The following is a 51,640-nucleotide window of genomic DNA, read 5'->3' as shown; positions in this document are numbered from 1 at the left end:
CCGCAACAGGGCCTCAGAAGACCTGAAGGAAGAGAGGGAAGAGCGGGGCACAGGAGGTGGGAACGGGGCCGAGTGAGCCCGAAAATATCCGAGTTCACCCGAGCGCCGCCGAGCAGGCCCGAGCTACTGGGCCAGGCCAGAGCCGGACTACGGGAGCCGAGGCGGGCCGTGGGTGGGCGCGGAGCAGCTCGGCAGGCCGGGCGGGCGACGGCGACGGCAGCAGCAGCGGAGGAGGCCGCGGCTGCGGGTCCGAGGAGCGGCAGCGGTACAGGAGGCGGCGGGGGGCCGGGTGGCCGGGGTCCCGGGCCCCGCGGCGGCGGCGGCAGCGGCGGCGGCGGCAGGATGATCAAGCTGTTCTCGCTGAAGCAGCAGAAGAAGGAGGAGGAGTCGGCCGGCGGCACCAAGGGCAGCAGCAAGAAGGCGTCGGCGGCGCAGCTACGGATCCAGAAGGGTAGGGGGTCAAGGGATGGAGGTGGGGGGTCGGAGGTAAGGGCCTGGGGAGGGTAACGTGGGCGTCAAGAATGGGGAAATGCGGCTGCTGAGGGTAGGGACGGGGACCGCGGATATCGGAGGTCAGGACCGGAGGGATATGATGCGGTAAGCAAGGACGGGTGATGCGGTCACTAGGGAGGGTCAGAAATGGGGGCCCGGTTTGGGGCGTTGGGATACTCAGATTCCGGGTCCCTAATACCAGACGCCAGGCTGGAATGTTAGGCGCGGGGTGGCGGGGGAGCTGAGGAGTCCGGGGACCAGGCGGGAAGTTAGTTTAGGGTTGACGGAGTGAGAAGAGAGGGATAGTTGAGTGGGTGATGATTTAATGTATTACGCTGGGGTCGCTGGGAATCTGACTCAGACACCGACCTGGAGGTCAGGAAGCAATCTGAAGTTTGGGGATCACAGGTGGAGGAGAGAGGGATAGTGGGTGCCAGAGATTGAAAATAGGGGTGAGGGAAAATTTAGGCTATGATGCTGGAAATCTTGAGGGGGGGTGCCGGAGACTTGAGTATGGGAGGTTAGAAGGAAATCAGAAAAGAGGGGGGACGTAATGGAGGTTAGACGGAAACCAGAAAAGGGGGGACAGCGGGGTCTGGAGGATTGGGTAAGGAGGTGATTTGGGGCATAGGGGAGTAGGGTCCTTGAGTTTAGGTGGACAAGTACTGGAAAGAGGAGGTCATGACTGGGGAGTCTGAGGGGTTTCTCAGGGGTTGTTGGAGGCCAGGGCTTTGGAGGTTGGAGCCACATGGGGGTAGGACACTTGGAAGCTGGGTTCAGGGAACTTGGTACCATAGATTTAGGAGAGTTTGGGTTCACCTAGGAAGTGAGCTTTGTATCCAGAAAAGTGGGATACACATGGGGAGTGGAGAAAGCAGGGAGTAAGCAGTGAGTTAGAAGTGTGGAGAACACTCCAGAACAGAGCTCCAGGAGGAGGCCATGGGGACTCTGCTGACACCTGTCCAGAGCCCTCGTTTCTCTCTTGCTTGCCCTCTCTTTCTTCCTTTCCCTATCTCTGGCCCCTTTCCCTCTCTCTGGCCCCTTTCCTGCTGACCAAACCCAGACATAAACGAGCTGAACTTGCCCAAGACGTGTGACATCAGCTTCTCAGACCCAGACGACCTCCTGAACTTCAAGCTGGTTATCTGTCCTGATGAGGTAAGAGCACACATGCCAGGACTTCCATGAACAAACCAGGGTGGTCCAACTGAGAGTAGGGAGACTTTCAGGTCCTCAGGATGTTGCCCTAATACTTTCTCCCTCTTCCCCTTCTAGGGCTTCTATAAGAGTGGGAAGTTTGTGTTCAGTTTTAAGGTGAGTTCCAAGTGGGCAGAGATGTCTCCATGGACTGAGGAGGCAACAGCTGAAGCCCTACCAGGCACCTACCCATCTCCCTTCTCTTTTTCTGGAGCCAGGTGGGCCAGGGTTACCCACACGACCCACCCAAGGTGAAGTGTGAGACAATGGTTTATCATCCCAACATTGACCTCGAAGGCAACGTCTGCCTCAACATCCTCAGGTGAGGGTACTGACTCTCCACTACCCTTCCCAGCTCTTGCCTGCCAGGCCTCCTCATAACCTTGTGGACAATGCATCAGTCTCTGTCCCCTCCCTCCCCTTTGTGGTCTGTGTTCCTCTGTCCCTTCATTTCTAAGTTTTCTTACTAATGGCCTGACCTTGCCTTTCTCCATGGCCTGCCCTGCTCCATTCCCTCCCACTACTTTCTCACATTCTTACTCTCCTATGCCCAGGTCTGTCCTGTTTAGTACCAGCCTCCCACTCACCAGCCCTACCCTGATGTTCTTTTCCCACAGAGAGGACTGGAAGCCAGTCCTTACGATAAACTCCATAATTTATGGCCTGCAGTATCTCTTCTTGGTGAGTAGGAGTGGGCAGTTGGGGCTGGGAGAAATTGACCATTTGCCTCTCTGGCCTGTTGACCCCCTTTTGTACTGGCCATAGGAGCCCAATCCTGAGGACCCACTGAACAAGGAGGCCGCTGAGGTCCTGCAGAACAACCGGCGGCTGTTCGAACAGAATGTGCAGCGCTCCATGCGAGGTGGCTACATCGGGTCCACCTACTTCGAGCGCTGCCTGAAATAGGGTTGGCGCATACCCGCCCCGCCAGGGTCACCAGCCCAGGCATCCCCTGCAAATATTTATTGGGGGCAACGTATGGGGTGTGTGGGGCAGCCAGCTGGGAATCTCCTGCTTTGGCCTTGCCTCTCCTCCCTGCCACCTGCTCCTAGTTATTTTTTTTTTAACCACCACGTGATTATGGTCGGCGCTGCCTCCCCCCGACCTGCTCAGCGATGGGAAATGAATTGGCTTATCTAGCCCCCGCGCTGGGTATTGTCCCGCCCCCACTCTGGGCTATGGGGTGGGTGGGCCAGGGATCTGGGTAGCTGGGCCCAAGTAACCCACCCCTCCACCACCGGAGGTTCCACCAGGCTATTAAAGGGGAATGTTACTGCATGGCTTCTGCCTCTTCCTTCTATAGGGCGGGAGGGAGGGGCAGGTAAGGTCTCTTATGGGGGGAGGGGAGCATGAGAAGTGTATGGTCAGCACTACAGGATGCTCAGTGCGTGGCGCAACCTTCAGCTAGGTGGGAGTACTTCACCACGATGAAGTAATAGGGCAGGACCCAGTAATCCCTAGCTTCTTGGCCAGTAGGCCAGCATAGAAGAAAGTACGCGTCATTTGCAGCCTTGCCCCTTTCTGCCATGTGTGGGCCCGCGAAAGAGTCTGCTGCCTGTCGCTCGCTGTCCAAGGGCCTCAAGGCAGAAGTCAGGGCTCCACGGACGAACTGCGCCTTAAAATGGGTGGGATGCGGGCCTTCCCAGGGTGGGTAGGTGCACCATTCCCACCGGTCCACGATCTTGCCTGCGTCGCTGGGACTGCACGCGAAGGCGGGGCTTAAGTTGCGTAGAGAGTCAGGAGCCTGTGCGCATGCGCCTGTGTCGGGCTCTCCGCGGGCATGCGTGCTCCTACAAGTTCCCAGCATTCCGTGAATGGGTGGGGCGTGTGACGTCAGATAGTTTAATCCGGAAACGGCGGTGGCTGTAGAGGCGACCAAACCGAGGGGCCGTCGGTGGGTGCGCTAGAGACCCGAGCGAGAGGAGCGTGACCCGGAAGCGGAAGCAAGTCCCTGTCCTAGCTCTGGTGAGTGGCGTTTGATGGGTTGCAGGTCTCGAGTCACTCCGGCGTGTAAGGGCTTCTCTTGGCCGCAGCGTCCGATGCCGCGCCCCTCCTGGAAACCTGTGCTCATCCTTGGGGTCCCCAACACCACCTGCCCTCGATGCTCAGTGGCCCCCAGATGTCCCAAGACCCCGTCCTCGGTATACACCGCGCCCAAGTCGCCACCATCACGTCCACGGTGTACAGGGTACCACTCTTTCCCCCACGAGCCACATTCCCTCAACATTCAGGGCCCGGGATCCTGATGCCATTGTCCTAGTGGCATTCACAGCCCCCCGCCAATCCTGCCCTCCTTGTCAGTGCCCCCACAGTTGCCCTGAGTCCCAAATACTCCAACGCGCCCACGCACATCTCAGTATCCAGTCTCAGTTCCTGGAATCCTTCAGGGCCACGCCCCTGTGTCTTGGGAAGGAAAGCTAAACTTCCAGGCCCTACCACCTGTGGGGACAAGGAGATGGAGGGCTACAGCCAGAAAAGTGGCTGTTCTTGAGTCCCCAGAGCTGCCCGTGTCCCTGGCTATTCGATTTTCACATACTTCTTCTCATGCCCACCTAACCCTTCATCTCTTTCTGGGTCCCCACACCCTAGAACTAGGCTTCACACCTGTCCCAGGCCTGCCAGCAAGCGCCTACCACTATGGACCTGTTGTTTGGGCGCCGGAAGACGCCAGAGGAGCTGCTGCGACAGAACCAGCGGGCCCTGAACCGAGCCATGAGGGAGCTGGACAGAGAGCGACAAAAACTAGAGACTCAGGAGAAGAAAATTATTGCGGACATCAAAAAGATGGCCAAGCAGGGCCAGATGGTAAGTGCTGGTGGTCAGGGACTGGGAAACAGGGCAAGATACCATCTCTCAGGCCAGACACTGCTATGAAAAACAAATGCTTCGAGGAAAGCTGAGTGAAAGATGAACAAGGGTTTCCTAACTTAGGGGTCTGGAAAGTCATCGTTTTACACACACACTCTCTCTCACCCTATGGAAGTGCTATCAGAGACAAGGCCTGAGTGAGAAGATGAGCCTGTGGAAGATCTGGTCAGAAAATGTATTAAGCAAACAGAATTACAGATGTTAGCCACAGCAAACTAGTACAGCAACGAGTGAGTTGAGGGGTGAACCTGGGCCTTATCGTTCAGACTTGTGGGACATAGTGGGAGGTAGGATGGTTAACAGGATTAAGCAAGCTTTGTCCGAAAGACCAGTGAGGAGAGGGAAATGGGCAGAACCAGTAAGGAGAACATAAAGAAACAAACAGAGCTGGGTGCTGGTGTCTCACTCCTGTAATCCTAGGTACTCAGGAGGCAGAGATAAGGAAGATCATGGTTCAAAGCCAGCCTGGGCATTTGGTTCTCAAGACCACAAAAAGGGCTGGCGGAGTGGCTCAAATGGTGGTGTATCTGCTTCACAAGCATGAGGCCTTGAGTTTGAATAAGCAGGCAGAGCCTTTGGTGGGTAACAGGTTAGGTCTGAAGAGCTGGGCAGAGGAAGTATAGTTCCTGGGATGTACAGGAAATATGTTGGGAGTGGAGAATAAAAACTAAGCTTTGGAGGCTGGTAGTGGCTCAAGTGGTAAGAGCACCTGCCTAGCAAACACAAGTTCCTGAGTTCAAACTCCATTACGGCGGGGGTACCTAGCCCTTATATGGTTTGTATGCGATTCTAGATACAGTCTGAGATGTAGGTTTGTTTCTCCCCACCACCACCATCCCCACCCTCACCCCAGTGCTGGGGATTGAAAACTCAGGACCTTGTGCATATTAGGCAAGTGCTCTACTGCTGACCTACACCATCCCCAGCCCCCAAAGGAAGATTGCCTAGTCTACAGATAGAAACTGAGAAAATGGTATTCCAAGTTCAGGGAGCAATTTTTAGACATGGAAGGGACAAAAAAAAAAAACCCATAGTGACCCCTGATCCTTCTTTCCAGCATTTAAATGTCAGGGAGGTTGAGGATCCCAAGAGGGAGGAGTGAAGTAAGTGGAAAGCAGTAACCACTGGGGTTAACCACATGGAGGACTCTGGAGACTCAGTAGGAATGGAGCATATTTCAGTTACATCCTTTATATGCTTGTCCACTCCACAGGATGCTGTACGCATCATGGCAAAAGACCTGGTGCGTACCCGGCGCTATGTGCGCAAGTTTGTGTTGATGCGGGCCAATATCCAGGCTGTCTCTCTCAAGATACAGACGCTGAAGTCCAACAACTCAATGGCACAAGCCATGAAGGGCGTTACCAAGGCCATGGGCACCATGAACAGACAGGTAGGTATACCTCTCCCAATTCCCCTTCCTATCAACCCTCAGGGAGCTAACTCACCCTCCCCCTACTTCCAGCTAAAATTACCCCAAATCCAGAAGATCATGATGGAGTTTGAGCGGCAGGCAGAGATCATGGACATGAAGGAGGAGATGATGAATGATGCCATTGACGATGCCATGGGCGATGAGGAAGATGAAGAAGAGAGGTGTGGGGAAAAGCTGAAAGGTGGGAGGTGTTTTTCTGGTCCCCACCCATGCAAAGCCCTCATGGATCCTCCTCTTCCCTAGCGATGCTGTTGTGTCCCAGGTCCTGGATGAGCTGGGATTGAGCCTGACGGACGAGCTGTCAAGTGAGTGCTCCAAACTCTCCATTCTACTTCCCACTCAGAGTCTAGCTACAGCCCCTGATCTTCTCTCTCCCTGCAGACCTTCCCTCCACTGGGGGCTCACTCAGTGTGGCTGCTGGTGGGAAGAAAGCAGAGGCCTCAGCCTCTGCCCTGGCTGACGCTGATGCAGACCTGGAAGAGCGGCTCAAGAATCTGCGGCGGGACTAATTTATGCCCACAGAGGTAGAGTGGGTTCCTGGGGCTTTTATTCTGCCCCATAATAAATGATTGGACACTAGTTTCCAAGCCTGTGTGTCTAGCCTCACAAGGGGCCAGGCTGGTGTCCCTGAGACTTAAAAACTCCAAACCAGATGGGGTTAGGGTGTAGGGGTGGACAAGCCTGGCCTGCCAGTGGCCCTGCTCCAATACCACTGTTACCCCTGAATAAGTATTTCAGTCCATGACTCCACCTATCACTGCTCTACCACTCAACAAGGCTTGACCTAGTGACAGTTTAATGTGAACTTAAGGACAGTCCACACCAAGCTGGTTAAAGGGGATGGCCAGCCCAACTTGGTGGTCTCATTGTGGCTCAGCTAGATTAGCTGGGTTATAGGACAGGGATGAACTATGGGACCAACAGCTTAAATGAGAAAAAGGCAGCAGCAAGAACTTAGGTGTGAAGTCTCAGCATACCCAACTTACTGGTGGCTACCATCTGTTGGGTAGCCAAGCAAAACAGTGGGGCAGCCACTTCCCAGGGCCACCTCATTCAGCTCAGGCCTCCAGCGTGCCCTCTCACCCTGAATGACCCTTTCACAAGGAAGCCGGAAGAGTTGCTCTTCCCTACTTCCTTGGTATCCAGATAGGTTCACATGGATGGAGGATCTAAGGGTATGGCTCAAGTGGTAGAATGCCTACATAGCAAACAGGAGTACTGGAGTTCAAACCACAGTAGTAGGGGGGGAAAAAGGTTCCCAGGGATAGTTGTTGTTTGACAAGAATGAGTAGGTTAATAGGCAAACCAAAGCCCCCAACCAGCTGAGGCCTGAGTAACTGGTGAAGTTTTTATTAAATCCACAGAAGTAAAAACCATTTTGTGAAGGACCAAAGGATGGGGGCCACCAGGGAGTGGGAGTCGGGCCACCAAGGAAAGGAGGGGAGATGGGATTGAGGGCAGAGATTACAGCCAGGATGGGCTGACCTCAGTGACCAACTTCAAGGGCCATCACCAGGACCACCAGACAGATCCTGGGAACTTAGGCCAGCACTAGGCAGGTTCAATGGTGGGGGCTCCACCAGCACAGAAGAGAACTTGGTGTCACCGAAGGCATCATTCATGCGTGTCTCAAAGAAGCGCTGCAGGCCGATGATGGACTGCACATCCGCCTTGTCCTGGGCCAGGCAGAGGTGTGGTGGGTGGGTGGGTGGGTCCTGCCTCTCCCTCCCCCTTGTGGTCCCTCACTCCACAGGCTCACCTCAGTCAACTTGTTGAACTGCTTGAACATACGGCCCACATCCTGGGCAAATTCCTGTGGGGAGCTATAAGGGGGTGACAGCTTCTCCTGGAGGCGGGCACGGATCAGGGTCAAGTCCAGGGTGCCCCCAGGCTGCTCCTGCTGGCAGACACAACATATGCATTGAGCATGAGGCCAGCATCCCCCAACTCACTCCTCTCTGTAGTAGGACTCACCAGGGAGAAGGTGGAGTCAGTAGCCAGCTGGTGTAGGGGGCGACAGGGTTCATGGCAGAACAGAGCCAACAGGACACGCTCACATTTCTACAGACAGTACAGGAGATGTCAGAGCTGCAAGGTGCAGAAGGGCTGTAGCCATTGGGCCACCCACACCTGAGAGCTTGGCCCTCACCCGCTGGTTGGCTGGTGACAGCTTGGCCACCACACCAGTGTTTTCCGCACCATCCAGGCTAAGGTTGCCATCCTCCTCTTTCAGGTCAGGGAGCACATGGCAGAGTGAACAGCTCCATTCCTCCCTACAGTGAAGAGTGAGGGAATGTCTGGGATCCTGCCCAGCCCTTCAAGCCCAACCCGTACCCCACTCAGCCATGCACGCACCCTGGCACATCCTGCAGGGCAGGCAGGTGGCAGTCCAGGTGGAAGCAAAACTCGCACTGGTTGCACATGACCAGGTCACCTGGCTTCTGGCAGACACGACAGATGGTGGCACTGTCATCCAGAGTGCCTGCGCCACCAGCTGGGGCTGAACTGCCCTCAGGAGCCACCACCTCCAGGCCTGAGCTAGTGCTGCCACTTGGTGAGGCCAGGCGTGGACCCTCAGCGCCAGGGCCCTCAGCCAGTGCCATTAACACAGGCTTGGTCTCAGGGCCCTCAGTGGCAGCAGGAGGGGCTCCAATGGCAGCCTCTGTCTCTTCCTCCTGCAAGACAGTGAGGGGCATTTAAAGTGAGTCAAGACCTGATGAGAGGTGCCACCCTCCAGTCATATTCCCTTAGGCTCACCTTGACAATAGCCATTCCAGGCAAAGGTGGGGCACCAGGAGCTCCTGGGGGCACAGTCCCAGCCTGACCAGCAGCTGCAGCAGCAGCTCCACGCTCAATAACAATGAGGTTGTAGTCCTCAGTGGTGCTGCCCGGAAAGACTTTGAAGACAGGTGGCTGGCTATCAGCTGTAAGGTCCAGGTCTAGGCGTTCAAGGCTCACACGTGGCACCTTGCGCATGAGGCCACTCACTTCACCCTCACCTGAGCGGGCCCTGTAGTTACACCTTGGGTTTAAGCATCCCTCATCCCTGTCCCTCACCCACCTGCCACCCCCAGGGACTGCCAGACTCACCGCTTCATGCCTGACACGTGAGGCTCTGCACTTGAATAAGGGTCATCTGCTCAGAACACAGAAAAGGGGGCTGGGGGCACAACTCAAATGATAGAGCAAGTGTGAGGCCCTGGGCTCCTCAGTGTGGCAGGGAAGCAAGAAAATGGGGCTGGGGAGTTGGAGTAGACACAGGATACTTACTGGGACCCTCCCAACCCCAGGCTGAACCACTTACCTGAACCAAAGCCATAGCCTTCCTGTATCTCCATAGGCTAGACACAATAGAGCAAGTGGACCTCAGTGGGCCAGGTGGCCCATAGAACACTGTGGCCCTTCACCTATCCCTGGGTCAGCCCTCTTCCTGCTCACCTGGTTGCTGCCTGAGCCTTGCTTGCTCAGAGGCCCAGGAGCTCTTGGAGGAGCCATGGCTGCAGGGCCCGTGGAGTTGGCACCAGGACGCTCAGCCACGATCTTGCCTGAGGAAAAGAAGCCTAAGTAGACCCAGCACCTGAGTAGTTAACAACACAGAGCAAACGCAAGACTGGGACCTACCAAAGGCTTCGGCACTCTTGGTCCAGGCGTTGAGGTCCCACTGAAACTTCATTTCGCCATGTGGCTCCACAGGATCCACAATCATTTTGAGGGCCCGATGGAGCTGGAAATAGATCTGGTAGGACAAAGAAGTGGGGCATGAGCACAATGGGCAATTAACAGGGCACAAATGCTGAGGGCCACCATCCTGAAGCCCACCACACACCAGCTTCTTAGAAAGCAGTAGGGCTGTGTTGTTGTCACTCTCCAGAGCCCAAGAGGCAAAGCGCAGGATATGCTCCTGATGCTTCTGGATCTTGGTCATGGTCCAGTGCTGCCGCTCCAGGCGCTCCTGCTGTCCCTCAGTCACCTTCTGCGGGTCAAGGGGAACAAAGTCAGCAAGGAAAGCAGAGAACACTGGATCCCTCTCCACCCCAAACAGCATAATCAGCCAGCAGAGAGGTCCAGGAATCCTCCAACCTGTGAGATTTACCTGGGCGTCATTGACCAGCACACGGCCCCTCTTATTGAGCTCCTTCATGATCTGCAGGATGGCCATCTTGACATCTACCTGCACACGCTTCTGTACATCAGACACCTGGCGGATCCTAGAAGGCAAGACTAGTCAGGCCAGGAAATCCTGTCCTGGGCCCCCCACAACCCTGGCAACCACACTTACGAGCTGCGAACCTCCTTGGTGCTCTTCTGCAGTGTAGCATGTTTGTCCCCAAGACGCTTCACCAGTGAAGCCAGCAGCTTACGCTGGTTCCTTACTGCATCCTCCAAGAATTGGTACCTGAGAGCAGACAGAGGTAGGCCTGCATGCTAAGCCTGGAAATAGATGGCATCCACCCACCAAGCCTCAGGACTCACTGGTGGTCCTTGTGGGCGTTGAGTTGGCAGTCCCGGCAGGTGAGGGTATCACAGCTCTCACAGAACAGCACGAGTGGCTCATGCTTGTGCACGGTGCAATAAACAGTGCGTTCACCATCCCGAGATTTAGCCGGCCCTGGTGAATAGGAACCATGAGAGGCAAGACCCTGTCCATGGCCACCTGAAGCAACAGACAGCTTGGGGAGGCCTCATTTCTTACCTCTCCCACAACCTTGGCCTTCCTACTGGTAAGATTTAGAGAGCCAGGGGCAATGGCAGCTCCTTGTTCCCAGAACCCTATACTCTACCTGACTAAAAGTACACTTCTTTACCCTTCTATAAAGGACAAAGTGAAGGCAGGAATAATAGCCTATAAAAAAGAACCTCCTCTTCCTTGCTGTTCCCTGAAATCTTCTACAGGGGGGCACAGAATTCTGCCTGCCTACAAACCATCCGCCAATGGTTGCTTTCTCCTCTACTCATGGTGACCTTCCCTCTTCCCTGGCAAGAAAATGCCTTTTATAGTTCAAGAAACCACAGGATGCCTTCCAGACCCTTGTCAGACTGGAAGACATGCTATCACACTGGGACCCTCAAAAGGGTGTTAAGGTCCCCTTCTCTAAGACAAGATCTAGGCACTCAAATAATGACACCCAGAGACCACCCATAACTGCCAAAGCCTGTTTTCACATTAGAAAGTTGAATAGAGCAGGGTACAAGTGGCTCATGCTTGTAGTCCTAGCTATTCAGGAAGCAGAGACCAAGAGGATTGAAGTTTGAAGCCAGCCCAGGGCAAATAACTATCTTGAAAAAACCCATCAAACAAAAAGGGCTGGCACAGTGGGCTCAAGTGGGAGGGTACCTGCCTAGCAACCATGAGGCTATGAGTTCAAACCCAACTGCTGCCTTAAAAACAAAAAAAATTGATTAGATGCCAGCACTCAGAAGGCTGAGGTAGAAAGATCTCCAAATCTGCAAAGGCTGCCATAGCTATATATAGTGAGACTATCTCAAAATAATGGAGGAAAAAAGCAAGCTGATTGGGCATCAGTCTCATTCCTCCCAAATGCTAATCAAATCCTGGCTGTACCAACCAAGCCCAAACTATGTACCACTGGAACACAAATCAGCCAGGCTTCCTCAATGCCACCTACTCCTGCACCCCTGACCTGACATCTCTAGAAACTAGGATTCCTGAAAACCCTTATCCATCCTGGCTCCTCAGGCCCCACAGTCACCTCCCTCAATTATTTTCCCAACAGCATGTGCTCCAGGCTGAGAAACTACACCATACCATCAAAAGGCTAACTCATAGAAGTGGTCTAGACCAAACTCAGATAACCATAAAGGCCTTTTCCATATATCAAAGCTAGCACAGCCAGGCACCAGTGGCTCATACCTGTAATCCTAGCTACTCAGGAGGCAGAGATCAAGAAGATCGAGGTTCAAAGCCAGCTGGGGCAAATAGCTTGCAAGACCCTATCTCAAAAATATCCATCACAAAAAGGGCTGGCAGAGTGGCTCAAGGTGAAAGCCCAGAGTTCAAGCCCCAGTACCACCATTTTAAAAAAAAAAAAAAAAAAGCCAGTACATACCTCCTAAAAACCGAGAAATATCTGAGCTTTGGGTAGGGTACTGCAGACTCACAACTAAAGTTTTCCAAGAGCCCTAGAAGCTTAAAAAGAAGGCCTGTCCCAAAAGCCTCATTTCCCCAGCAAAAGTCTAAAGTCAGATCCCAGGGAATTCCAAATTCAGTAAGTCCCTCATATCTTGCCTTTCACTGGTTGCATTTGCTGAGCCCTCCACAAGGACCCACTGAAACTTTCCAAAGTTAACTTCCTTGAATCCTCTGTGCCCTTGCAATATGCTGAGAACCACTATGCCTCCCCTTACCTATGGCCTTTTCTCCTCCCACCTAGACTCCCAGAAACATTGCAAGTTAATCATCTCATTTTTGACTTCGGCCCTCAGGACCTTCAGGTAACACCCCTAGGGAGCAACCTCAGGACTCATTCACCACATGCAAAGCATTATATCCTGCATTTTAAGCAGCTAAAGGTTAGGGTTAAGATAGGAGGGCAGTTCCAACAGTCTCCCCCTTCACATACCAGTGGAGCGCACAGTGTGGTCCTTGGTGTACTTCACGCGCTGGTGAGCCTCCACGCATGTCTCACACAGTGGCTCAGAGCATTCCACACAATAGCTGGTAGCTGGGGCATTATCCTCACAGCTAGTGCAGCACTGTCGAAAAAACGCAGATCAAGAGAGAATATAAGTCCTCTTCTACCTCTAAGAAAATATATCCTGTGATATTAAGTTGGCTCTCAGACTTAGGCCTACCCAGAAGTTAGTAACTGAAGCTTGTACTTGGTTCCTCTAAGGAAAACGCCCCCTTCCCCATGGCCAAACCCCCTGGGGCTTGTTGGGGTAGGACGCACCTGGTTGGCATCCTGGGCGTCGGAGGCAGCCTTACTGCCACTATCCCGCATAAAGTAATTCTCCACGATGTCTTTGGAGAAGCACTGCTGCTTGCACACTGGACAGTCCACCACTGCGAGAGGCAGAGATGTGAGACAACTGCAACCTCACACCTAGGCTGTGCCCCACTCTCCAGCCAAACTAGCCCCTCCCGTCCCTGAGCCTTATTTTCTCCAACTTTCAGCCAGAGGCCCCATCTTGGTGCCAGGCGCAGGCCACCATAACCACGCAAAGCCCCGATCCCGCCCCGCGCGCTTCATCGAGCCAAGCCCCATCTGGGCCCCCCACGCTCTCGCACAGGCGCAGTACCCCCTCTCCGCGCAGAGTCCAGATTCCGGGCTGCGGGAAGGGGGAGGGGCACCCCGCCGCCCCGTACTCACCGGCGCCGTCGCCCGCCGCGCCGCCATCACCCGAGCTGTTGGTCGCGGCGGGTGCCGCAGGCCCGAGGCAGGCACTACAGGCTGAGTGCAGGCAAGGCAGCAGCCGCGGCTCCCTTTCGGGCCGCAGACGCTCCCGGCACACGCCGCAGTGCTCTAGCAGCTCCAGCGCCTCGCCACCGCCCCCCGCGGGCGACGAGGCCGAGGCGGAGGCTGCGGCTGAAGAGGCGGAGGCGCGCTTCTCGCCGCCCGCCGAGCCCTCGCCGGGGCCCGGGCTGCCAGAGGCGGCCGAGGCCGCCGCCGCCGCTGAAGCCGCCGCCGCCGAGGCCGCCATTCACACGCCGCCGGGGGCGCCCAGAAGGGAGAAGGGGGAGGCAGGGCCTGCCGCGCAGGCGCAGATACGCTCGCCGCCAACGGCTGGGCCGCCGCCGCCGCCGCCGCCGCCGCCGCGAGGCCAAGAGCCGCCACGAGTCTCCGGGGCCACTGCCCGCCGCGCCTGGGGCGCTGCCGAGATACGGTCTGCTGCTGCCTGCTCGCGTCCAGACGGCGCCGCCTGCGCCCCCTCGTCAGCCGCTACCGAGACACGCACCACGCGCCCCGCACACAACCGTCCGACCGTGCGCCCGCTCTCAGAAAGAGATGAGGCCTGGAGGCGGGTCAAAAATAACTGGCGCCGACGCCGCCGCGCACGCGCGCTGGGCGTCGCACGCCCGGGGGCGTGGCCCAGACCGGGCTCCCAGTACGCAGGCGCCGGCGCCCGGCCCACCCACCGCGGCCAGCCCCACCCTCAGCACAGCTAGCGGACCTTGAGGCCTCTGTGACGTCACCGCCGCAACAAAATTCTGGGGCCGCGCGTGTGCACGAGTGGTTTCTCCCAGCTTCACCTCAAGAGCACATCAAAACAGGCTAGTGTAGGCATTGCGCATGGGCAGTACGAACCTCCACATCAAGTCCCGCCCCTTACACCCGCGTGAGGACAACTCCAGCTGCAACATCACTAAGAGTTTAGGAAAGTAGAGGCTTCCAAAGGGAAAGTGGAGGAGTGAGACCCGAGTGAACACAAAATGGGGCTTAACTTTTTTGCGCGTGGCACTGAGGTTTGAACTCAGGGCCTCGCGCTTAGTAGGCAAGTACTCTACCACTTGAGCTACGCCCTTCCAGCCTCTGCTTTATTTTTTGAATAGGGTCCTGAGTTTTAATCCCATGCAGTCCCACAAAAGCCCCCTCCCCTTGTTTTAGCCAGACGCTGTCCTAATTTTATTGCTTTTCCAGGTGGGAGAACAACCTCTAAAGTACAGCTAGAAGCCAGTTCTCTGGGGAATCCTGTCTGAGGAAGGAAGCAGGGTATGGGTGTGGTGAATCCTATCGGAGGAGGGAATCCGCTGAGCACCCTCAGGCCGGGTGCCCTCGCCATTCTGCAGCCTTAGGGCAGAGGTCTCGGGGCCGGCTGCGGCGGAGGCCCCGGGCGTCTCCTGGCGCGGCTCCAGATATCCACACGTGGCGGTGGCTAGGCGTGTCCGACACTCCACCACTGAAGCCTTTGTTCCCGACGGGACAGGGGCCGCCAGGCTTTGTCCCCGCCCCTGCCTTTGTTCCTTCCCCCGCGGCTGGCTGCTCGCGCTCACCCCTCCGCGGGCCACGCCCCCAGGGCCTCTGCCTAGAGGCTTGGCAGCGCGACCTTTAGTAATATTTGCTGAGCACTTTCCACTGTCCCACCCGGTACTAGTCCCCAAAATCACAGGATGGGTGGCCTGTGACCCACACCCTCCCTGGTCCCTGGACCTGCCAGGGACACAAGGTCAAAGTAAGTGATGGGACCTGGGGGTATAGCTCAGTGGTAAAGTGCTTTCCTAGCTTGTGTGAAGCCCTTGGTTGCATCCCCAGCACGGCAAAAAAAAGTAGGTGATTGAAAGGTGTCTCTGCAGAGTCTGCCCTGAAACATCTTCAGGAAGAACAGTTTGTGAAGGTCCTGAGGCTGATAGGCATCTAAGAGGTGAAGACCAATGAAGTGAGGGGCAGTAGGAAATGCCCAGAGAGGTCACTGTACAGCCACACTGGCCTGAGGGTAGGTCGGGTCCCCTGGCACTCCTATTACAGGCCTTTCTACCCTGGGGTTTAGGTGGTCCATCAGAACCCATGCTCTTCTCTCTGCACAATGGTTTTGAGAGCTCCCCATTTCCAGTAGGAGGCGGCCACATAAACAAGGATCATTCATTGTTAGTACAGGCTTTGGAGCATCCCCTAACCACCAGGTACCAGGCTGTTTTGAACCCATTGCACACATGGGAAAAATGAGGCTTCAGAAAATGCCAGGATAGCTTTGGAGGAAGAGAACTCAACTGGGAACCCAGCAAATGCAGGGAACACCAAGGAGGTGTCTTGGGATTGGCCAAACCAGGGTGAGCATATTGGAAGGCAGGGTCAGGGCTGGACCCTTGCTCAGAAATCCAGAAATATATGATAAGCCATGTGCACTCCTTGTTTTTGCCAGTCCATGAGCCAACCCTCTGTCCTCTGCTGCTTGCCAACCAAATTTTATAGAGACTGTCAGTTCCCAGTCCTGGAACACAGGAAACTATATTCGAGCCTTCTGTATAGGGACGGGTAAGTAAAACAATATTCAGAAGTTTCTCAGACTGTACCCAGGCCTGCTGATGACTGCTCACCACCACCATTGGATACCTGGCCAAAGATAGTCCCTTCATCTTCTCTTTCTTGCCCAAACCCCACACCTGTGCCTAGCTCTCCCTTCTGTCCTCAGCTATCACCCCCAAAGGTCTTGTGGCTGCATGACTCCAATCTGTGTGTCTATGTCTTCACATGTGTTTGGTTGGCTGGTTTTGGTACTGGGGTTTTAATGCATACTAGACAAGCACTCTGCCACTTGAGCTACTTCACCAGCCCTTTTGTTTGTATTTTGTCTAAATAGGGTTTTCCTAACTTTGTCTGGACTGACTTCAAACTTAAGATCCTCCTGCCTCTGCCTCCTAGGAATTACAGGCATCCAGATTCCCTTGGTATTTTATTGTGCTATTTTCTCCCTTAATTGCCCACACTGATGCCACTGCCCTCCATCTCCTCAGCTAGTCTCTCTGGACTTCTGAGTGTCCTCTAGTATGATTGATGGATAGAAACTTTGGAGTGGCCATGGCCTAGGCTGCCACCTGCCACTGACCATGGAGGGCTCCATTACAATGCTATATATACTCTGATATAGCCCAGTGATGGACTGTCTTCCAGGAAGCCACTCCTCCACTTGTAGTCCCCCAAATTATGCGATAGTCTCATGCAGACCAAGGAACCATAGAATTATACCTGAAAAGGGAATTGACATTGTGCTGGTCTCTCTCTCTCTCTCTCTCTCTCTCTCTCTCTTTTTCAGTACTAGGGTTTGAACTCAGGTCCTCAAGCTTGCTAGGTCTACCACTTGAGCCACTCTTTTTTTGTGTCAGATATATATTTAAATAGGGTCTCGCTTTTTTTTAACTCAAGCTGGCCTCAGCTACTGGTACCTGGCAACTCCCCCCCCCCTTTTTTTTTAACATTATTTAGAGGCACAGTTTGTTTTGTTTTGTTTTTGACGGTAGTGTGGTTTGAACTCCAGGCCTTATATTTGCTAGGCAGGCACTCTACCACTTGAGCCATTCTGCCAGCCCTTTGTTTTTTACATGATTATTATTATTATTATTAGCATAGGTAGGCCTCATAAATCAGCTGAAAGTCTTTATTTTTTTGAATTAGCATATATTAATAATACAAGGGAATTTCACTGTGATAATTCCACACATAAATATAGTGTACTTTGAACAAGTTCACCCCTTCCATTATAGTCCCATACCTTCTCCAGTTAAAGGTCCTAAAAAAGGAAGGGGTGGTGGTAGTATGATTCAAGCAGTAGAGCACCAGCCTAGCAAGCACAAGTTCCTGAGTTCAACCCTTAATACAAGTGCTGTCCCAAAACTCTGTATCAGTGAGGCACCGATAATGGCTCATGCCTAGCTACTCAGGAGGCAAAGATCAGGAGGATCACTGATGAAAGCCAGCCCTGGGGAAATAGTTCTTGAGACCCAGTCTCAAAAAAAAATCATCACAGAAAAGGGCTGACAGGGTGACTTAAGCAATAAAAGCACCTGCCTAGCAAGCATGAGGCCCTGAGTTCAAACCCTAGTGCAGCCAAAAAAAAAAAACCTCTCCCAAGAAAGAGGGAATTCTGCTAACAGACCATCATCATATTCAAACTGCAGTATCAGCTCTTCCTCAACTCTTGAACCTACAAGTCTACCCTGAGGGCTTCAGACTTGCCAGCCACTACAATCATGTACGCTCTAATAGTCCTATTTACTTGTTTTGGTGCTGGAGATTGAATCCAGGGCCTCCAACCCTCACTGAGCTCCCCAAAATCAGATTCCTATGAAAGCCCTGGAGTCTGGCCCTGCTGACCTCTAACCTCACCACTCTTCCAGTCACACAGGAGGCCTATTGTCCCTATCTCATGGTCTCTACAAACATACTATTCCCTTTGCCACATTATTCTCTGCCTCTCTAGCTGGCCTTCACCCTCTCCTGGTTTTAAATGGAGAGGATCAGGACAGGAGCTCCAAATTATACTCAGTGCTGCTTCCCCTATGCTCAGCTTAGATAGAGCCCACCCCATGGCCAGCAATCAGTAAATATGTAAAAGGGCAATCAGATGCTTGTAATGACTATCTTGACTTGGCCGGTTTTATAGGTCACAAGATGAGATTTGGGTTCTATTACTTAAAAAAAATTGAGCCAGGCTCTCACCTGTAATCCTAGCTACTCAGAAGGCAGAGAACGGGGAACTGAGGTTGGAAGCGAGCCCAAGCCTATTTCAAAAATACCCAACAGAAAAAAAGACGGGTCGAGCAGCTCAAATGGTAGAGCGCCTTCCTAGCAAGCATATGCTCCTGAATTCAAAAACAAAGAAAAAGAAAAAGAAAATACGGACATTCATCAATTGACACACATGAATCCATACCATACTGTCCATGAGTCCTTAAAGATTATCAAAAAAATGAAAGGAAGCTGGGCGCTAATGGCTCACACCAATAATCCTAGCAACTTGGGAGGCTGAGATGGGGAGGATTGAGGTTCCAGGCCAGCTCAGGAAAATATTTCTCAATACTCCATCTCTAAAATAACGAGCAAAATGCACTAGAGGTGTGAACTGGAGGTAGAGTGCCTGCTTTGCAAGCGAAGTTTAAACTGCAGTACCACTAGAGAGAGAAAGAGAAAGAGAGGCTTGTTGGAGGGTGGGAAAAAAAACAGAAAATGAGAGGGCTGGTGTTTGGTTAGTGGTAGAGTACCCCGTCTGACATGCACAAGGCTCTGGGTTCAATCCCTAGCACTATAAAAATAGGTAGGTAGGTAGGTATGCAGGTAGATAGATAGATAGATGACAGAGAGAGAGAGAGAGAGAGAGAGAGAAAGCTGAGTATGGTGGCACCTGCTGTAACTCTGGTACTTGGGAGTCTGAGAAAAGAAGATCAAACATTCTACAAAGTAAGAACCTGTCTCCCAAAAAATGCTGGACTCAGGGCACAGCTCAGTGGTAGAGTACATACTTAGCATGTGGAAGCCCTGGATTCAATCCTCAACACTGATTAAAAAAAAAAAGGAAGAGCCAGCTAGACAAATATACCCTCTGTCACCATATGATGCCACCTTGTAGCCACCCTCAGTCTGAGAACTTGGCATCAATCTTTCCTTCACCAAGGGAACAGTATTTCAGGGGAATACATGGTCCTAGTTCTTGCTTACAGAAGAATGTTCCCTGATAATTAGATGCTAAAATGTGAAAAATATTTCCCAACCCACAATGAAATCTCTAGTGGCCAGAATTACCTGCCTATGTTTACTCAGGAAGACTTGTGCAGGGTGTGGTGTCAGTGTGGGGCAACTGAGTGGGCACATTATAGTCCGGCCATCACTGCCACTGTTAGGGGCCAGGACACTGAGACCCCACATAGGATGCAGTGGGTCTCAACCAACACCCTGTTGTGAGAAGTTCTAACCATTGGCTAAAGCCCAGCAAATCTTTAGATCTGAGCTCCCATCCCTGGGAACTGCAGGGGATATTGAAGGGAAGGAGAGAGAGCACAAGGCAGCCAATGGCCCATCTAGAAGGGGGGATGTCCTACAGAAATCAGGATCCACTGTCATCCATCAGTCCTCACAGAGGGGGCTGTGAATCTCTACAGCCAGATGTTGGATCACTGGTTTCTGGGGTTACAGCTTGAGCTGAAATGGACACAGACTACACAAGTAAAGTTTCAAAGTGGAAGGAAATGCTCTAAAACTGAATTGTGGTGATGGCTGCACAATGATGAATATGAAGGGAACAGGGTACTGTGGCTCACACCTATAATCTCAGTTTCTGGGGAGGCAGAGATTACGAGGAACTCAGTTTGAGGCCAGCCGAGCTCAAACAATAAGGTGGGCTTGGTGGCATATATCTGTCATTGCAGCTACACTGGAGGCCATAAGTAGGAGAATTAAAGTCTGAGGACAGCCCTGGGCAAAATCACAAGATCCTACCTGAAAAAAATAAGTAAGAGAGCTAGAGCTTAAGAGCTCCTGCTTAAGAAGCTCAAAGCTCTGAATTCAAATTCCAGGGACACCTACATTGGGTGTACTTTATGGTATATAAATTGTACTTCAAGGGCTGGGAGAAGCTCAGTGGTAGAGTGTGTACTTAGCAGTTGTAAGAACCTGGGTCTAAATCCCAGCATCAAAACATATTATGTTTATGATACTGGACAGAACTCAGGGCCTAGCACGTGATAGGCAGGCACTCTACCACTCCAGCCATACAACAAGCTCAGACAGCCAGATCTTATGGCATGGTAACAAATGAGACAAACAATACAAGGAAGGCTTCTTTATTGGGTCTTTAGCTCCTGAGCAGAAGGAAGTTAACACTGACCAAAGAGGTGATCAGGATGCTTACCCTGACAAAGGAAACAGCAGGCTTTTACTGATTTTCTGGGGTGGACTGAAGTTTAGTAATTTTTTATTTGCCATGGGCACAGTTTGAAAAGATGTTTTTCTTCTTGCACACAAGCACTCCAGCCTTGAGGTTTTGCAGGCTAATGGGTGGTCACTTAACCCAAGAACTACTGAGTTTCTCTTACAGCCAGCATCATCTTGCATACTGGCCTCATAATTTCGTCTGGACCTTGTAATAAGGCTAAGGGTTGGGAACCAGGCGCTTACGCCTGTAATCTTAGCTACTCAGGAGGCAGAGATCAGGAGGATAAAGGTTCGAAGCCAGCCTACCTGGCAAATAGTTCAAGAGACCCTATCTTGAAAAAACCCATCACAAAAAAGGACTGGTGGAGTGGTTCAAGGTATAGACCCTGAATTCAAACCCCAGTACTGCAACAAAAATAATAATAAGGCTTGGGGACTGTAGGTGCTTGAGCTGTAGAAGAAACAAACCAGTTCCAATAAGCAATAGGCCAAGTTATCGTCTTAGACAAAGCTTTTTTTTTTTTTTTTTTTTGGCAGTACCTGGGCTTTGCACTTGCTAGGCAGGTGCTCTACCACTTGAGCCACAACTCCAGTCCTGTATTTTGTGTTTTCAAATAGGGTCTCCCTATATAGATCAAGCTGGTCTCAACTTGCTGTGTAACCCAGTCTGGCCTGGAACTTGTGATCCTCCTCCTTTAGCCTCCCAAGTTCTGGGATCACAGGCAAGTGCTACCATGCCAGTTTAAGGACAAAACTTTCTTTGGTGGTACTGGAGTTTTAATTCAGGGCTTTACACTGCTAGGCAGGTGCTCTACCACTTAAGCCACACCCCCAGCCCTGGACAAAACTATCTTTTTTAGTTTTTTGATACAGTGTCTTGCTATGTAGCCTCTAATTTGTGATTCTCCTACCTTTGCCTCCTAAGGGCTGAGACTACAGATGTTCAACACCATGCCTGACTGCAAAATCAGCTTGTGTGTGGGTGTGTGTGGGTGTGGACCCAGAACCTTGAGTTTCCTATGCAAGTGCTCTACCACTTGAGCCTTACCCCCAGCCCAAAATTTGTGATATTTAAGTCAATTAAGAGGTAGTGAAGTAAAAGAGAGAGAAAGAGATAGTAAAGCTAAAAGGTTTAATTTTTTTCTCCATAACACTGCTTTTAATGGGTAACAGGTTAAGTGCTCAAAGTTTATTTGGGTTTTGTCCCCTTGCAATGGTTCCAGTCTCAGAGAAAGGATCCAAAGATGTATGGTCATGAAAGTACAATAAATACATGAAAAGGTGATCAACATCATTCATCACCAAGAAAATGCAAATCAAACAGCAATGAAATACTGCCTAGCATCCACTAGGATGGCTATTAAAAAAAACACAATGAAACAGAATAAGTCTTAATAAGGATAGGGAGAAATTAGAAAACTCATACAGTACCGGTGGGAATGTAAAATGGTGTAGTCAACAATGGAAAACAAGTCTGGAAGGTGCTTGAATTGTTAATCACAATTTACCAGATCTTCCAGCAATTCACATTCAAGATATATAATCAAAGGAATTGCAGACAGGTATTTAAACAAATCCTTGTGCAGGAATGTTCATGGCAGCACATTCACATTAGTTAAAAGTGGGGAAAACCCAAATGTCCATCAACTAATAAATGGATAAATAAATGAGAAGAAAGGGATATGTCCTAAGACCCCCCAGTGGATCCCTGAATCCATTTATATAGCACCAAACCCTACATCTACTATGTCTTTTCCTATACAGACCTGTGATAAAGCTTACAATGTAGGCACAGACATTAACAACAATAATAAAATAGAACACTTATAATAATATTCCATAATAAAATTTCGTAGCCTAAGCCTAAACTACTCAGGAGGATCAGGAGGATCAAGGCTCAAAGCCAGCCTGGGGCAAATAGTTCACAGAAAACCCATCACCAAAAAGGGCTGGTGAAGTGGCTCAAGTGGTAAAGAGTTCAAACTACAGTCCCACCAAAAAGAAAAAAACAGTTGCTAGCATCACTGCCCTTGCACAGAGGGGCATTAGTACATACAATAAAGACTACCTGAACATAAGCACTATGATGATAACTAATAACAAAGATAGCTACTGACTAGTGGGTAGATAGCTTATCCAGAATGAGCACCCTAGAAAAAGGGGTGATTGGCAGCCCTTTTTCAACAGCTCAATTCAACAGTTGGACACTTATAATGACAATACTTAGAATGACATTATTATTATTAGTATTATTATTATGGTACTGGGGTTTGAACTCAGGGCCTACACCTCAAATTACTCCACCAGCCCTTTTTTGTGAAGGGTTTTTTTAATGATTTTTTTTTTTTGGTGGGTTGGTGTTTGAACTCAGGGCTTCACACTTGCAAAGCTGGCATTCTACCACTTGAGCCACACCTCCAGTCCATTTTGCTCTGGTTATTTTGGAGATAGGGGTCTTGCTAACTATTTTCTCGAGCTGGCCTCGGATCACAATCCCTTTCCCCCCAATTTCGCCTTTCCAAGTAGGTAGGATTACAGGTGTGAGCCACCAGCACCCAGCTTCAGAATGACATTCAATTTAAAATTTATGAATTGTTTATTAATAGAATTTTCCATTTAATATTTTCAGACTTTGGATAAAAAGACTATGGGAGGAGAACACTCAGAATGTGAAACTAAAGGATAAGGAAAGACTATGTCCATACAACGGAGTCTTATTCAGCCATAAAAGAGCAGTACTAACTGGGCACTGGTGACTCATGCCTGTAATTCTAGCTACTCAGGAGGCAGAGATCACGAGGATCAGAGGATCAAGGTTTGAGGACAACCGGGGCAAATAGTTCTCAAGAAAATCCCATCACAAAAAGGGCTGGTGAAGTGGCTCAAGGTGTAGGCTCTGATTTCACACCCCAGTCCGGAAAAAAAAAAAAAGCAGTACTGATATATGCTATGACATAGTTGGTCCTTGAAAACATTTTTCTATGTAAAAAAAGTAGAATAATACTGGGCATGATGGCACATGCCCTTGGGAGGCTGTGGCAGGAGGATTTAGCTGAGGCCAGTTTGTAAATTTAAGGCCAGCTTGGGTTACCTTGTGAGACTTTGTCTCAAAAAAAAAAAATGCTGGTGAGGAATCTTTATATACTGTTGGTGAAAATGTAAATTAGTGCAGCCACCACGGAAATCAGTAGGGAGGTTCCTCAAAAAACTAAAAATAGAAGTACTATATGATTCTGCTATACCATTCCTGGGCATATACCCAAAGGAATGTAGGTCTGCATACAATGGAGATACCTACACAAAGATGTTTTTATATTTGTTTTGTTTTGAGAGAACAGTGGGAGAGGAGAGTTTATTGAGATAGAAAAGTAGCAAACCCAGGTACCGGTGGCTCAGGCCTGTAATCTTAGCTACTACTCAGGAGTCAGAGATCAGGAGGATTGAGGTTCATATCCAGCCCGGGTAAATAGTTCCCAAGACCCTATCTCGAAAAAACTCACAGAAAAAGGGCTGGTAGAGTGACTCAAGCAATAAGAGTTCAACCCCTAGTCCCACCAAAAAAATAAAAATAAACAGTCAGACACAAAAGAGCACAAACTATATGGTTCTAATTATATAAAATATCCAAAATACGCAAATTTATAGGCACAGAAAGCAGGTTATTGGTTGCCGGGGGTTGGGGGAGGGAGAAGCAGGTTTTTATTTTGGAGTGAGGACAATGTTTTAGAATGAGATAAAAAATGGTGGTTGTACAACATTGTGAACACAGTAAAAGCCACTGAAGTGTTACCTTTGTGTTATATGAATTTCATCTAAACTTGTTTTTGTACTTGTTTTTCTGTGAGAGTACTGAGGATCAAACCCAGGGGTTTAGGGCTGGTGGACTGGCTCAGGCAGTAAGAGCACCTGCCTAGCAATCTTGTAAGCCTTGAGTTCAAACCCAGTACCAAAAACAAACAGACAAACAACCAAAAAAGAAAAAACAAACAAACAAAAAACCCAGGGGCTTGCACATGCTAGACAAGTGCTCTACTACTGAACTATATCCTCAGCACCTTGACTTTTTTTTTTTTCAAAGGGGTTGCTGGCGGAGTGGCTCAAGTGATAGAGCATGTGGCTTGCAAGCATGAAGACCTGAGTTCAAACCCCAGTACAGCGCCCCCCCCAAAAAAAATTAATACTCAGTCTTGGAACACACATATAAGGCTAATGTACAAAAAGAAAAATATTTTGGGCTGGGGTTATAGCTCAGTGGTTAAGTGTTTGCCCAGCATGCACAAGACCCTGGGTGTAATCCCCAGTACCACAAAAAAAAAAAAAAAAAAGAAAAGAAAGAAAAAGGGGAAGAGTCTGTGGATTCCCCAGAAGCAAGGACCTAAGCAGCCTGAGAGGAGTCATTAACAGGGTCAAACTGGCTGGCAGGGCCTATCTGGGGACAGTGACTCTTAGTGAATTAGGTGTGCTAAGGAGGGAGGAAGATTCTGAAGATGTGCTACTTGGACCAGGCATGGTGCTGGAACATACCTGTAATCCCAGCCCTGGGGAGGCTGAGGCAGGAGGATCTCAAATTTGAGACCAGCCTGAGCTACACAGACAGAGATGCTCTCAGAAGGAAGGTAGGAAGGAAGGAAGGAAGGAAAATTTAAAAGAAGAAGAAGAAGAAGAAGAAGAAGAAGAAGAAGACAAAGGCTAGGGAAGTAGCTCAGCATGGAGCCCTTGCCTGGCATGTGCATAACCCTAAATTGATTTCCAGACCTCAAAAACAAAAACAAGATTCCTAAACACATGCTGACTTGTAAAAGTTTGTTCCTAGGTTAAAAGAGTTAATTTCTTCCACTCAAAGGAGCAGCTTGTGCCCTAAGGGAGAAGATGAAGCCAGGGTGTGGCAAGTCTGGGATAACAAATCCTACAGCCATTCAGCCACCCTGTGTCCAGCAGGAAGACATCCAGGAGGGTAGGGCTGGTGGCTGCTATTCCTCAGTCTCAGACCAGATCCTCCTGAATGGAAAGCTCTGAATAAACCAACCAAAACTCACAATGTCTGGGGGACAGATTAGTCCAGGAAAAGAGGATCAAGCCAACCTGGGCAGAGACTAAGACCTTGTATTGTGCAACACCACTGTCATGAAATCCTCAGAACATGAAAATTCTGTTAGATTAGTGGGGCCACTGGTAAGGGTGTTCTAAAACAGCAGGGTGGTGAGGCTACACCCACCTAAATTTACTAAGGGGCACTTGAGTGGGGACAGTGGTGGCAGTCAGAAGTAGGCAGGACAGGCTGCTCAGAGCAGCTATGAACAAGTGTGGCATCTGCATCCACAGTGAGTGGGGAATTCTAGGTCCCAGGGCATCTGAGAAGGGACCAGAGCAGGCAATTAAGCTACTTCTTCAGGCCTTGGGCACTACACTACTAGGATTGCTCTTTTACATATGAAAAGTCTTAAACCTTTTCCTAGTCTCCACCCTTCTTTTTTTGACCCTTAATCTCTGTCAGGATGACATTACTTTTCTGGCAAATTCTAAAGGCATCTTGCCATGACCCACCCTTTTTCATCTATCACCTCTGTAAACTTCCAGGGCCGAGGTTTGAGCCTCTCCTTTAGGACCCTCCCTAAGGTGCAAGCTCCAAGATCCCTATGGGATATAAAATGCCTCTTCTCAACCAGGCACCAGTTGCTCATGCCAGTAATCCTTGTTACTCAGGAGGCAAGAGATCAGGAGGATCACAGCTCAAAGCTAGCCTGGGGAAATAGTTTCCAGACCCTATCTCAAAAACATCCATCACAAAAAGGGGCTGGCAATTTGTTGCCTTTAACGCAAAGAAACTAAAGCAGATACCTTAAAAGCAACTGAGGCCAATAGGAAAAGGGGACCAGGAACTAGAGAAAAGGTTAGATCAAAAAGAATTAACCTAGAAGGTAACACACATGCACAGGAAATTAATGTGAGTCAACGCCCTGTATAGCTATCCTTATCTCAACTAGCAAAAACCCTTGTTCCTTCCTATTATTGCTTATACTCTCTCTTCAACAAAATTAGAAATAAGGGCAAAATAGTTTCTGCTGGGTATTGAGGGGGTGGGGGGGAGAGGGAGGGGGTGGAGTGGGTGGTAAGGGAGGGGGTGGGGGCAGGGGGGAGAAATGACCCAAGCCTTGTATGCACATATGAATAATAAAGCAATAATAAAAAAACAAAAACAAAAACAAAAAGGGGCTGGCAGAGTAGCTCAAGAGGTGAGAGCTAAAAGCACCTGCCTCGTAAGTGTGAGGCCCTGAGTTTAACCCTAGTGCCACAAAACAAAAAAAAACACCCACCTCTTGTCCAACATGGCTCCATTTCCTCTCTGCCCACCAGTGCTACCTTCACTGGGACCCTCTCAGCCTCCACCCATCTGCCTTGTACAGCGAAGCATTTCCACTGGGTATGCTCAGTGTCTGCCCACTAGCCTAACTGTCAGTGCCTGGATCTTGGAACCTGTATCCCATATCTGGCCTAGGCAGGCCTGTTAGGTCTTGTTTGGATACACAGTTACATGAGTATTAGGCATTGGTCCTGTTGAAGCAAAGTGGGCAACCCTGTTTGAGAAGCTGGTCTGATAGCGATGGAGGATGAAGAGAAGTTGGCATGTTGATGGCTGGCAGTAGGGGTGGGCCTTGAGAGACCCTGAAGACCCCTTGGCAGGAGCCATCTGCCCCTCTGACCCACGTCAACAGAGGGGTCCTAACTCAGCCAGCAGAGGAGGCCCAGTCTCCCTGGAGCTCCATTTCTTTGGCCCCTTTCAGATCTGTGTCACTGTGATTTATAGCTTCCCCCCTCCCCCCCAGGTGACCAATCTGTGGTGCTTGCCCCTCCCATTTTCAGTATCTGTAGGCCCTACCCGCTCCTCCCTGCTTTATTAAACCAGTGTCAGTGTCCTCAACTACACACATTGTTTATCAACATGCCCACAAATAATCACTGTGGTAAGGTCTTTGGAGACAGAAACAAAGTAAGTGTTTTCTCAAGGATGTGACCCTGGAGGCTTCAGCTCTCACCACATCTAGTTCCTAGAGGAACTCAACCTCACCCTGGGCTTTCTCCAGGCTCCTTCCCTCAGGGTTGAGACCTCTGAAACCACCTGGTTCCCCTCTTTCTTGTCCTGAATCTATCTGGCTGGGCCTCCTGTGCTTGCCACCCCACTAGGTCTTTTGCCTTCCCCATATCCCCTTATATAGGACACTCATGCCCCACATAGCACACCCACAGTTCCCACACCCGCCTCACCAAGGGCCACCTCCCTCCGTACTTGCTTTTCCAGTTGACCCTCTGCTCTTCCCCAAACTCAGCAGGGGACCTCTTCCAGCCATGCCTCTGAAGAGTATCCTTTTTGCCTCGCAACTTCTCTGTAAGATGGAGTAGTGAGAACTGCTTCATTGAGAATGATGTCACAAGGAGGCTGATGAAGGCTAATGAGGCAGAAAGGAAGCATTCAGCAAGAGGGAGGTGATGTGAAACCAGGCATAGTGGCACACACCTGTAAGTGCAGCACTAGGGCACTAGGGAGGCTAAGGTAGGAGGATTGCAAGCTTGATGTGAGTTAAAGTAAGACACCCCCCCCCGCCAAAAAAAAACTGTCTTAAAAAAAGGCTCATCAGATGGGAGAGAACAACAGTGGCCCCCCCCTTTTTTTTTTTGGTACTGGTGATCAAATCCAGGGCCTTGTGCATGCTAAGCAAACACTTAACCACTGAGCTACATCCCCAGCCCCAATAGTGGCACTTATCAGACTCTGTGTGTATGTGAGGACCTCGGTCTCACCAGAGGGATTTGTTTTATTTTCTTTTTTATTTTTTGTGGCTGCACTTTTTTTTTTTTTTCTGGTACTGGGGCTTGAACTCAGGGCCTACACCTCCACCAGCCCCTTTTTTGTGAAGATTTTTTTCTTTTTTTTTTTTTCAGTTTAGATATCATCAGTTTATTATAAAAGGGAGACACATGGAAATTATTTACATGATGAAAGATTTCAGGATGTCAGTGGAATGGGCAGCTTCATGTGATACCATCTCAATGATTTATTTCAGTATAGGTACTTGCCAAGAATGTCACCATCTCTAAATAAGAAATAATCCTTGTCATCTAAAACTACTTTGGTGCCTCTGTATTCTGACAGAAGAACTCTATCTCCAACTTCTACACTAACAGATTGGACCGCTCCATACTTTCCTTTGGAGCCTGATCCCACAGCCACTTCTGTTGCTTACAACACTTTTCCTTGCAATTTTTCTGGAAGTATAATGCCACCTTTGGTTACTGTTTTGGCTACATTCCTTTGTACCAATATTTGATCAAACAGCAGAAGAAACTTTCTAAATGCTTTTCCTGCCATGACTCAGACTCTGCTCTCACTCTGCCACTGAAAGGAGAGACAGTGAAGGTTTTTTTTCAGATTGGGTCTCACGAACTGTTTGCCTCGGCTGGCTTTGAACCTCGATCCTCCTGATCTCTGTTTCCTGAGTAGCTAGAATTACTGGTGTGAGCTACAGGCACCCAGCGTTGCACTAGAATTTGAACTCAGGGCCTCAAGCTTGCTAGGCTTAATGCTTGAGCCACTCCACCTATCCTGTTTTGTGATGGGATTTTTCAAGATAAGGGCTCCCAAACTATTCGCCTGGGGCTGGCTTCAAACCTCTATCCTCCAGATCTCTGCCTTCTGAGTAGCTAGGATTACATTCATGAGCCACTGAGCCCAGCCTTTTCTTTCTTTTTTTGTGGGGTGGGGTTTGAACTCAGAGCTTTACACTTGCAAAGCAAGCACTGGAAATTTTAATCACACCTCCAAGCCCTGTATTTGTTTTCTATTGCTACTGTAACAAATGACCACAAACTCAGTGGCTTAATGTAACATCATTTTCTAAATGGCAATGGGACTTCATAGGTGTGACTAAGGTTACTAATGAGCTGGTGTCCAAAAAATATAAAAACAAAACAAACCTAATAAGCTAGTCTTAAAATAGGAGCTGACACTGGGTTATTTGGGTTGTTCCAAGGTAATCACAAACTTTGTGATTCTGTAGAACTGAAGTAGGGAGTGTTCCAGAGGTTTTGAAGGAAGAAGTGGTCATGTGAGGTGAGCTTTTCAGCTCATGTTCTTAGGTCAGACGCTTAGGCAGGCTCTCTGCTCTGGGTCTCACAAGTCTGCACTTAAGGTGGGCTCTTACGTGGAGGCCCTGGGGAGGAATATACTTCCCAGTTCATTCAGTTTTGTACAAAATTCAGTTTCATGTGGATGTAGGCCTGAGTTCCTTGTTTTCCTCCTAGCTTTTCTCAGATTCCACCATGTTACCTTGTGATTACCTTGGAACTACCCAAATAATTCAGGGTTATCTCCTATTTTAAGACCAGCTGATATCACATCTGCAAAGCCCCTTTTGCCATGCAGTGTTCAGTTAATATGATTATATTTACAGGTTCTAGGGATTTAGACACAAAATTTTGGAGGAGTGTTTTGTTTTTTTTTCCCCAATACAAGGGCTTGAACTTAGAGCTTTCATCTTGAACCACTCCACTAGCCCTTTTTGTGTTAGTTATTTTTGACATAGGGGCTCTCGTGTGCAAACTGTTTGCCTGGGCTGGCTTCAAACTGTGATCCTTCTGGTCTCTGCCTCTTGAGTAGCTAGAATTACAGGCATAAGCCACCAGCGCCCAGTTGGAGTGTTTTTAGTAAAAGGTGAAAAATTTACACAATCTGAAAAGTATGGATGGGCCTTTTTTGAACCTTGTCTCCCTCATGCCAGATTGGCTTGCAGTGTCTCAGAATCCTACAGGGTCAAGCTCAGTGGTGGCCTAGGGAAAGGTAAAGTGCCTGGGGCAGGGCAAGGCAGCTGTTTGTGCCTGTGTGTTATGGCAGTAGGGGCTAAGATGGATACAGATGAGCCCTCACCTTCACAGAACCCATGACAGAAGATATGGAGGGGAGAGGGTGTGAGGTCAGGGAGGGCCCTGGAGATGCTGGTGGCATCTGTGAGATGGTGCTACCAAGGGAACGGAATGGGCCAGCCTGTTAGTGGGCACAGCAAGAGGCTCCTTATGTTGGAGATAAGTGCTGTCCAATAAGTAGGAGCAGACAAGGCAGGATGGATTTTGAGACTCAGGGTCTGAACAGAGACAATGGGGCCAGGCCGTCAGGCCATTAGGCTTGTTTTGTGGGGCTGGGGATGGAACCCAGGGCCTCATACATGCTAGGCAAGCTCTACCATGAACCTACATCCTTAGTATCTAGACTTGGGTTTTGTTTTGGCAGCACTGAGTTTGAACTCAGGGCCTCAAACTTGCTACGCAGGCGCTCTATTATCTTGAGCCAAGCTGCCAGCCCTCTTTTTGTGATGGGTTTTTTGACATAGGGTCTCATGAACTATTTGCTGGGGCCTGGCTTCAAACCTCAGTCCTCCTAATCTCTGCCTCCTGAGCAGCTAGGATTACAGGTGTGAGCTACTGATGTGTGGTTTAGACTTGGATTCTAAGAAGGTTCCCAAGCTGGCAGATACTTTCCTCTCTCCAACATTCAAGCACGTCTACAACACAGCTAACCCAGCTGTGTAACCCAGGGAGGGCGACAGCCATCCTGACCTTGTCTTCCTTCTGAAGGCTGAGGCATCGGCCCCACACTGTACTCCATGCCTACTGTATAAGGCATGTGATGCACTGAGGCCCCCAGGTCTTCTTAACTTAAGGCCTAAGCCCCTCTGCCTCACTCCAACCCCACTGGTACCTGGCTTTGCAAAGTGACCAACGGGCTGCCCTAAGCACACAGCACAAGGCCAGGCAAGCCCATCACTTAGTAGGTCCACCTCATAGGTATCTGGGACAGCCAGTTCCATTTTAGGGCCCTTGCAGACGAAGGCCCTTGTCTCTGCCTGGGCGGCTCTTCCTACACAGCCTGTCTCTGGTGACTTCTGGGTTTTGATTTCAGACTGCTCGCCACCCCACCTCATGCCCCACACTCTCATTTCTGAGTTTCGGCAAGGGTGAGGCATCGGTTTCCACATCCATCCATCCATTCGGTCCTTTCCCGGACCGGGCAAGCCTGGCGGTCTGCATGGGGGCATTGGGCAGAGTGCTTCGCCCGGCGGATGGGGCCAGGGCCCGAGGAGGCGGACCTGGGTCCTGCGGGCTGTGGCACAACCGGCCCGGGCCATCCCTGCATCTCCACTTTTCATGTTGCGGGACAAAGGAGCTCCCCGGCTTGCAATGGGGCTCGAGTTGGTGGGGCAGCTACGGGGCCTCAGCCCAGAGCCGCCTGCCCACTCCCAATTCGCGCGCCCTCTGCATCTGGGCTGCAGGCGCTCAGTACCAGGGGCCTTGGATTGACAGCTCAGGTGCCGCCCCCGCCTTGGTCACCAGGGCGACGCCAGAGTGTGCTCTGGCCTAGAGATTCATGGCGCCTCGGCCATCCCAGCTTTGCAATTTTGGCTCAGTCTCTGACAAGAACCGGAAGTGCGGTCTGGCTGCGGCCGATCTCCATGGAAACGCCGGAAACGTACTTTGCCGTAGCGTTCCGCCTGTACCGTGGCGGCTGCGGCCTTCGGTTCCGCTGACGTTGCGGCCGGAAGTGCGGCCTTCAAGTTGGTGAGCGAGAGGAGGCCACTGCAGGGCCCGGTGCCTGAGGAGGAGTCGGAGGTGGGGTCGGGCGGGCATCCCCCTGCTGCAGGGCGGGTGGGGAAGCCGGGGAGTGCCGGGGGAGGTGGGGCCCGCGCAAGGCCCAGAGCGCCCTCTGCAAACGCGAGAGGGCGCTGCAGGATCAGGGCACCCGCGGGCAAGATTGCAGAGGCGGGAAACCTAGGTTGCGGGGGCTGCAGTGGGTGCAGTTGTAGCGGGTCAGAAAAGGGACTCTGCGCGCAGAGTAGGGCGCGAGCAATGGTGCAGAGTACAGGACGGGATGCTTGGAGGTGCATGACGTGGGCGAAGGCGTGGCAGCGAGTATCTGCACCTGACCCGGGGTCGGGCCTTTGTTCTGAGGCATCCAAGCAGGCCCTGCCGCGTCTGGAGAGGAAGCCCTCCGGAGAGGAGGGCGGGGGATCAGTGGAAAGGAAAGGAGGGGTTCAGGCCCTGCGGGTTGATGCACAGGTTGAACAAGGGTACCTTGGCAAAAGGAGGGCTCGTTGGAGGAATTAACTCATAGCCATTGAGGGCTCTGAGCTGAAGGTCCAGATTTGCTAATTCTCAGCAGGACTCCTCTGGCTGTGGGGAAAGATCCGTAGGTGGGGATGTGGAGGTGACTTTATCCGTGCAGGCCAGCATGACCGGCGCAATGTGAAATGGATTGAAGGGATCAGATGTTGGTCATGAGAGAAAGGGAGGCCCTGGAGGAAAGGGAAGGCAGTTTTTGCTTAAGTTTAAAGGAAGAGAAAAAAAAGAAGAAGAAGAAGAAGAAATCTAAAGATTTGAATCTGAAACCCCAGTAGACCCTGAGGGTATAGGAGCAGGATTAAGTGGGGTCCCACTCTGAGGCTGTTAGCCTGAAGAAAGACAGGCAGGTGGGGAATGGACAGGTCTTAGGGTGTATCCTGTGCTTCAGTTTTTCTCCCTTAGACCACAGGTGTGTGCAGTCTGGGTGTAGAATGAGCCAAGTATAACATCCCTGTTGATAGATGAGGAAACTGAGGCCCAGCAAGCATAGGTCATCAGGTTTCCAGAGTCCCCTGGGGATACTGGTGGGCAGAGCCTAGACGATACTGATACCTAGTTCACCAGAAGCACAGGGATTGTTGAAGCAGGGCTGTGACCTCCTGCTGTTTCACCTCACCCGTGCAGTTTCATGGTCCATAATGCTCCCCAGAGATGCCAAGAAGAGTATGGCCTTCCCATGGACTATGTACTTGCCTCTTTAGGGCACTTTCCAAGTTATCGCCCAACCTTCCAGCCTGTGTCCGGGCGCACCCCAATTGTTCTGTGAGGAGGCAGGTGCATCCCACCCCATGAAGACCTCTGTATTTGCTAGTTAATGTAACCAAGTTCTGGGGCAATCCTGGGTCTGCAAAGGGCCTTAAGTTGTGCTAAGGATGGAAAGTGTGTTGAAGGGAGATCGAAAAAAAGAGAAAAAAAGCCAGTGTGTCTGTGTGGGTGGGGGGAGTTGTCTTGGCTAGCTGAATGGAGATGACACAGGATATTTATTGTTTCCACAATGAGATCTGCTCTGGATGAGGCAGGGTAGCCCATTCTAATGGGAGTCCTGGCCTCTTCTCCAAAGGGCTGTCCATTAGGAGGAGGGCCTATGGTTCACTTAAGGATATTGGAGATGGGGGCTGGGTGAGCCAAGAATGGGGCTAAGGCCTGAACTCTCCTTAGGGAAGAGAGCAGGGCCAGGAGGTATACTGGGGACTGTAGGAGTACAGGACATTGCAAAAGACCTGGAGTGGGGGAATGTGGGGTAGTACGCATGTCCTGTGTGTTGGGAGCAGGGAGCTTCTGGAAAGGGATGGGGTCGGCCAGGCGTGTGAGTGTGGTGCATCTTGGGTCCTGTCCTGTGATAAGGGCAGAGGGGACCAGGATGCTGGGGCAGAGGAGAACTTTTGGCTGACCCGGTCCCCTCATCCCACGCAGATGGCAGCGGCAGAAGCAGTGCACCACATCCATTTGCAGAACTTCTCGCGCTCGCTGCTTGAGACCCTCAATGGCCAGAGGTTGGGCGGGCACTTCTGCGACGTGACTGTGCGCATACGTGAGGCTTCGTTGCGGGCGCACAGATGCGTGCTGGCTGCTGGCTCGCCCTTCTTCCAGGACAAGTTGCTGCTTGGCCACTCCGAGATCCGTGTGCCGCCGGTGGTGCCCGCACAGACGGTGCGCCAGCTGGTAGAGTTCCTCTACAGCGGCTCGCTCGTGGTGGCTCAAGGTGAAGCACTACAAGTGCTCACAGCTGCGTCGGTGCTTCGCATCCAAACAGTCATCGACGAGTGCACACAGATTATCGCGCGCGCGCGCGCCCCAGGTGCCCCGGCGCCCACGCCCTTACCTGCATCGGTGCCCCCACCACTCGCGCCCGCACAGCTGCGCCACCGCCTGCGCCACTTACTGGCTGCGCGTCCCCTGGGGCACCCCGGCGTCGCGCACAGTCGCAAGCAGCGCCAGCCTGCTCGTCTGCAGCTGCCTGCGCCCCCCGCGCCGGCCAAAGCTGAGGGGCCGAATACTGAGCCAGCACTGCCCGCGGCCCCTGGGGACAGAGGTGATGATGACGACGATGAGACGGATGATGAGACTGAGGGAGAGGACGGTGAAGGCGGTGGCCCAGGTGAGGGCCAGGCGCCCTCTTCCTTTCCCGACTGTGCCGCGAGCTTCCTCACCACCCCTGACAGCGCTCAGGAAGACCCCACTGGGCCCACCAGCCTTGCTGACTATGGCGGTGCGGGGAGAGATTTCCTTCGGGGAGCTGCTGTGGCCGAGGACATATTCCCAGACAGCTATATGTCCGCTTGGCACGAGGAGGATGGCACTGCTGCCGAAGGCTGTCCCACCGAGCCCCCTGTCCCGACCGACTGTGCCCTAGTTGGGCCCCGCCCGCCTGGCGTGAAGACCCCTGGGCCACCTGTTGCACTCTTCCCCTTTCACCTGGGCGCCCCTGGGCCCCCAGCGCCAACCCCTCCCACAACATCAGGGCCAGCCCCTGCACCCCCATCGGCCTTCTACCCTGCGCTCCAGCCAGACCCAGTCCCCAGCGCTCAACTTGGAGAAGCCCAGGCCCCCGCTGTGGCTCCTACCATGGTTCCCTCAGGCACTACTGTGCGCGCCACGGGTGCAGAGCAGCCGGCCTATGAGTGTAGCCACTGCCGCAAGACGTTCAGCTCTCGGAAGAACTATACCAAGCACATGTTCATTCACTCGGGTGAGCTGGGACGGGAGGGAGGAAAAGTCTCTACTCCCACACAGATTTCAGCACCCCTTGGTCATCGGAGATTCAAAACATAGCGGGGATTGGGCATTGGTGCTGCTTTGTTGCTCTTGGCAACCCAGGGGCCTGGAAATTGAGCCCCCCAAGTGTGAGGCATAGGGGAAGGCAAGTCCCTCCTTGTAGAACAGCAGGCACTCTTCTCTGATCCCCCTCCTTGCTTTATGAGCTGGGTTAGGGAGCAAGATCCTGCCCTGGGCCTTAGGAAGTTGGTGCAGCCTGGAGTGGGTAGGAGGGATGGAGTCTTGGTGGAGAGTCTCCTGCATCTTTCCAGGATGACCCAGGCTGGAGTCCATGAGGGCCTGAGGACCCCTTAAGGGTTGGGAGGGAGGAGGAAGAGATGGCTGTAGTGTGGGGAAACTCACAGATCTTGAAGGTGGAAGGAGGAACTTCCCTCTGGCCTTGGCCATGTCAGAGAGGTGCCTGAGCAGCTGGGGAGAAGTAAAGAGTGGAAGGGTGGTGTTGGAAAGTGTGGCCTGGTGATGGGCAAGCCACTGGTTGCAGGGTGCTCCCTGGGGGCTGAGTTGGTGCAGGAGTAAGGAAAGCAGAGCCTACCAGCAGGCAGAGCTGGCTATTATCAAGAAAACTGAAAATCTGGCTGAAAAGCCACAGTGCAGGCCTGGAGGCATAGCTCAGTGGTAAAGCATTTGCCTAGCATGTACAAAGTCCTGGGTTTGATCCCTGGCATTACTAAATAAATGTTTCTTTAATAATAATTTTTTAAAAAGCCACAGTGAACATGAAGTGGGAACTCTTAGGCAGGAACTTGGGATTTGACCTAAGTGGTGGGGAAGCAAGTCATCAGTGTTCTTAGCTGGGGAGTGACTGATGTGTCAAATTCAAATCCCTATCTGGCTGCCTTAGGGCCCAGCAAAGGAGGGACCATGAAATAAGGGTTGCTGAGTGGCTTGCAGAAGGCTGCTAGGGGCCCCAAGGTAGTGCTAACTTTGCCAGATGTGTGCAGCCTGAGCCAGGTGTCTGAACCCAGTTGTTCTTAGGAGACCCCCCACCATAGGCACCGTCTCCTGTCTCATACCATTGAATTATGCTTTTTTGTTAACATTTGATGACTACAGGGATCTACACAACTTACCTCCCATTCAATTAATGAGGGGGATATCTTTCTCTGTCTCTTTGGGGACATTATAGTGGTGGGCAACTGAGGCTTCCAGTATTAGGCAAGGCTGTGTCCTGGTTTCTCCTTGTGTAAGGGGGCTGGGCCTTGCCAGACTGAAAAGTGGCTCAGTCTTAAGAGTTCAGACAGCTCTGGAGCATGGGGCAGGGAGGCTGGGCCTGAGTGTCTCCCTGTACCAGTAAAGGTGTGTTATGGAGGAAGGTTCTCAGGTTTGGGGAGATCTGAGTAGGCATTTCAGATAGGCAATGAATGTTCCAGAGGACAGGGTTCATTGCTGGGAAGGTACCTGTTGGATTTAGTGATCCCTGCTAGGCACTCTGGGATGATGGTATGACACTGAGAGAGGGGCTCCCTGAAGAGCAGGATTGCACAGTGAGGTTTCCCTGACAGGCACTGGGGTTGTGAGATGATAGCTGGTTTCAGAAGGGAGAGAAGCCCCTGCCAGGGAGAGGGCTGGTCTGACAACACTTGCGGCCCACCCTGTCGTCCGCAGGGGAGAAGCCGCACCAGTGTGCAGTTTGCTGGCGATCCTTCTCATTGCGCGACTACCTGCTCAAGCATATGGTCACGCACACCGGTGTGCGCGCCTTCCAGTGTGCGGTTTGCGCCAAGCGTTTCACTCAGAAGAGCTCTCTCAACGTGCACATGCGCACGCACCGGCCGGAGCGTGCGCCCTGTCCTGCCTGCGGCAAGGTCTTCTCACACCGCACGCTGCTGGAGCGTCACCTGGCTGCACACCCTACCCCCTGATGGGGATGTTCAAGGTGGGAATCCACCATCTGGCGAAGTAGGTCGCACCAGCTGTGGCGCCTTGATCACATTACTTCCATCACACTGCATTGATCGCTTCTGAGTGCAGACCTTACCCTTTACCCACTCCTACTCCCTTCTGGTGGACCTGGAGCCCAGCCTACCTTATTCCCTCCTGCCCTTGCTCATTCCTGCATGTACCTGGACTTTCCAGCTGAGGCAGGGAATGGTCAAGGACCCTATCACCTCTGAGAACTGGACCATTTCCAGACGGCATTGGGCGCCCAGACTGTCGGAGCCAGCCGGGGATTAGGGTTCCCAACGCCGGTTTGCGCCCTGCCCACTCCAGAGGTGTGGTGGAGTTAAGCTGTCCTCTGCCCTAGTTTTAGGCTGGCCAAGGTCTCTTGCCCTCCCACCTGGAGATACCCCTCCCTGAGCTAAGGCTCAGTTGAACATAAACCCATCATGGAATGGGTCAGACTTTGAGATTCCACTGTAATAAAGGATGTTGGGCCAGTGTGTGCTTCTCCCATAGACTCACTGGGTGTGGCATTGGGCTGAGGCATCATCCCTTGCTGGCCCTTGGTTTCTCCTGGGCAGGCATGGGACAGTCTGCTTTGCCATTCTGAAATTCTGTTGTGGGGTGGGCTGCATATCTTGCTGATGCCCAGTTCTCTTGGAGCCATTGGTCTTGTGGGGAGGGGGACCGCAACCCTCACACTACTGGCCACTGAGGTCACTAGGCAGATTTTGACCCTGGATTCCCACCAGTCTAGATTTTAGACTTCCCCTCCCCCATTCTGATGGGCATGATGGTTGAACACTTTACTTTTGAGAAGCCCAGAGTGCGTCTTTGGGGCCAGGCTGTCATTAGGGAATATAAGCTCCAGGATACCTGCCCTGCACAGGAGCATGGATTAGGCAGCTATGTCTTGTGTGTGTGTCGGGGGATGGCGGGGTTGGTTAGAAAGCACCAATGGCCCAGACTGAAGGCTTCCCTGATGGGTGGCTGAAGAAGGCGACTAGAGGTGAGCTGATGTCACAGAACTCTATATCAGATTTGCTGTTGGCCTAGAGAGCCATGCTTCAGCTCTACTGGCTAGGCTTCTGGGTCCATGGGGCTTCTCTGTCACTGCCTCTTGAACCCAAAAGTCAATCCACATGGAGGCCAAAGGTGAGGCAGAGTCCCAATGTAGGTCCATGGTGGACAGAAGTGAGTTTGAATCCAGTTGATAAAGGTGTTCCTTCAAGTATTTTCTCTTCTTTTTTTGCTATACTGAGGCTTGAACTCAGGGCCTTCACCTTGAGCCACTCCATCAGCATAATTTTTTGTGATAGGGGTTTTCAGGATAGGGTCTTTCAAACTCGAACACTTTGCCTGGGATGGCCTCAAACTGCAATCCTCCTGATCTCTGCCTCTTGAATAGCTAGGATTACAGGCATGAGCCACCACTTCCCTGCTAGGCTTGAGGTGTGAGCCACCTGCGCCTAGCTCCTTCGAGTATTTTCTGAGCAGTCACTGTGTACTTTGCAGGAGGCTAGGATACCTTAGGGACAAAGGATGGGTGCCACCGAAGGATCTCCCAGCCAAGCAGTCTGGAACACAACCATGGTCACTCAAAAATTTCTGCTTGTTTTCATAGTGCCTGGTACTCATTGGGCTCAGGAGGGAAGGAGGTAGGTGCCAGCCCTAGAAGGGAGACTGGGCAAGCAGGATGGCAGGTGGTGGTGTCCAAGGGAGGAGGCCCAGAGGTGGGCAAATCTAGTAGCAAAGCAATGGGGAGGACAGAGTCCAGGAATCAGGAGTGCCTGGGACATTGGGGGATGGGGTGTACAGGTTGCCCCAAGGGGCAGAAAGTCAAGGCCTGGTAGCTCTGGGACAAAAGTGAAACTGCACATTCTGAGCCACTTCTCTGAGGAGAGAGCTGGTGCCATGGGTGTTGGACAGCGGCTGGCCTTTCTGTTGCTGTTGTTGCTACTGCTGAGGGGCCTGGGGCAGCCTGCATGGCCAGCTACTGTGGCCCTGGCCCTGCGCTGGCTACTGGGAGACCGAACATGCATTGTGCTGCTTGGCCTAGCAGTGCTGTTCCATTCCTGGATCAGTCCCTGGATGCCCCACTGGGTAAGCCTGGCAGCTGCAGCCTTCACACTGACCCTGTTACCTCCAAGGCTGCCCCCAGGGCTACGCTGGCTGCCTGCAGACATGAGCTTCTTGGTCAAGATCTTCCTCCTGGGCTGGAACATCAGGGGACGCTTGAGCCATCAGCCTCCTGACACCTTTGTGGATGCCTTTGAGCGGCAAGCGCTAGCACAGCCTGGCAAGGTGTCCATTGTATGGACAGGGCCTGGGGCCTGCTCTGTCACCTTTGGTGAGCTGGATGCTCGGGCCTGCCAGGCTGCCTGGGCCCTGAAGGCTGAGCTAGGTGGCCCTGACAGCCTGCGTGCCACAGAGCCTGCTGCCCTCTTGATGCTGCCTTCCCAATCGATTCCTGCTCTGAGTTTGTGGCTGGGACTGGCCAAGTTAGGCTGTCCTGTGGCCTGGATTAATCCAAATAGCCGGGGGAAACCCCTTGTGCACTCTGTGCTGACTTCTGGGGCCCAGGTGCTGGTGGTGGACCCAGGTGAGAGCCCCAGCGTCAGTGGGGAAGAAAAGGGAATGAGGCAAACAATAAACCTAACCTAGGTCAGAGTCCTGGTGGGGACTGGGCAGAGAATTCTTTGTTCCCATACACCTATTTCACAGGCAATTAGTGTCAAAACTTAGCCTAAGTGGAATGTAATTCCACTTAATTTCTGGGGTCACCAGAATTTTTTTTTTCCACAAAGGGGTTATTTCAATTCTAGTTAACCAAAAATTTTACTAGTTATGGGATTCTGTTTTTTTTTAAAGTTGTACTGAGGGTTGAACTCATAGTAACGAAATTCTTTATCCAAGAATGAGGAAGTGTTTCTCTACTAGCTGCTCCTTTGTCTTTGGGTCTGGAGTCCATCCTCTTGACCTTGCAGGTAAGCTTTGTCTCAGTTTCTCCTCTGATGGCTCCTCTAGACCTCAGAGAGAACCTGGAGGAGGTCCTTCCCGAACTGCAGGCCCAGAATATTCGCTGCATCTATCTCAGCCATACTTCCCCCACACCTGGTGTCAGAGCTCTTGGGGCTGCCCTGGATGCTGCACCCTCTGACCCAGTGCCTGCCCACCTACGTACTGAGATCACGAGGCGAAGCCCTGCCCTGTTCATCTACACCTCAGGAACCACTGGTGAGAGTGCCAGAAACCCTGCCCCAGCCTCCATGCTCTTGTCCTGACTTGACCATCCTTCCCAGTGTCAGAAACTTGTCCTCTGATGCACGCTCTGCCACCTGATCTGGACCTCTGGCCTTGACTCTGATCCCCACTGTGATTTAGGCAGTCAGTGCTAGAATGTTGCCTCTGCCTAGTAAACAGCACTGAAATCCTTGCTGATCTTTGGTCTTGATCTATTTACTCACAATTGGAATTCAGCCTCAGAACCCAGTTGCAAGTTTCCATATTTGACCCTTTCTGAGAACTTCAAACCCGGTCAGGCCTGACTGTGGAGCCCCACCCCCACTGTGCTGGTCTCTTCCTTTCCCACTCTTTCTTCTCCCAGGGCTCCCAAAGCCAGCCATCCTCACTCATGAGCGGGTAGTGCAGATGAGCAAGATGTTCTTCTTATGTGGGGGCACTGCTGATGATGTGGCCTACAGTGTCTTGCCTCTGTACCATGTGATGGGGCTTGTCGTTGGGGTGCTCAGCTGCTTAGAGCTTGGTAAGTCTTTCTCTGGATCCTTCCAATCCATAGGATCACTACAGTGGGTGTCAGAATAGGGCAGTCAAGATCACAGGACCTCATAGGTTACCCAGTACCCTGAGTTCTTACTTTTGGTAAAGAACACATAGCAGTAAGCCCCAGGACCACCTTGATAGAGGCTGAGACACAGTCCCTAATGGCTAATATGAGAGATAGGCACGGGCATCGAAGGGAGCAGGTGGTAATGAGGATGCTGGGTCAGACCTAGGGCCTGGCTCCAGAAAAGCCAGTGAGGGAATGCATATCAAGCACTTTTTTAAAATTTTAAAATATGGAATGCTTCACGAATTTGCGTGTCATCCTTGCACAGGGGTTGTGCTAATCTTTTCCTGTATCGTTCCAATTTTAGTATAAGTGCTGCCAAAGCAAGCACTTAATCAAACACTTACCAGGCTGTACCCTGAACACCTGACTCAGAATTTGGACTTATCTCTCCACTGTTTGCTCTTGTTTTCACGTTTCTATTATGAATAGCTTGAAACACAAACATTCTCAAATCTTTCCGTATGAAGCCTTACCAACCATTTTACTGTATTTGTTTCATTTGTCACCCTTTACCATTCCTGCTTGTCTTTTTAGTCTTCATAGTTTTTTCCTAGGGTTGTTTTTTTGAATCAAGGTCTTGCTATGTAGCCCATGCTGGCCTACAATTCACAATCCTTCTGCCTTAGTCTCCTAAGTGCTGGGATTATAGGTATACATCAACATGCCTGGCTAAAACTCCCCCCACCAAGCTAAAATATTTTATCATGGAATTTTTTTTTGAGATAGAGGTCTTACTGTGTTGCCCAGGCTGGTCTTGAGCTCCTGGAGTCAAGTGATCTCCTGCCTCAGTCCCCCAAATAGCCAGGGTTACAGATACGCACCACTATTCCCAGCTTATCATGGAAAATTTCAGACATAACCAGGAGTGCAAATAGTTTGAGGATGTCTTATACATTCTCACCCAGCAATTGTTAACATATTGCCAGTGTTATGTACTACTCACTTTCTGGGTTATTTTAAGAGTAAATCCTAGACGCCTTTTATAGTAAATCTTTCATACTGCTTAAAAATACTGCTATAGTATCACTAACATATAAGGATTTTAAAAACTATAACTACAGTGATGACCATATTTGATAAAATTAACAGGAACCCTTTAATATCATTTGATGCTCAATCCATGTTCAAATTTCCTTAATTGTGTAATTGCCTTTTCACAGTTAAAGTTTCTACATTACATTTACCACTTAGCTTTCTGCTCCTCTTTCCCTCTGCATTTCCTGTTAGATTGGAAATGCCTTCTAGAGGCTTTTTAGGTTCAGTTTCTTATTTTATTATTATTATTTGCAGTGCTGGGGATCAGACCCAGGGCCTCATGCATACTAGGCAAGCACTGTACCACTGAGATGCACTTCCAGCCCTGATTTTTAAAAAAATTATCAGATTGTTGTGCTGGGGGTACACTGTGACATTTACCAAAGTGCTTACAATATATCTTAGTTAAACTCACCCCCTCTATCATTCTCCTTTATCTCCCATCCCCCTCACCTGATTTCTTTTATTCTAGGCAAGAATCTGGTAGGGGTGTTTTGTGATTCCTAATTTGTCACACTAGAAGCAGCTCCTGCCTGTTAACCTGGCTTAGAGAAGTTAGAATAGATTGGGAAATCTCCCCATCTACCTGCCCTGTGTTGTTTACCAGCTCTTGGAGATCTTTAGTGATTCAGATATTTATTTAGGGGTTGGAAACAAAGCCATCACTTTCAAGCACCTGGATTCATTTTCATGGAGGGTACTATATGTTACCTCCTCACCAAAAACATTGTCTCAAAGAAGATACATACTTGTTACCTTGCTAAGCACATGGGCAGTTTGCTCTTTAGGTGCAAGGATGATAAGCCAGATGCAGAGAAGGATATTAGGAGGGAGGATCACCTTTCTAGAATGAATACAGTGGCCCCTAAAGCTTATTAATCCATCTATCCATCATCCTTCCATCCAACCTCCTCATCAATCTACCTCTATTCACCCATCAGTCCTTTTCATTCATCCTTACATATCCATTTATCTCTCCAATCACGCATGTATTCATGTACCCACTCATCCATCCACCCACCCACCCATCCATCCATCCATTCATCCATTCATCCATACCCTCCAATCTGTCTATACATCAACCCACTTTTCCACCCACCCACCACATCCATCCTCTGCCTCACTGGGCATTCATTTATCAGATTCAGGAATAGTTAATTCCCAGTCCTTACTTCACAGTGCTCATTTTGTACCAGGCATTGAACTTTGTACACACTCTAGAAACAGGATTTGGACCCAGACACCCCTGTAATCTTTTCATGGTGGCAGTCCTGCCTGGGCCAGGGACACAAAGATTAGTTTGGCATTGCCCTGAGTTCTAAGGGCCACAATCAGGTAATCAAGCAGTTTCTCACAGCAACCTGAAGCATGACCATTCCTCCTCTCCCTCCAAGGAGCCACCTGTGTCCTGGCCCCCAAATTCTCTGCCTCCCGCTTCTGGGATGATTGTCGGCAGCATGGAGTGACAGCAGTCTACTATGTGGGCGAGGTCCTGCGGTACCTATGCAATGTTCCTCAGGTAAAGCTCTAAGATTAGTGCTCTATAATGAGCACCCCAGGCAGGAAATCCCAGATGATATTCCAGGTAAAGTTCTCAGATAAAGATGGATGTGTGTTCACCGAAGCTACTCAAGAGGCAGAGATCAGGAGGATCGTGGTTCGAAGCCAACCCAGGCAAATAGTTTGCAAGACCCTATCAGAAAAAAAAGGCCTGATGGAGTGACTCAAGGTGTAGGCCCTGACTTTAAGCCCCAGTACCACACATACACACACACAAAACTAAACAAACAAAAAGATGGAGGTATGTGGCCCAGTGGTAGAGTGCAGATTTAGCACGTTTGAGCCATAGGCTCAATCCCAGCACCAAAAGGTAAAAACAAAACAAACCATTCAGGTATGCTATTCAAGTAAGGTTCCCTTGGGTAAAACACCCTGGGCAAGATCCCCAGATGATAAATCACACACAAGGTTTCCTACAGGGCTCCTTTGATGAGTAGCTGTGCTACTGTGGGCAGGTGACTTTACCTTTCTCAATCTCACTGTCCTCATCTGGAAAACAGAGATAAGAATAGCCCCTACCTGAAGAGAGTATTTGAAAAGTAAATGAATTAAATATATGTAAAGTGCCTAGAACAGGGTGTGGCTCAGGGTAAACTCACTAGATGTGAGCCACTTTCATTCTTAAAGAGCAATGAAGTATATGGTCCCCAGTATCCCTCCAGATAAAGCTTCAAGGTAACCCCTCAAGTAACTTCCTCCAGGTAGAGCCCTCTGGTAGCCTCTCAATATGAGGCTTCAAGTCTTCTCAGGTTACCTCAAGGTGAAAGCCCCCAAGTAACCCAGAAAGACAAGGTCTCCAGGTAATCCACCAGGTGAAAGTTCCCAGTAACAACCCAGGTCAGATCCCCAGATGGATCTCCAGTCACTCCTAGGTAACTAATAACTAGAAAGTAAGATCCCCAGGTAACTTTTCCCCAGGCAAAACTCCCAGGTAACCTCTGCAGGTAACCCTCCAGGCAAAGACTCTAGTAACTACTTTCCATTTAATTTTTTTTAGTGGTAGTAGGATTTGAACTCAGGGCCTCATGCTTGCTAGACAGGTGCACTACCACTTGAGCCACTTTGCCAGGCCTTTTTTATGTTGGTGTTTTTGAGATAGGGTGTTTGCCTGGGCTGGCTTCGGACCACAGTCCTCCTCATTTCTGTCTCCCAAGTAGTTAGGATTAGAGGTGTGAGCAACCAGTGCCTGGTAAAGTGACTTTTTTTTTTTTAATGGTGGTGGTACTGGGGTTTGAACTCAGGACTTCACCCTTGCTAGGCAGGTACTCTAACACCTTTGAAACATGACTCCAGCCCCATAACAACTCTTAAATAAGAGCCCTAGGTAGATTAGGTAGGCACAGGTCCCCACCTCACTGCCTAGGTGTAACTCCCAAGGTAAGAACCCAAGATAGCCAACCCCCAAGGGCGACTCCTCCTCACCTTTCTTTGGATGTTCCTGCAGCGACCAGAAGACAAGACACATACAGTTCGAATGGCAATGGGCAATGGGCTCAGAGAAGAGGTGTGGGAAGCATTCCAGCAGCGCTTTGGTCCCATTCGGATCTGGGAATTCTACGGCTCCACAGAGGGCAACATGGGCTTAGTCAACTATACCGGACGCTGTGGGGCTGTGGGCAGGACAAACTGCCTCCTTCGAGTGAGTGGGTGGGGTGCCCAGTGTGACAGTGGCTCTGGTTGAGGCTGAACCCACAGGACCACTACCAATACTGTCCACCCTCCACCCCAGCTGCTGTTTCCCTTCGAGCTTGTACAGTTTGAGACAGAGACAGCAGAGCCTCTGAAAGACGAACAGGGCTTCTGCATCCCTGTGAAGCCAGGTATGGGGGTTAGGGAACCTTCTCTGGATGTACAAGGTGGGGTGGACAACCTCAGTATCCTCGACTGGAATAAAGTGCCAAAAAGTCTTGAGAATGGTGCAGTGGGGGAGTCTGCAGGCCTCATCTGGACTTTAGCCTGTCTGGCCACTACCTGGGGCCCTCTGCCTCAACTTCTTGGCTCTGCTCAGCACCCTGCTTGTCTCTTGCTCTGGTCCATTGGATTTCTGGGCATCCATCTGAGGTGTTCTCTCCAGCTGTCTGTGAAGGTCACATCCTCCTGGACATCAGTCCCTTGCCCTGTACCTTCTCCTAGTGTCTTTTCTCCTGGGGCCTTGCAAGGCCCTGGCCATATTGTTCTTCCCGCCATCATTTTCTCTCTGTTCCTTGTTACTGTTGTCCAGTTATTCACAGGCTCCCTGATGCCACCTCCTTTCTCCTCCATCTCTGATTTTCTGTATTTCCCTGTCCCTGACTTTGTCTCTCTCAGACCCAATGTTTCTGTGTCTCTGTGTGTCTCCCATCTATGGATCTCTCTGTTTTTCTTTCTGGCTGGGTGTCGTTGGAAATGATGGGTTGGTTCTTGTTCACCGCCTGTACTCCACTCCTACTTCTAGGGGAGCCAGGTCTCCTGTTGACCCAGGTACTCGGCCACCATCCCTTCATGGGGTACCGTGGTCCCCGAGAGCAGACAGAACAGAAACTGGTGCGGGACGTGAGACGCTCAGGCGACGTTTACTTCAACACCGGGGACGTACTGGCCCTAGACCACGAAGGCTTCTTCTACTTCCGTGACCGCCTAGGGGACACTTTCCGGTCTGGGGCGGGGCTGCAGGATGGGTCCGGAGGCGGGGTTTCTGGGGCGTCCTGTTCTGGGGGTGGGACCTCCCTTCCCAGGGGCATGGCCCCGAGCTCTGGCTTCCACCCTGCAGGTGGAAAGGTGAGAACGTGTCCACGCGGGAGGTGGAGGGCGTGTTGTCGCTCCTGGACTTCCTGCAGGAAGTGAATGTCTATGGCGTGTCTGTTCCAGGTGTGGAGGGTTTGCTTGATTTTAAAACCTTCAACAGTTTTGTGGGTGGAGGGGTGTTATTCCAATTTTATAGATAGGGAAACTACAGGGGCACTGAGGAGTGACCAATGTGCTTCCCAGGGTGTGAGGGTAAGGTGGGCATGGCTGCCGTGCAGTTGGTCCCCGGTCAGACTTTTGATGGCCAGAAGCTATACCAGCATGTCCGTACCTGGCTCCCTGCCTATGCTGTCCCCCGCTTCGTCCGTATCCAGGTAAGTCAGGGTGGCAAGAATAGATGGGTGGGTGGGGTCATGGTAGGGAAGTGTCACAGTCAAGGGGGTCACAATCATTGCCCTGCAGGACACCCTGGAAATCACGAACACATTCAAACTGATGAAGTCCCGCCTGGTTCGTGAGGGCTTTGATGTAGGGATCATCAATGACCCCCTGTACATCCTCGACAACCAAGCCCAGGCCTTCCAGCGGCTGACAGCAGACACGTACCAGGCTGTGTGTGAGGGAGCTTGGAAGCTCTGATCACCTGGCCAGCACACAGGACACCTGAAGGTGGGACTACCAATCCTGACACCTCACCCACTTCCCCATTTCCACCCCATACCTGCGCAAAGTTGTCATGATCCCAGAGGCACAGGCTTGGTAGCAATCGAGAATAAACTCATTATGTGTGCACAGAAGTCTGCGTGGATGTGATCCAGTGCTGCCCAGGATCCTACTGCAGGGTCTCCTGCCAGGGACCTCATTTTAGGGGATGGTCATAATGGGCAAGGAGAAAGGTGTGAATGGGCCATCTTTCAAAGGCTGGAATTGGTAGAGGAACATCCCTGGTAGAGTGATAAAGGGACTGTAATAAGTTTTTTTGCTCTGCTTTCCCCCACCCCCATTTCGGTACTGGGGTTTGAATTCAGACCTTTACACTTGCTAGACAGGTACTCTACCACGTGAGCCATTCTTCCAGCCCCCTCCCCCCTTTTTTTTGCAACAGAATCTTGCGATGTAGCCCACGCTGGCCTCAAACTCGAGATCCTCCTTCAGCCTCCCCGGTGCTGGGATTACAATTGTGCAACACCTCACTTGCTCTAGGATTAAACAACAAAAAAAAAACTGACAGGGTTTCACCATGGAGCCCAGGCTTGCCTCAAACTCGCTATTGTAACTGAAGCTGGCCTCAAACTCGGGATCCTTCTGCCCTAGCCTTCTGAATGCTGGGGTTACAGGCTTGTGCCATCACACTGGGCTCCGGGGTAAATTTTGTAGGCGGGAAGCAGCAGGTGTAGAAGCCTCAGGAAATGGAATATCATTAAGGTCTCAAGAAGGTGGAAGTGCTTCTTGGGGCGTGGTGCTCACGCCCAGGTGCTCATTCTAGGGGTAGAATCTTGCGGCCTTCTCGGAGAAATACAGTCTTCGCGTTCAGGAGTAACAAACACCAAAAAAACTGCGCGGGCACAGAGCCTCTAGGAATGCAAGGTCTAAGGCGCTCCTCCAGAACTAAAGACTTGGCGATCGCCGCCTAGGCCTCTGGGGGCGTGGCCTTTAGGCGCTCTGAGCGGGAGTTTGCAGAAGCAGTTGGTGATGGTGTTCCCAACAGTGACACCTGCATCAACCTGTCCCGGAGAGTGATGCAGGCCACGCTCTGCGGTGCCACGGTGTCGTAGCCCACCTGTGATCCATATGAAGACTGACCTGGTCTTCGAAGGAGACAGTGTGTCTCACAGGCCCACAGGGACAGGTGAGGGATCAATATGGGAACCTCGACCTCAGTAAAAATCGAAGCGCTGCCTGTCAGCTCAGCAGATTGGGGCTGGGACGGTGTCCCTCGAATTCTCTGAGGGTTTTGGGGGTTTTTTGGTTTTGTTTCGTTTTGGGTTTTGCGCTTGTAAGGCAGATAGATGCTCTACCACTTGAGCCATACCCCCAGTCCATTTTGCTCTGGTTATTTTAGAGATTGGCGGGGTGGGGGGGAGGCGGGTCTCGCAAACTGCGAACTATTTGCTCGGGCTGACTTCGAGCCGCCATCCTTCAGATCTCAGTCTCCCAAGTAGCTACAATTATAGATGTGAGCCACCGATGCCCAGCTGGCTTCTCTGGTCTTTTGAGTCATGGTATTGCTCTGAGACTCTATTCGTCGTGGGCAGCAGCTGCGCATTGATTGTCTTCCAGGAGGTGATCATTACCATTTGTTATTTCTCTGCCCTGCGCTGCTGACGGAGCTCTGTGTGACCCCCGCAGAACCAAAACCCCTTTGCATAACTGGAGTTAGATCAGGGCCCACTGAGATCCAGCCCTCCTCCCCTGCCCATATATATATATATTTGCGGTGCTGGAGTTTGAACTCAGGGCCTACATATTGAGCCACTATACTCTGGAATTAATAGGTATAGGAGGCAAGAACTTTCTCAATGGAACCCCAGCAGCACAGCAACTAAGAGATAGCATAGATAAATGGGACTTCATAAAACTTTTAAAAAGCTTCTGCTCAACAAAAGAAATGGTCTCTAAACTGAAGAGAACACCCACAGAGTGGGAGAAAATATTTGCCAGCTACACATCAAAGGACTGATAACCAGAATATATAGGGAACTTAAAAAACTAAATTCTCCCAAAATTAATGAGCCAATAAAGAAATGGGCAAGTGAACTAAACAGAACTTTCTCAAAAGAAGAAATTCAAATGGCCAAAAAACACATGAAAAAATGCTCACCATGTCTGGCATTAAAGGAAATGCAAATTAAAACCACACTAAGATTCCACCTCACCCCTGTTAGAATAGCCATCATTAGCAACACCACTAACAACAGGTGTTGGTGAGGATTTGGGGAAAAAGGAACCCTCTTACACTGCTGGTGGGGATGCAAACTAGTACAACCACTCGGAAAAAAATTTTGGAGGATACTTAAAAATCTAAACATTGATCTACCACATGATCCAGCAATACCACTCTTGGAGATATACCCAAAAGACTGTGACACAGGTTACTCCAGAGGCACCTGCACACCCATGTTTATTGCAGCACTATTCACAATACCCAAGATATGGAGCCAAGATGCCCCACTACTGATGAATGGATTAAGAAAATGTGGCATTTATACACAATGGAATTTTATGCAGCCATGAAGAACAAAATGTTATTATTCGCTGGTAAATGGATGGAATTGGAGAACATCATTCTGAGTGAGGTTAGCCTGGCCCAAAAGACCAAAAATCGTTATGTTCTCCCTCATATGCAGACATTAGATCAAGGGCAAACACATCAAGGGGATTGGACTTCGATCACATGATAAAGGGAGAGTACACAAGGCAGGTATGAGGATAGGTAAGACAACCTAAAAAACTAGATAGCATTTGTTGCCCTTAACGCAGAGAAACTAAAGCAGATACTTTAAAGCAACTGAGGCCAATAGAAGGGCACCAGGAACTAGAGAAAAGGTTAGTTCGAGAAGAATTAACTTAGAAGGTAACACACATGCCCAGGAAATCAATTCGAGTCAACTCCCTATATAGCTATCCTTATCTCAACTAGCAAAAGCCCTTGGTCCTTCCTATTATTGCTTATACTCTCTCTTCAGCAAAATTAGACAAGGGCAAAATAGTTTCTGCCGGGTAGCAAGGAGGTAGAGGGGGAGAGGGAGGGGGCGGTGGGGGTAAGGGAGGGAGTGGGGGAAGGGGGGAGAAATGACCCAAACATTGTATGCACATATGAATAAAATAAAAATTAAAAAAAAAGCAAGGTGGCTCAAACCTGTAATCCTAGCTAGCTATTTGGAAGGTAAAGATCAGGAGATCAAGTCCAGCTCAGGCAAAAAGGTCTCAAGACCATATCACAACCAATGGCTGTGCACAGCAGCACATGCCTGTCATCCCCAGCTATGCTGGGAAGTACAAATAGGAGGATCAAGGTCCAGGCCAGCTGAAATTTCTGTAAGTGAACACTTAGGGTTGTCTTTTTTTCTCATGATAAAAACACCTGCAGTGTACACAGATCTTTGTCCCTTTGCTCTGATTCTTTTGATGTTTTAGATGTTAATGTAGCACAGAATATTGATCCTTAATTTTAGCTGTTACAACACACCCACAGATGCTTCCAGAGTCAGATCCAGATCCAAGTAAAATTCTAGCTCTCCAAGTCATTGGATCAGCTCTGGCACAGAGGTATCTAGGACTCAGTTTGGCTTAATCACCGGCAATGGCCAAAGAAGGTAAAGGGGTCTGGGAAGACTCAGGTGGGCTGGAGAAAGGACTGTTGGGCTTCATGAGGGTTAGATGAGATTACAAGGGAACTCTTGTTATTTGAGCATCTGGGATGGTGTAGGAAGACACCTTTCTGCCCATCTCAGCTCAGGACATGGAAGTGGGTAGGTACCATGGCAGGGATATCCTGACCTATTTTTAATTTTTTTGGCATTACTGAGGTTTGAACTCAGGGCTTTGCCCTTGCTTGGCAGGTGCTCTACCACTTGAGCCATGCCTCTAGCCACTGACCTGACTTAATTTTAATGTTAAGAGGTAAACATTGGAATCCGCCCTAAGGGCTGATGGTGCTACTGATCTGTCTGGGGTCAATGTAATGGGCAATCAGGAAAGCAATGGAAGACCTGAATGAATCTAACTGCATAAAAATTCAAACCAATAAAATGACCATGTGCACAAGTAAGTGACAAACAGGGGGACATACATTCTTCTGTTCATGGAAAAGGGAGCACACATGAGCAACTAGGAAGGACTCAGACTGACCAAACATTTTAATTATGTTCTGCTTATGGAACTGAAAAGGGAAGTAAAGAATGAGAGTACAGAGAGCTAGAAACCCTCTGGATGCCAGATCAACCCAGTCTTCTGGACAACACTCTGATGTGCCCATCAAGAATAAAAAAATACCACTGGGCACCAGTGGCTCACACCTGTAATCCTAGCTACTAAGGAGGCAGAGATGAGGAGGATTGCAGTACGAAGCCAGCTCTGGGAAAACAGTTCTTGAGACCATCTTAAAAAAAATCACAAAAAAGGGTTGGTGTTGTGGCTCCAGATGTAGGCTTTGAATTCAAACCCCAGTACTGCAAAATAAATAAATAAATAAATAAATAAATAAATAAATAAATACCAAGGTGGATCAGGTGGTACACACTGTAATCCCAGCACTTGGGAGGTAGAAGTAGGACAATCGTGAATTCAAAGTCAGCCTGGACTACATAATGAGACCCAGTCTCAAAACAACAA

General features: G+C 50.6%; 5 protein-coding genes, 1 non-coding gene and 1 pseudogene across 9 annotated transcripts; 4 read left to right on the top strand and 3 right to left on the bottom strand.

Moving 5' to 3' along the window:
* Window positions 1-278: 278 nt before the first annotated feature.
* On the top strand, window positions 279-2,967 carry Ube2m (ubiquitin conjugating enzyme E2 M). The gene is made up of 6 exons (XM_020158677.2): window positions 279-451; window positions 1,556-1,650; window positions 1,768-1,806; window positions 1,908-2,011; window positions 2,307-2,370; window positions 2,455-2,967. The coding sequence occupies exons 1-6, from the start codon at window positions 343-345 to the stop codon at window positions 2,593-2,595; spliced, it is 552 nt and encodes a 183-aa protein (XP_020014266.1). The 5' UTR covers window positions 279-342; the 3' UTR covers window positions 2,596-2,967.
* Window positions 2,968-3,494: 527 nt separating this feature from the next.
* Chmp2a (charged multivesicular body protein 2A) lies at window positions 3,495-6,571 on the top strand. Of its 2 annotated transcripts, none has more exons than XM_020158672.2 (6): window positions 3,495-3,654; window positions 4,279-4,494; window positions 5,771-5,950; window positions 6,023-6,153; window positions 6,236-6,297; window positions 6,374-6,571. In XM_020158672.2, exons 2-6 carry the CDS (start codon window positions 4,327-4,329, stop codon window positions 6,499-6,501), a joined length of 669 nt encoding a protein of 222 aa, XP_020014261.1. In that variant the 5' UTR covers window positions 3,495-3,654; window positions 4,279-4,326; the 3' UTR covers window positions 6,502-6,571. The 2 variants fall into 2 exon arrangements, with proteins under 2 accessions (XP_020014261.1, XP_020014263.1); XM_020158674.2 differs by lacking the exon at window positions 3,495-3,654 and adding an exon at window positions 3,661-3,830.
* A 755-nt stretch (window positions 6,572-7,326) lies between these two features.
* Window positions 7,327-13,968, bottom strand: Trim28 (tripartite motif containing 28). 2 transcript variants are annotated; one of them, XM_020158668.2, is made up of 17 exons: window positions 13,324-13,968; window positions 12,904-13,016; window positions 12,574-12,706; window positions 10,466-10,601; window positions 10,272-10,388; window positions 10,086-10,200; window positions 9,819-9,965; window positions 9,614-9,728; window positions 9,431-9,537; window positions 9,297-9,333; window positions 9,083-9,128; window positions 8,750-9,002; window positions 8,348-8,667; window positions 8,142-8,265; window positions 7,967-8,053; window positions 7,752-7,892; window positions 7,327-7,668 (listed from the first exon to the last, which is right to left on the bottom strand). In XM_020158668.2, the coding sequence occupies exons 1-17, from the start codon at window positions 13,652-13,654 to the stop codon at window positions 7,492-7,494; spliced, it is 2,499 nt and encodes an 832-aa protein (XP_020014257.1). In that variant the 5' UTR covers window positions 13,655-13,968; the 3' UTR covers window positions 7,327-7,491. The 2 variants fall into 2 exon arrangements, with proteins under 2 accessions (XP_020014257.1, XP_020014258.1); XM_020158669.2 differs by having other exon boundaries at window positions 7,752-7,889.
* Window positions 13,969-28,369: 14,401 nt separating this feature from the next.
* On the bottom strand, window positions 28,370-28,678 carry LOC109683032 (10 kDa heat shock protein, mitochondrial pseudogene; annotated as a pseudogene).
* A 3,171-nt stretch (window positions 28,679-31,849) lies between these two features.
* On the top strand, window positions 31,850-37,632 carry Zbtb45 (zinc finger and BTB domain containing 45). The gene is made up of 3 exons (XM_020158665.2): window positions 31,850-31,968; window positions 33,892-35,167; window positions 36,859-37,632. Exons 2-3 carry the CDS (start codon window positions 33,892-33,894, stop codon window positions 37,113-37,115), a joined length of 1,533 nt encoding a protein of 510 aa, XP_020014254.1. The 5' UTR covers window positions 31,850-31,968; the 3' UTR covers window positions 37,116-37,632.
* Window positions 37,633-38,988: 1,356 nt separating this feature from the next.
* Window positions 38,989-47,103, top strand: Slc27a5 (solute carrier family 27 member 5). Of its 2 annotated transcripts, none has more exons than XM_074058561.1 (10): window positions 38,989-39,237; window positions 40,122-40,371; window positions 40,742-40,900; window positions 43,417-43,541; window positions 45,027-45,221; window positions 45,312-45,402; window positions 46,017-46,215; window positions 46,332-46,429; window positions 46,550-46,680; window positions 46,769-47,103. In XM_074058561.1, the coding sequence occupies exons 1-10, from the start codon at window positions 39,049-39,051 to the stop codon at window positions 46,943-46,945; spliced, it is 1,614 nt and encodes a 537-aa protein (XP_073914662.1). In that variant the 5' UTR covers window positions 38,989-39,048; the 3' UTR covers window positions 46,946-47,103. The 2 variants fall into 2 exon arrangements, with proteins under 2 accessions (XP_073914662.1, XP_020014251.1); XM_020158662.2 differs by having other exon boundaries at window positions 38,989-39,736; window positions 40,162-40,371.
* LOC141418272 (U6 spliceosomal RNA) lies at window positions 41,208-41,315 on the bottom strand. The gene has a single exon (XR_012442956.1). It is a non-coding gene; the product is annotated as a U6 spliceosomal RNA (small nuclear RNA).
* Window positions 47,104-51,640: the final 4,537 nt, after the last annotated feature.

Source organism: Castor canadensis, chromosome 16, assembly GCF_047511655.1.
Source record: "Castor canadensis chromosome 16, mCasCan1.hap1v2, whole genome shotgun sequence".
Classification (NCBI taxonomy): Eukaryota; Metazoa; Chordata; class Mammalia; order Rodentia; family Castoridae; genus Castor; species Castor canadensis.
This window is presented reverse-complemented; position numbering and strand designations above follow the sequence as displayed.

Bases quoted from the DNA above. Each gene is read 5' to 3' on its own strand.
- Ube2m (XM_020158677.2), top strand. From the start codon at position 343: ATGATCAAGCTGTTCTCGCTGAAGCAGCAGAAGAAGGAGGAGGAGTCG. The intron at 1,651-1,767 runs GTAAGAGCACAC...TTCCCCTTCTAG, and splicing joins TGGTTATCTGTCCTGATGAG to GGCTTCTATAAGAGTGGGAA. The intron at 1,807-1,907 runs GTGAGTTCCAAG...TTCTGGAGCCAG, and splicing joins AGTTTGTGTTCAGTTTTAAG to GTGGGCCAGGGTTACCCACA.
- Slc27a5 (XM_020158662.2), top strand. From the start codon at position 39,049: ATGGGTGTTGGACAGCGGCTGGCCTTTCTGTTGCTGTTGTTGCTACTG. The intron at 39,737-40,161 runs GTGAGAGCCCCA...TGGCTCCTCTAG, and splicing joins GGTGCTGGTGGTGGACCCAG to ACCTCAGAGAGAACCTGGAG. The intron at 46,430-46,549 runs GTGTGGAGGGTT...TGTGCTTCCCAG, and splicing joins CTATGGCGTGTCTGTTCCAG to GGTGTGAGGGTAAGGTGGGC.
- Trim28 (XM_020158668.2), bottom strand. From the start codon at position 13,654: ATGGCGGCCTCGGCGGCGGCGGCTTCAGCGGCGGCGGCGGCCTCGGCC. The intron at 9,003-9,082 runs GTGAGTCTGGCA...GTGTAACTACAG, and splicing joins CACGTGTCAGGCATGAAGCG to GGCCCGCTCAGGTGAGGGTG. The intron at 7,893-7,966 runs GTGAGTCCTACT...TGTGTCTGCCAG, and splicing joins CTGACTCCACCTTCTCCCTG to CAGGAGCAGCCTGGGGGCAC.
- Chmp2a (XM_020158672.2), top strand. From the start codon at position 4,327: ATGGACCTGTTGTTTGGGCGCCGGAAGACGCCAGAGGAGCTGCTGCGA. The intron at 4,495-5,770 runs GTAAGTGCTGGT...TCCACTCCACAG, and splicing joins TGGCCAAGCAGGGCCAGATG to GATGCTGTACGCATCATGGC. The intron at 6,298-6,373 runs GTGAGTGCTCCA...CTCTCCCTGCAG, and splicing joins CCTGACGGACGAGCTGTCAA to ACCTTCCCTCCACTGGGGGC.
- Zbtb45 (XM_020158665.2), top strand. From the start codon at position 33,892: ATGGCAGCGGCAGAAGCAGTGCACCACATCCATTTGCAGAACTTCTCG. The intron at 35,168-36,858 runs GTGAGCTGGGAC...TGTCGTCCGCAG, and splicing joins GCACATGTTCATTCACTCGG to GGGAGAAGCCGCACCAGTGT.